The sequence below is a fragment of the Ranitomeya imitator genome, chromosome 2 (assembly GCF_032444005.1).
Source record: "Ranitomeya imitator isolate aRanImi1 chromosome 2, aRanImi1.pri, whole genome shotgun sequence".
NCBI classification, from domain to species: domain Eukaryota; kingdom Metazoa; phylum Chordata; class Amphibia; order Anura; family Dendrobatidae; genus Ranitomeya; species Ranitomeya imitator.
In genome coordinates, this window is record NC_091283.1 from 49,663,342 (window position 1) to 49,735,430 (window position 72,089).

The 72,089-nt window shown below is 43.3% G+C and overlaps 2 protein-coding genes across 3 annotated transcripts; both read left to right on the forward strand.

Moving 5' to 3' along the window:
* The first annotated feature begins 747 nt into the window (after positions 1–747).
* On the forward strand, positions 748–33,961 carry LOC138661778 (cytochrome P450 2G1-like). Of its 2 annotated transcripts, XM_069746686.1 has the most exons (11): positions 748–884; positions 1,024–1,388; positions 6,762–6,954; positions 16,675–16,837; positions 17,657–17,806; positions 19,073–19,233; positions 19,337–19,513; positions 20,324–20,465; positions 22,043–22,230; positions 22,521–22,662; positions 33,666–33,961. In XM_069746686.1, exons 1-11 carry the CDS (start codon positions 786–788, stop codon positions 33,845–33,847), a joined length of 1,962 nt encoding a protein of 653 aa, XP_069602787.1. In that variant the 5' UTR covers positions 748–785; the 3' UTR covers positions 33,848–33,961. The 2 variants fall into 2 exon arrangements, with proteins under 2 accessions (XP_069602787.1, XP_069602789.1); XM_069746688.1 differs by lacking the exons at positions 748–884; positions 1,024–1,388 and adding an exon at positions 2,776–2,932.
* A 13,497-nt stretch (positions 33,962–47,458) lies between these two features.
* On the forward strand, positions 47,459–58,447 carry LOC138666236 (cytochrome P450 2A4-like). The gene is made up of 9 exons (XM_069754471.1): positions 47,459–47,668; positions 49,220–49,382; positions 49,982–50,131; positions 52,681–52,841; positions 52,955–53,131; positions 53,265–53,406; positions 54,739–54,926; positions 55,117–55,258; positions 58,251–58,447. Exons 1-9 carry the CDS (start codon positions 47,486–47,488, stop codon positions 58,445–58,447), a joined length of 1,503 nt encoding a protein of 500 aa, XP_069610572.1. The 5' UTR covers positions 47,459–47,485.
* The last annotated feature ends 13,642 nt before the right edge of the window (positions 58,448–72,089 follow it).

Below are 72,089 nucleotides of genomic sequence, written 5' to 3' on the forward strand. Positions count from 1 at the left end.
CACCCCTGTCCACTATACCAGCTGTCAAAATCTTCTTCGAGATGGTCAAACAGGATATTGAAGCACTCCCCCCTAGGATAGGCCTCATGCCTAATTTGACTACTCAGGAACGACGGGCTCTATCTGACCTACGGTCAAATAAAGAATTCTTGATCAGGGAGGCGGACAAGGGGGGTAATGTTGTCCTGTGGCCCCATAGCTTGTATCTCGAGGAAGCAAGTAGAAAACTTGGTAACCAGCATTTTTATCGAAGACTCCCCTCCAATCCTATGGGGGTATTCTCTACGAAATTGAGAGCTCTCTTGGATAGGGCTTTTGAACTGGGGGTTATCAGTGTTCAGGAACGGGACATTATTTGGGTAGAGGAACCAACTACATCTATGTTCTATATGCTACCCAAGGTTCACAAAGATTTGAATAAACCCCCAGGCCGACCTATCGTGTCTAGTATTGGGAGTCTGTGTGAGAAGGCGTGTATTTACATTGATTTTTTTCTACAGCCATTTGTGCTTAAATTGCCTTCTCACATTAGGGACTCCTCACACTTTATCAGCATATACAAAGGGTTGGATTTATCATCAGGGGAGATTATGGTTACCTGTGACGTGGAATCCCTTTATTCGAATATCAGTCACGATGATGGCCTACAGGCAATCATGTTTTTCCTCGATCAACAAACCAATTCTGACAGAATGCATGACTCCTTCATTATTGATTTATTAGATTTTGTTTTGAGACACAATTTTTTCTTATTTGACAGAACCTTCTATATTCAAACATCAGGCATGGCAATGGGAGCGCGCTGCGCCCCAGCTTTTGCAAACCTTTTTTTAGGGTGGTGGGAGCACACTGTCGTCTATGTCTCCAATTTCTTCATCAATAAGGTACGGCATTGGTCGCGATTCATAGACGACATTTTCTTTATTTGGTCAGGCTCTATTGAGGAATGTCTGGAATTTCTGGACGTCCTCAACCATAATCCTTTTAATATTTTTTTGACTCACCAGTTTTCTTCTGTTGCAGTGCAATTTCTGGATCTTGAGGTTAAATGTCAGAATGGCAAATTATCTACTTGTCTTTATCGCAAGCCCACAGCGGTTAATAGTCTGTTGGAGTATCGTAGCTTCCATCCAAAACATACGAGGGATGGCATTCCGAGGGGACAATTCCTCAGGGCACGACGAAATTGTACCGATGACGAGGATTTTCGTAGGGAAGCCCATGATCTTACGGAGAGATTTAGGAGGAGGAATTACCCCAAGAAATGTATCTCTCGGGCCTATCAGAGAGCAAAAATACAGACACAGGACACCTTACTGGTCCCTACAAAGAAGGAAACGGACAAATTTGTGTGCTTCATTACCGGATACCATACTCAGTGGAACCAGGTAAGGGACATCCTGAACAATCACTGGAGAATCCTGACTGCTGACACGCAAACAGCGCAGGTGATCAGCCCACGACCCTTAGTGACCGCAAAAAGGGCTCCCAATTTTAGGGACATACTTACGAGGAGCCATTATTCTAGGCCCACTCATAAATTGAATCGTGGTATTGTCCTGAAAGGTTCTTTTCCGTGCGGGAATTGCACGGTATGTACCCCACGCGAGATTCCTTTATTAACCCAACAGATCAGACGCCACATAGATTAAAGTCCTACATTAATTGCAAAACATCTAATGTTATCTATGCCATCATATGTACTTGCCCTCGTGTCTATGTAGGCCAGACCACACAGGAGCTGCGCCGGAGGATTCAGGGACATTTTTCCACGATCAATACAGCGGTGGCTGATAGACGTAAAGGTAAGACCCTTAATACGGTGGCGGCTCATTACTTGACTCATCATGCTGGGAGTTATACCAATACTTGAGTTATTGGTTTGGAACATCTGAGGACCTCCGATAGGGGTGGCACACTGCATAAGAAATTGCTACAGGTAGAATCCCGTTGGATCTACCAGCTCCACTCTATGGCGCCCCATGGAATTAACGAGGACCTCCTTTTTACAGGTTTTTTGGGATAACTCGGCTATTCTTCTTCAGGATTTCTGCGGTGGTGGTGGACGTTTGGAATAGAGTTATGCATTTCCCGAACAGCATATTGAGTGGCATCGACTCCCTCTGGTTGTGATATGGAGGTCTGGAGGAGAATTTATATGTTTTTTCATTTACAAAACTTCGGAGAAGAGGAAAAGACTCTGGACCTAAATGGAACATTATATGGGGGGAAGGGAGAGGGATCTAATTCTTCTCCTTCCCCATTGGACCATATACTACATAACAGGACAATTGAAGTATCCGCCTGTAATCCTGTGTAATATCATATCATGGAAGTTTTATCCATATGTATTGTGAAGGTGCTGTATATATATTGATGAATTAATCTGATTCAGCATAGTTTGATGGTATTTAATTCTGTCTTCTATGTACTGTATGTTCTAATGAAGTCTGCACACCGGAATACATGTATATATTTATTTCATGTTATAACACTATGACTCATATATGTGCTTATTTATTGGTATATATATGTACATAATCATAAAATCTTTTTTCAGGATTTAATCTTCTGGTTCTATATTAATCTTATAGGATTGGTTCTGCTTTCTCTTCCTTGCTGTGTACTTGCTGCCTCTCTCTATGGACTGTACAAGTATGCTTCCTTTCTTGTGCCCATAGATGTGCTGACAGTCATGCATCGCATGACTGTCACCACATCTGCTCCCGGGAGCTGCGCTGTCATAAACACTTACGTTTCTTCAGGCTTTTTGCCTGTATCCATTCGGCTGTTTTGACTTCCATTGGCACAAGCTCAGTGTGTTATTCAGGACACTTTAATTTTCCCTTTTTCCTGGTGAGTCACTTCCGGTTTTCCGGCCCCCGTGTTCTGCCAGCCACACACCGGACCTGACCACACAATTGATTATAAGGTATTTAAGCGCTATTGGGGGTATTTGCACTACTTCCCCTGACGAAGCTGTCCTAGAACAGCGACACGCGTTGGGCTTCTCCTCCGGTCGCATTTGCCCTGTGACTATTCAGCCCCACAGCCTCCTGCAGCAGGATTTATCCTATGGTGCTTTCTCCAGCACTATCTTCACCTTTTGACCACTCCTAGGATCAGACTATGCAGGGTATTTCAGGGTATATATTTGGACATCTTCCCCTGTCCCTTTCTTTGGATATCTAGGGCAGTTTATTTAATCTGCTCCTCTGGGTCCATAGGTTTCAAAGATTGGTAGAGCAGCTTAGTATACATTTTTTGCAAAAAACGTATCAAAGATTGGTAGAGCAGCTTAGTATACATTTTTTGCAAAAAACGTATCAAAGATTGGTAGAGCAGCTTAGTATACATTTTTTGCAAAAAAACGTATCAACCAAATACCCTGTTTTTTACATCTTTTACTAGCACTTGCGGATTACTGCAACATTTTTTCAAACTGAGTGTTTTTGGTTTTACTATTCTCTTTTGTGTCTTCATATTGTGGTGGGGTGTTGCATGCTATTTGCATGCTGTGTGGCTTGTATTATACTTGACTGTGTGCATATTTGTTGTTATATGGTTGTATACAGCGTGTTCATTCCAAATTTTGACTATATATAGTTATATTAATAATATTAAGTGCAGAGGGCAGGGACACGTCTGTAAGATTTCATACGTTTATATATCTATGTATATTTTGGCATACAGTGTTCACAGGGGCATCTGCACGGAGGTTATGTGTGATTTTAGATGTTTTTAATTATGTTCCCAATAAAGCTTATATTATTTTTATCATAACTTTGGTGGTGTGCAGATATTTTGATGGCTCTTGTTTCTTGTGCTTTTGTCAGTTTGCATTATTAGCCATCAGTCTTGCACCCCCTCTATATATCTGCATATTGTAGTGGTGCGTCAGCTATCCCATATGTAGCTGGATATGGCACCTTCACCCCCTATTCAAATCAATAGGGGGCGAATATGCAGTACCCGGCCGAGTCAAAAACGTATCAAAAAGTAATAGTAAGCAGACCGCCATAGACGTCCTTCACAAATCAGTGTTTCCAGTGAGCGTGGTGACAGTTTTCACACGTAGAAAATCGCAGCATGCTGCGTTTGTCACCGTATTGTGCAAAAAAAAAATCACCAATGAAAGTCTATGGGGTGAGAAAATTACGGATTACACACGGACCAGCAGTGTGACTTGCGAGAAATACGCAGCGGTGTTCTATAGAAAAGCCGGCAATTCAGTGCGGTGTACAGTAAAATCACACTGACAAGTTTTATTAGAATACATAGAATAAATGTCTACACATAGTATAGGGGTATATATATATATATATATATATATATATGTCAGTAGACACATATATGTACATATATTAATATTTCATCCAGCGCGATATAGCAGAAAGCCGGTAATTCAATTGCCGGCTTTTGCTATCTCCTTCCTAAACCCGACATGATATGAGACATGGTTACATACAGTAAACCATCTCACATCCCCATTTTTTTGCATATTCCACACTACTGATGTTAGTAGTGCGTATGTGCAAAATTTTGGCGCTCTAGCTATTAAATTTAAGGGTTAAATCGTGGAAAAAATTGGCGTGGGCTCCCGCACAATTTTCTCTGCCAGAGTAGTAAAGCCAGTGACTGAGGGCAGATATTAATAGCCTGGAGAGGGTCCATGGTTATTGCCCCCCCCCCTGGCTAGAAACATCTGCCCCCAGCCACCCCAGAAAAGGCACATCTGGAAGATGCACCTATTATGGCACTTGGCCACTCTCTTCCCATTCCCGTGTAGTGGTGGGATAAGGGGTAATGAATGGTTAATGTCATCTTGCTATTGTAAGGTGACATTAAGCCAGATTAATATTGGAGAGGTGTCAATTATGACACCTATTCATTATTAATCCAATAGAATGAAATGGTTAAAAAAACACACACATTATTACAAAGTATTTTAATGAAATAAACACACAGGTTGTTGTAATATTTTATTATACTGGTAATCCACCTGAAGACCCTTGTCACCTGAAACAAATGTAAACAAAACAAACAACAATATTCCATACCTTCCGACAATCAGTCTCGTCCCACGCTGTAAATCCATCTGAAAGGGTTAACTAATTTTACAAGCCGAAGCCTGCTTTTGCAGCCGCCCCTGCCTGTAAAAACCCGGCCAATGAATGGAATGTAGGTGAATGACCTGTAGTTACCTCGAGTTGCGGTGATGCGCCCTCTGCTGGATGTCCTCATATGAACTCGAGCCTGGGAAAATATTCTGAAATATATATACAGTATGTATGTTTTTGCGATTATTTGAGCCCATGGATCCATTGTATGTCCGTATTGCAAGCCTGCGAGAGAATCTCGCAGTACGGATGCCATACGGATTACATACGGAGGATGCCATGTGCAAAATACGCTGACACACCCTGCCTACGGAGGAGATATGGACCACTATTTTGGGGACTTTTCTGCATATTACGGCCATAAATAACAGATCGTATTTTCATACGCTGAGTGTGACGCCGGCCTTACTCATTGTTTCCTGTGTGTGAAAAAAAACGCTGCGAATACAATTAAAAAGTGCTGAAAATAAGTGACATGTTGCAGTTTGCAAAAATGCAGCAGTTTTCCAAATCAGTCAGGAAAATAAAACCAATGTGTGTGCTTGAGATTTCTGAAATCTCATAGGCTTTGCCGGTATTGGAAGACACAGCTGAAAATTGGCATAAAAAACGCAAAAACGCAAGTTGTGAACAGAGCCTAATAATGATTCCTATTTTAGAATGTGCAACCAGTCTTTTGTTCATGCATTTTCTTTTTGTAATTTTAATAGAGTGCTTTTGTTTCTGGCAGAGAAAAAATGGCTGGAGAGATTGTAATGTAAGACCCCCAATTTTTTTTTTAGCACCTTTTTGCTTTGCTTGCATCAAGTTCGTCTTTCGATTTGTGTCTTTTTCAAAACCACTTTTTTATGCATCTATACGTTTGTTTTTTTTACATTCGCCACTGTAGGGAGGCGTTTAAGATTTCCAGACCTCTTTGCCTGATTCATCATTTCGCCGGGGTCACACTTGCGAGTGCAATGCGAGAAACTCACGCAAGTCTCTCGCGTCAATACCCGGCGCTGCCGCCGGCAGTCATGACCGGAGTTTGCGGCTGCATGTATTTCTACACAGCTGAACGCTCCGGCCCCGAGTGCCGGCGGCAGTGCCGGGTATTGACGCGAGAGACTTGCGTGAGTTTCTCGCCTTGCACTCGCATGCGTGACCCCGGCCTTTGAAACTTTCTCCAGTTCCTCCCTAGATTTGGTGCACATTCTCAGACATTTAGTGGAACGTGCAACACAAGTTAGGAGAAAAAAATAAAAATTTAGCATCAAAACTATTTTGATCAAATTGGTGCTGAAAACAAAAAAGTCAGGAAATATCAAAAGACAATAGAAAAATGAGTTAAGAAAAATCTCAATTAATGAATAGGGCCCAGTTTTTATTCTTTTAGAAGAGAAATCCCATCAGAGCTCTTGACATACCCTTCATTTTATTACTCCGATGAGCTTATAATATTATAAGCCAAGCATATGACTCGGCTACATACAGATTACTATTCCATGTCCTTTAAAGGAGCAGTGTAAATCTCTCGTCTGCGGATATCCTCGTGTAAATCTTGAACAGTGGACAGGAAAGTTTAAAGGTCGCAGATTGCATAATGCGCTCCTGTATACATTGTCTGTAATACTGTATATAAGTGCCTCTCCCTGTGCTCAGATTACAGGCTACAATGGAGCTGGGAGTATCCGGGACTCTCCTGTTCGCCGTCTTGCTCAGCCTCGTCCTGTATTTCTTCGCATGGAGGAGAAATCTTAAGCGGAAAAATATGCCCCCCGGACCACCGCCGCTGCCCTTACTGGGCACCTTGCTGCATGTGAGCACTAAGGAAATGCCACAGTCTCTGATGAAGGTGAGTTGGGACTCGTGCAGACGACGGTATAACTCGGCCGAGTGCTATCCGTGGTTTTTAAGGGATAGCACACATCATCATTAGTGAAGAGGAACATGCTTGGGTGCTAGCCGAGTGTCTTCGACGTGCTCGAAAAAATATGCTCGAGTCCCCACGCCTTGCCTAAGAAACAGCCGCAAAATATGTGGCCAAGAGGATAATTTTCGAGCACTCGGTTAGTGCCCGAGCATGCTTGGATAACACATTCCCTCGTGACTAGTCCTTGTGTTATTCCAAGGGGCCGTGCGAATGTCCAATTTTTCTATTTTTCTCCCTCGGTCTGAGAAAAAAAAATCACTATGTACAATTTGCATTTGAATTTGAGAAAATTGGATCACACTCTGATCAAAATGTGATTAGCATAATTGGACCATTTTCCTCAGATGTGGAGAATATGACCATATGACCCTTGGCTTACAAAAACTCTACTACAACGACTGTACAAGTAAGTAATTGATCAATTTCTTTAAAATTCTTATAACCCCTTAACAAATCGGGAGATTTTTCGTTTTCACACTTTCATTTTTCCTCCCATTATTCCAAGAGCCATAACATTTTTCTTTTTTTGGACGATATACCAGTGAGAGGGTTTGTTTTATGTGGGATGAGTTGTAATTTTAATGACTCCATTCGTTTTATAATGTGATGCACTAGAAAAAAATCCAAGTGTAGCGAAATGCAAAAATTAGCGAAATTTCACAATTGTTTTCTTGCTAGTTTTTTTTTTTATATACAAAATGTTCATTTTTTGGTAAAAAATTACCTGGCAATATGATTCACCAGTACAATTATAGAGATATTATTCATGCATAGGTTTGGGGCTTCTCTAAGTATTTTAAAAAAATGCAGGAATTTGTATAATAAAAATTGCTTCTGTCGCCATTTTCCAACAGCTCTAAAGTTTTCTATCTTCGGGCAATGAAGCTGTGTGAGGGTTTGTTTGTTTTCTTGCGCTCTGAACCGATGACTTTTATTGATATTTATAAAGGCACAGATGATTGGCCTCGGGGAGACCAAAACATCCAACACCGCGGAGACACTTTTATTGATATTTAGGGGTAGATATGATCTCTTGATTTCTTCCTTATTGCAATTTTTTGTGTTGTAACAGTGTCTTGTTTACACATTAGATTAATTTATTTTATATTTTGATAGTTCAGACTTTTACAAATGCAGCGATACCAAATATGTGTTTTTTACTTTTAAATAATTTTTAATGGGTGAAAAAGAAGGGATGATATAAACTTTTGTATTTTATCTATTTCATTTAAAAAAAAAAAACTTTTTCTGTTTTACTTTTCACTGTATTTGTTAGTCCCCTTAGGGAATTAGAAGCTGTGATTGCCATGTATAGGACGAGCGATCAGACAATGGCATAGCATCGCTGTATATAGCAAAAATAATGGACTCCTATGAATACCAGCCATGGGCTGGCTTTCACAGGAGTACTGTCATGACGGGCACATGGGTCTTCAGCAGACCCTCATCCATCATGGCAGCCCATCGGCGCCCACAATCACATCATAGACGTGCCTAATGGCACATAGAATGACGTGCCCCCCACTGCCGACATATTGTCAATGATGCTTTCACAGACTGACAGTGGCGTTCAACAGATCAACCACCTTGGTCGGAGCCCACCTCCACAAGCAGCTGGTAGGGTATGTTTCCAGGGTCAGGACCCGGCAGGACAGATTTGCCTACACTGTAAGTAAATAATGGAGCTTCCTCTAAAATGACACCAAGCAGATGTAATGCAGGTGTCTGGATGCAACGAGCAGAGATCACAAGGTGGAAACGGGCAGGGGTTGATATGATGCCATTTTTATACACCATTAACTTTTAAACAAATAGTGTTAGTAGATTTAACAGTAGAAAGAATAAGAACAGGTTTAGAACAAGAAAGTCTTTCACTACTTAACGTTAGTGTCCTTTTCACAAAAGTGGTGCGCTCAGTTTTGGGAGTCACACCCAGAGTTCTCACTCAAAGCTCTGGCCCTAGCGTGTGTCACTTGGATTTCCCGGTAAGCCATAAGTCTTTTTTTGACATAGTCTATTAAAGCCCATTGAGCCTCCCATGCACCAATCATCCCCCTTAAAACCTGCACTCCTAATCCCAGTCGACTTCCAGTGCCATAGGTGATAGCTGGAAGTGACGGCCCTTCTCACTCGCACTGTTCCTCCACAATAGCAGGCCCGCCTCTCCCATCGGCAGAAATCTCTCAGGCTCAGGGCAGAGAGGAATGGGCCTCAGCTTTTGACTGGCGTAGTCGGGCCTTATATGCTTGACTAGTGCAGGGCACAGATTCCGGCTCTGACCAGTGTAAGCTGTACTTGAGAATATCTTCTGGGGGTTCCAGACCTTGCGAGGTGGTGACCGGCACCTGGCGCCTCAAACTTCAGCGTGACAGGTCTCAGTGGGGTCTGTGGAGCACGTCTGCCCTGCACTCTTCCATGGCTTTTATATCAGGGAAGTCCTTCCTGAGGGTCACCTGATCCGATCCAGCACACAAGGTCATTCCCCCTGCAAATCTTCCAGCACATTTTGGTTCCACTTGATTTCGACTGACCAGCAGATGGCAGTCTCTCCTCATTAATGGCACATCCTTCACTAGTTCTCCAGAGGTCTCATTACTTTTTATTACACAGAAATCTTAAAAATAGGAATTATATGGAGTGCCCCCAGATACAGGGCCACAGGTTACTCGGTACCGGTCCTCTCTGTCTCAGTTCTGGGGTTGTCACGGTGGCTGGACACAGTCCGTGACCCTGCTAAGGGGCATCCAATAAAAGGGGTGATGGTAGTTTGTCAAGGTTTCGTGACGCCACCTGTGGTGTTCGGTCAGGGTGACCGACGCTGCTTGGGGTCCACTGGGGTGATGTGATGGCAGCTAGATGGTATACCTTCCCACAGGCGAAGTATGTCTCCAGGGCTTCCCAATAATGTAGATGGTGATGGTGTGAGGTGCAGTCAATAACAAGGACACAAGGTTGCAGTCTCTTTACCTCTTTACTGAAGACTTCAGGATCCTCAATCCAGAGTACGATTAACAGGGCTGTCTGAGACCGGCCGGTCCGAAGACACATCCAGAGTTCCCTTTGCAGGTGGAAATCAGTGCCTACCACTAGCGCCTGTGTGTTGTAGTGCTACCCTGCTGAGCATTCGGGATAGTCCTCACAACTTCTGTTCTCAATCGTTCCAGTTCTTTCTAGTTCTTTCTATTCTCCGTCCCCCAGGTTTGTTATGGCTAGGACGCACCCGTTTGACGGGAAGGCTCGGAGCTCTTCCGGAACCCTAGAGATGCCCCTCTCCACGCGTTGCCCCCTATGTCTGCTTAGGTGATGTAAGGTAGACAGCCAACCTATAATTAACTGTCCTCCGGTATTTGAAGTAAGGCATAAAGTCAGTTACTTCCTTGGTGTTCCGGGCACCGGCTACGCGCCTCAGTAGGAAGTTGCTGTTCTCCGGGCACGACTCCTACTGGCTCTCCTTTGTGCTTTGATCTCGTTTCTCACTGTCCACAATATCCTTCGCTTCGTGTCCTTTCTTTGGATGCCACCGCAGATAGCACAGGCGCGGCTTCGTAACGTTCTAACCTTGTCGCTAGGTGCCTGCGAGGTTCCCACGCCTGACAGGGACCCCCCTGAATCTTCCCCCGCAACACCCCCTGCCACGGGATGTTGCCTGAACAAAATCCAGTCAGCTTCTGACTAACTTCCTATCCAACCCCTAGTTTTACCAGTGTGAGGAGTGGCCTAATAAATAAAGCCTTTTTCTCCCCCTAGTGGCCGGAGTGTGAAGTGTAATGTGTGCTGGTGATACCTGGTCAGGAGAACTCCTTCAGTGCCATCAGACGTACCATCACTCCCCTTAGTGGCAGAGCGTCATACTGCAACGACCAGGTCTCTGGGGCGCTGCATATATATTAATAATTCATATAAAAATCATTAAATGTGATTTTCTAGTTTTTATTTTTAGATTCTGTCTCTCACAGTTGACGTGTACCTATGATAAAAATTACCTATTCTTTGTAGGTGGAAAAACTACAGCGTATCAAATATTTATTTTCCCCACTCTATGCAGTGAAAAATTGTATACCTTTTCATAATACAAAAAATATACAGAATGCATTTAGTCCAAGTCAATATTCCCTATATAACGCCTGTTCTTCAGTATCCTATCTGAGCACTCTGCATTGGGGTGTTCTTCTGGAACTCCTCCTGGAAATCAAAATAATCAATCATTTACTCTTTTCAGATATGGCATTTTAAGTAAATATATACATAGAATAAACTTATAATACATGTCATTTTCATAGCCACATAAATGTGTAAACCTTTCCTAACATATGTTAGTGCATTTAAAGTGAACCTGACAGCTGATACCTGCTTCCCGATCCACAGGTAGCAGGTATCAGGCACTGGATGTATGATCTCAGCTAGGTATGTTTGACAATGAAATACTGCGGCATTTCTAAGAAAAACATACTTTAAAGGCCGCTGGGGACCAAGATGCAAGGGACAAGAGACTAGTCCGACAGGCCGGTCCACGGCGGCTTCTCCAAGCATGTTGCCAGTGACCGGCAGGTCTCTCCCTATACATGGAAATGGGGACACACCTGTCACTCCAGGTTAATGGGCAGGGAAAAGGGGCCAGGAACCGGTCTTTTTGGCTAGTGTCCCTCGCAGCTTGGTCACCAGCGATTTCAAAGTATACTTTTTTCTGAATCGTCGCAGTGTTTCAAAGTCAAACATACAACCAGTGCCTGATACATGGTGCCCAAACCACAAGCAGCATTTATTAGCTGTTAACTTCTCTTTAGGGTTCCTGCAGATGACCGTATCTTTGGTCCGAGTGCGATCCGACAACACATCATATTTCACTCTGAGCAATGTTAGTCTTTGGATCCTTGCACATGTCCGATTCTTTTTCATCGGACAGCCTCGGATCCAACAGCTTGATCTGATATTTGGATCGCACTCAGCCATGTCACACAATGAGTGCGTGGAAAAAAAATCAGACTGCACTTGGATGACATCTGAGTGGAGTCTGATTTCTGTGCACTGGCACAATGGAGATATTTTTTTTATCCACCTTTTCCTCATCGAAGAAAATCAGATCCCATTATGCTCAAACGCTAATCAGAATTTGATCAGAGTGTCATTTGCATAATTGGCCCAGCTTTCTCAGATGAGAGTCTCTAGTCCGGGTGCTGACCGAGTGTCTTTGGCGTGCTGGAATAATATGTACGGGTCCCCGCGGCTGCATGTATTGGGGCTGTCAAACAGCTGTGGGGACTCGAACATATTTTTCCAGCACGCCGAAGGCACTCAGTTAGTGCATGAGCATGCTCAGATAACATCTGTAATGATCCAGTCTGGGGTTTGTTTCTAATTATTTTCTCCCTGGGATGGTCATGCAGGGGTTAATCTTCCTTGCCTTTTTTTGGGATCTGCCTCGCTATTTCAGTCTGTTGTTACCTGCAAGCAGCGTCAGTTATAGTTCCTGTCTCTGGCATGAGAAGCTGACCCCGTTATATCCAGATTTCTCCTCTGCCCACTTGCCTAGGTCCGGTTCCTGTGTTCCCCTGTAACTTTGCTCATTGTTGTACTCTCTCTCCGTATTGTGAACCCTTGGTATTTGACCCGGCTGGTTCTCTGACCTGTTTGACTGTCTTGCATTTCTGGATTTCCTGCTCCCATTCGGCTCAGACTTCTTTGGCTTCTTTCTGACCACATGTATTGCTGTGACCTCTGGTACTTCATTCCCACTCTGTTGCTGACCCGGCTTTGTCTGACTAGTCTTTCACCACCTAGTGGCTCCTGCCTGCTGCTCTTTAATTTCACTGTGAGTCTACCTGTTTTCCTTCACCCGCACCCCCTGGTGGAGGTTGTGTGCTACTGCACTGCAGCAGGCATTACAAAATCATATCAGAGTATGTTCACTCATCACTAGTGTTGAGCAATACCTTCCGATATTTGGAAGGATCGGTATTAGTTTGGATCGGCCGATATCGACAAAATATCGGATATCGCCGATACCGATACCCGATACCAATGCAAGTCAATGGGACAAAAATTTCGGAATTAAAATAAACCCTTTCTTTCCTTGTGGTTAATTCCACATGAAAGAAAACAACTAAGAATAACGTAGAATGTATCGGGGGAGGTGGAGGAGACATTAGAGGCATAGAGGTTTAGCCCAATCAAATGGAAGAGCAGGAATTAATTTTTTTTTAAGACGTTCGGCGTTACCTAGATATTGACTATGTTAAGATTTTTTATATTTTCTCAGATATTTATGTTTCACTACTTCCATGCTCTTCACCTTCTTTTTTACTTCTACCACACTTTCTACTTCATCATCCTCAGCAGCAGCATCTTTTTCATCAACTTCTCCTTCACCTTATTCATCTTCTTCTTCGCCTTCTTCTTATTATTCTTTTTTTTACATTCTTCATATTCTTTTTATTCAACTATTATTCTTCTTCATATTCTACTTCTTCATCTTCTTCATATTCTTCTTCTTTATCATATTCTTATTTGTGGCAGGCATTCCTGTAGTGGTTATCCATAAAAGTTTGAAGATTACACCTTCTGTTCTGCCTGTCACAAAAGATTTACAACAGGATTTGTCCGCGTTCAGTTTGGCCTGCAGCAGCAGGTTTTTTTTCCAGGGGCACCACGAGGAGGAACGCACTCACCCCCATACACTGCTTAGGCTGATTTCACATTTGCGTTTTTTGCCGCTGCGTTTTAGCGCAAAAAAAGCATGCATTTTTTTCCTATACTTAACATTAAAAATGCATGTGTTTTTTTGCATGCGTTTTGCCACCACATGCGTCATTTATATGCATGCATTGTGTTGCAGAAATGCAACATCTAGTAATTTCTAGTGGTGTTTTTTTGCTGCAAAAAACGCATGTGTTTTTTTGCGGAAAAAAACGTATTGCTGTCTATGCGCATGCGTTTTTAAGCACTTGCGTTTGCATGCGTTTTAATAGTAAAAAACAAGAATACATACTGATAAGCCAACCCCCAACCCTAACCCTAAGGGATCCTAGCCCTAACCTTAAGGGTTAGGGTTAGGATCCCTTAGGGTTAGGGTTAGGGTTAGGATCCATTAGGGTTAGGGTTAGGATCCCTTAGGGTTAGGGTTAGGATTCATTAGGGTTAGGGTTAGGTTTAGGATCCCTTAGGGTTAGGATCCCTTAGGGTTAGGATCCGTTAGGGTTAGGGTTAGGATCCCTTAGGGTTAGGGTTAGGGTTAGGATCCCCTAGGGTTAGGGTTAGGGTTTGGGTTAGGGTTAGGATCCCTTGGGGTTATGGTTAGGGTAAGGATCCCTTAGGGTTAGGGTTTGGGTTAGGGTTAGGATCCCTTAGGGTTAGGGTTTGGGTTAGGGTTAGTGATAGGGTTAGGGTTAGGGTTAGGATCCCTAGGGTTACTAGGGATCCTAACCCTAGCTATTTCTGTTTATAGTGGGTTTTCTTGTTGATTTTGATGATTGGCAGCTGTCACACACTTCTCATCATGCGTTTCAAAAACGCAAACGCAGGAAAAAACGCATGTAAACGCATCAAAACGCCGCGTTTGTATTAAAACATGCAAAAACGCATGCATCTAAAAATGCGTTTTTTCACCAAATGCGTTTGCGATTAAAACGCTGCATTTTTAAACGCAAATGTGAAACCAGCCTTAGTCTTCTTCTGCTTATAATTTAGATAATATATTTTGCTCTGATTTTTAGTCTTATGCTTAATGTTCTTCTGCTCTTTGTTCTGCAGCTTCTTGTTCTTCTGGTTCTTGGTCTTCAGGGTCGTCATCTTTAGGGTCTTGAACTTGGAAATGTAGCAGAAGGTACAAGAGCAAAAGACCCTGCGAAGAACCAGCTGACGGTACTGGAACCCGGATGGCTAGCCGAAGGTACAAGAGCCAATGGAACTTCTGAGGACCAGCTGACGTTACTGGAACCCGGTTACTAAGCAGGAGGTACCCGTGCCAGAAAGCACTACCAAGTACCACCTGACGTTGGTGGAACTCGGACACCCAGAAGGAGGCACCTAAGCCAAAGGCTCTTCCCGGAACCAGCTGATGGTATTGGAACCAGGATGGGGTGCAGAAGGTACAAGAGCAAAAGACCCTGCCGAGAACCAGCTGACGGTACTGGAACCTGGATGGCTAGTCGAAGGTACAAAAGCCAATGGAACTACCGAGGACCAGCTGGCATTACTGGAACCCGGTTACTTAGCAGGAGGTACCCGTGCAAGAAAGCACTACCAAGGACCAATTGATGTTGGTGGAACTCGGACACCCAGAAGGAGGCACCTAAGCCAAAGGCTCAGCCCGGAACCAGCTGACGGTGCTGGAACCAGGGGACCTAGTCAAGATTGTCTTCCCAAGAACCAGCTAACAGTGCTGGAACTCAGATAGGCAGCAGAAGGTCCACAGGAAAAGACACAATAGCTAGGCCGCGAGCCGGCCGCAGTTACTGGAAAACCACAGTCCTACAGGGGAGCTTGTCCTATTGGCACTACTGAACCAGCCTTGATTGCCACTTCCCGCAGCCCACATAGGAAGCACCTAAACTGCAGGCACCATGGAGTCGGCTAACCCAGCCGCAACATGACAGGACAATGTTTTGGAGTCTAAGTGACCTTGACACTACCCGGAAACAGCTGGTGTGCTGGAACGAGGGTGGGCAGGAGGGAGTACCCTTGCCAAAGACACTTCTGAGCAGCAACTGGCGGTGTTGGAGCCCAGGGTCATTGCTAGAAACTGACTGTAATAATTGCCGCACACACAGCTGGGGATCAGCTGACGTTACTGAACCCCATTAACAGAGGAGCAGCTGTTAACTGTGCAGACAGCACTTCTGGGCACCAACTGGCGGTGTAAGTGCCCAGGGACAGCAGGAGGAGCAGAGTGTAGGCCAAAGCCTGCACTGGAGGCAGTTTAATATCTGATGTTGTGCCAGCGTGGCGGTCACATGACACATTGCTGTACACACAGCTGGGGAACAGCTGATGTTGCTGAACCCCAATAACACAGCAGCAAGTGTTGACTGTGCAGACAGCACTTCCGGGCACCAACTGGTGGTGTAAGTGCCCAGGGACAGCATGAGGAGCAGAGTGTAGGCCGAAGCCTGCACTGGAGGCAGTTTAATATCTGATGTTGTGCCAGCGTGGCGGTCGCATGACACATTGCCGCAAACACAGCTGGGGAACAGCTGACGTTACTGAACCCCAATAACAGAGGAGCAGCTGTTAACTGTGCAGACAGCACTTCCGAGCATGAACTGGCGGTGTAAGTGCCCAGGGACAGCAGGAGGAACAGAATGTAGGCCGAAGACTGCACTGGAGGCAGTTTAATGTCTGTTGTTGTTTCTGCGTGGCGGTCGCAGGACACGTTGCCGGCTACACAGCAGGGGAACAGCTGGCGTTACTGAACCCCACTGACACATGAGCGAGTGTTTGCTCTGTGCAGCCAGCACTTGCGAGCACCAACTGGCGGTATTGGAGCCTAGGGAATCTAGGAGGAGCAGAGTGTAGGCCGAGGCCTGCAATGGAGGCAGGTTAATGTCTGTTGTTGTGCCAGCGTGGCGGTCACTGGACACGTTGCCGGATACACAGCAGGACAAATTCAATATTTAAAAAATATATATGTATAATTTTCTCTTTCAGCTGAGTGAGACCTATGGTCCGGTTTTCACCATCTACCTGTCCAGCGCACCTGCAGTGGTCCTTATCGGCTATGATTGTGTGAAAGAAGCTTTGATAGACAATGGGAATATGTTCAGCTTTAGAGGACCCTCAGAAGTTGGAGATCTACTCTTCAAAGATTATGGTGAGTCACATCTTACATAGCGACAAATGGACCTTGGCTAAATATTATATACTATTGTGGCTTAATTTAAAAAAAAAAGCTTGAATGAAAAAATAAAACTTACAGCTCTCAGTTAGGTTGCGCTCAGGCAATTTGGTGTATGAGTGTGTATAAAAGTAGCAGAGAAAATATAACTATATTTTTATATTCATTCAGAGGAGTCTATTTAAATTCTCAGAGGAGCATTGCAAGGCCTAAAAGTCTCCTTACACCAGTCTGGCAGTCTCCATAAAGTGAAACTTTTCCCCTTAAACCCTGTTATCCAGCTACCATGGGGCTTCTTGGCATAGAAGGAACTCTGCTGTTACGAATGATGAGCTGTTTCTGTTTTTTTTTTTTTAAATGTTTCAACTAATCTATCAGAAAAATGATGTATGTTGTAGCTGAAACCTATACCTACCATAGATTGCATTTTCTGGTGCGCAAGCTGCTCAAAATATTCTCCAAATTTAAGTTTTTGCACCTTACTCCACTGAGCTATAGGTTCAGAACCACCATAAAAAGTTGTCCTAATATAATGTCCCCCATGGACTAGATAGTCTTAAAATGCACCAGATGTATCCGATTTATGCCATTTTATAAATTTAGTGCTGCTTCAGATTATCTAGTCTAATTAAACACCACTTATTGGTTTGGCTTAATTTGAGCCAAAAATATGCACCAAAATGTTGTATTCTAGCCGACAAACATTGAACATGCTAAAATAGTTGCAACCCTAAATGGTTGTAGCGGTTACTTAATATTGAGAAGTATAGTCTGTTTATTGTCTTCTAACCATAGGAATGATATTGACCAATGGTGAAAGATGGAAACAGTTACGCAGATTTTCTCTTTCTACCCTGAGAAATTTTGGAATGGGGAAAAGGAGCATTGAAGAACGTATACAAGAAGAAGCGCGATACTTAACGGAAGAGATTGGGAAGAATGAAGGTGAGTCAAAAAAGTGGAGGAGGAGATGTGCCGATGAGGCGTTGAAGTTTGACTTACATTATTTCAGTTTTGCAATGAAGAATTATGCTATAATTGTATGTATTAATATAAATAAAGCACTGTATATCCCATGGTTTATTACATATTTTATCTTTGCCTGGAACATTAAAGATGCATTTTCATACAATAAAATTGAAATAGTTAGACAGGATGAAAAAAGAAGTTTGCAGTTTACTTACTCTTTATATTTGCTATCATTCTCGTGCTGTGAGAGCTTTTATCTTACATAGTTTACAGCTTCTTGCCAAGGAGATCATGCAACAGAGCCTGGCTGAGAATGTGCAGTAGTTGCATTGCATGTTCGGGTGTTAACTCTTGAGTTTGCAGCCTCCTCTCTCCAGTCCATTGATTTCTATACACCATTTAGACAGCTGCTTATCTCCCTCTTCCTGTCTACTCCTGAGCCAGAGCTGCTGTTATCAGTCCTGAAAAATCACACGCATCAGTCCACACATTTAGCTATTTCTGGGGGGAGTTCTGCATTTTATTGCTCACATGAGCCACGAGTTTGTGCTAAGGGACTGCTATGTCTATGTGCAAATATAATGATAACAGTGGAAACTTCATAACAAGCTCCTAAGAAAGACTGTAAATGTGTCACAGTAGTAAGCAGAAGCTTAGCAAAAGTACGAAGCTACTGCACCAGAACTGTCACTCAAGCGTAAAGGAACTGAAGGAGGCTGTGAAGTATTTGCTGTTGAATGCACATCTTGAGACCAACCCTTGATATATGCACACTCTATGGATTAAATGTGTTGCTTCCACAGCAAATCCACAAGTTTAACATGTGGATTTTGTTGTGGTTTTTGAGAGTTTCAGTTTATGAATTGCAAGAGTGAAGACCACAATAAATTGCAGATCTTGAAATCCATATAGCACGTCTATTCGTGTGGAAAATTTTCACTTGTGGAAGAGATTTTTAAGATGTCATTAATTTAGCAGGTACTGTATTATACCGTGGATTTTACACATGAAAATCTGCCGCCTATCCATCGGTGGGTGTCCGATCTACAGAACCACATCTGATCAGCAAAACTAAGGACGTGAGCAACAGAATAGAGCATAGCCAGAGTTAAAAAAACAAACTTTTTAAAGGGTTTTTTTTAGCGGGTCTTCTCACTTTACACACTGTATGTTGAGTCAAGAGCAAAGTCAAGAAAGGTGACATCTGTAATTGATTTAACAGATTTGAACATGTCCTTCCAGGCACCGCCTTTGACCCCACACATCTGCTGACCTTGGCTGTGTCCAATGTTATCTGCTCAGTTGTGTTTGGAAAACGTTTTGACTATGAAGATGTCAAATTTAGGACCCTTCTTACTTTACTAAAAGAACTAATTTTACTTATGTCTTCCACTTGGGGAATTGTAAGTTAACATTTTACGTAACTCTTAGTAAAGTCTTTGGTGAACCTGCCCTAATATAGAAGGGATTGCAAAATGATCAATTATTGCATTCTTTTTTTTTCAGCTTCTCAATATCTTTCCCAAGACCCTCAGCTTTATTCCCGGACCCCACCAGAAGATATTTACAAATCTGGAGAAACTGAAAGACTTTATTGCAGAATCTTTGGAAAATCACAAAGTGACCCTTGACCCAAATTGTCCTCGGGATTTCATTGACTGCTTCCTAATAAAGATGGAGGAGGTGACGTATTAAAGGGAAGCAGTCTTCAGGTTTTCACAGTATAAACAAAATACACCACCTTTATCTACACTGTTACCACAGTCATTGACCTGTTTCTAAGCCTCGAATTCCCCTGCATGTGCCAAAAAATACCTTATATACTTCTGGCATAGGGTGTGGTCCAGGCCGATGGGTGTCTTTTTTTTTTTTTTCTTCATTTTCGCGCCTCCTCAATCCCTGCAACTGACATTCTCCTGGTTTCATTGATGTGGATGATGCACCCTGTGTTATCCCCAGATTACAATAAATCGTGTACCTGCACAATTGAGGCACCAGTCTGCGCAGGCACTGTATGATTTACCATACTAAGTGCAGGGCAAGATTCTATGTGCTTGTGCTGGTACCTATTGACCCGGAAGTGAAGTCGTGCCAGCACATGTGCAGTACAGGACTTTGATCTGTCCTTACTATGGCAGAGTATAGAGCGTGCAAGATTCACGGCGATCTGTGATTGACGTAGGACGCATCTTCCACATCAACCAAGCCAAAAGGACAACAGGTGAAGGAATTGAGGAGTTGCCGAAAAAAGACATTCATTGGAACGGACAGTGCCCTATGTCAGAAATTTTTCAGATTTTTTTTTACTTATGCCGGTGTAGTTCGGGGCTTAGAAACAGGTCAATGGACTGTGATAATAGAGCAGGTAAAGGTGATGGCTTTAATTTATTTTGGGAAAAACAAATAGATAATGCATAGCTCATCAGTCATCACAAAATAAACCAACCAATCTGTCTACGACAGACACTTACAACTACTCTTGTGACTTTGCAGGAGAAGAGCAATCCAAAAACTGAATTCCACTTTGATAACTTATTTGGCACAGTCATGGACCTCTTTTTCGCTGGCACAGAAACGACAAGCACAACCCTGAAGAATGGTTTACTCTACTTGCTCAAATATCCAGACGTGGAAAGTAAGTGCTTCCCTTTTCTTATCAGAAGGTTGGTAAAACCTAAAAGGACTGTCAAGGATTATACAAACATGGTTGCTTTCCAACAAAAAGAGCGTGGCACACCTGTTCTTTGGTTATATCTGGTTTTGTAGCTCAGCTGGGTGAAAGTGAATGGGACTGAGCTGCAATACCAGACACAAAATGTGGACAAGCACATTGTTTTTGGAAGAAAAGAGCCACGTTTTTATAATTAGAATAGTCTTTCAAAAGGAAATGATCCTCTAATCTGAAGCGAGATGATTAATTTTATGATGATCTCAGATTTCATAAAGGGAGATCTTAGGAAGTTTTAATACTATGGCTCAACTTAAATGTAATTTTAGACATGGATGCCGTTGCAGAGGTTTGTCAAACTTCCAAAACCTATCTTCATAAACTCTATTTAGGAGCAAACAAGAAGAGTTCCCTTTAGAATCTCCCTTGCATCTTTTAGCCATAGAGGAGAGCGGCTAATAAGAGCATCTCTCGTAATGTAAGACCTGTTCTATTCTACTCTACAAAACCTACCCATTGATGGGAATGGGCATTTTGTAAGGCCCATTTTCACTTCGGTTGAGCCTCTGGAAAAATAAACACTGAAAGCTTTCCAACCATTGGTCCCAGCAGGATGGCACTTCGTGATCAGTTTATTTTCAATGGATCCTTCAAAGGTTCGTGCAGATCACCATAATAATAAGATAAGAGATATTTATTGTTTTGACAAATAGCACTCGACACCATGTTATTGCATGTCCAAGGAAAAAAATTGCAGCATACCCAAGTTTGAACCTATATTTGGATTGCTCTCGGCCCTGAAAGTCAATAATTCTGTCGAAAACATTGGACTACACTCGCATGGCTTCTGATTGTAGTTCAATTTACATGGACCAACAGAATAGAGAGGATGGAGAAATTTTCATCATGAGAGAATTGCAGTATGCTGCATGTGGCTCTGATGATCAGATCATGCGCACCCATTCAAGTCTACGGGTGCGTAAGAAACATTGGACTGCACTCGGTTGTCATCGACAATTGAAAAGATGGAGAAATTAAGTTCTTTGTATTCTCTGCTGAACCAGTCCTCTCATATCATTGCAAGAGACCATTATTTTAGTCAAAAAGTAATATGACCTCCATTTATGGAATAGAAAAACTGCATGGATTTTGTAACAATGCTTCTTTCAGACTTGAATAATATGATTTTTTTTCAGAGAAAACATTGAATCCAAGTAGTTATTGTCTCCAAATGTCCTAGTGGGCAATAATTCCCTCCAATAAACAGGAATTGTTTAATACCTGCAGACTTTAGCACAATGGGGCACTGAATCCTATATTGGTTAATCCATGAAATGGTAGTTCCTGGTAGAACCAAACTAGAGCCATGTTGATGTGAACAACCCATGATGACCACCTTTCTGGTGACACGTAGCCATTTCTATACAATAAAATTTGATCTGTCTTCACAATAATGCATATAATATAACAATAAAAGGTAATGGAGGAACTTTATATTTTTGTTACCCTCTAAAAACCATGAATTCCAATGTGTATTCACATAGGTAAGATTCAGAAGGAGATGGATCAGGTGATTGGCCGGAATCAATGTCCTTCAGTAGACGATCGAGTCAAGATGCCTTATACAGATGCTGTTATACATGAAATTCAGAGGTTCGCAGACATCACACCATTGGGACTTCCACATGGATCCGGTCAAGACACAACATTTCGAGGATACCACATTCCCAAGGTCAGAAGTGAGAAAACTATAATGCTGGGTGGTATGGTGGTGGCATGTCCTAGCATTTTTTTTTTATAGGAGTCCCAAAGATAGACTTGTCATTTAAACATAATTCCAAAAAGATAAAGGTTTTATTGATGTCAAAGAAAGTAAACCATAAACCAAAGTGATAATTACATAAAAGAAAAATAATATCATGTGGCAAGAAACCCTATAAGATTCTAAAGGTTTATGATGCTGTCCAGTGTTTTGTTTTGTTTTCTTAGGTGAAGTTCATGTTCTGGTTTTCATCTTTACAGGATATTGTAATTTTTCCAGCGCTGACATCAGTCTTGAAGGATCCAAAATATTTTAAGAATCCAAAACAATTTGATCCCACAAACTTTCTGAATGACAATGGCAGCTTCCGGAAGAATGAAGCGTTTGTGCCTTTCTCATTAGGTAATGATTTTTTTCACATGAATTAAAATATCAAAGGTTTCCTTACTTCCACAGATATTTCGCAAGCACAATTTAGTAACAATATGGATAGATCTTTTCAATTAAGGAGGTGAATGTCAGCAGTGTATCACAATGGTTGTTGACTAATGGTTTTATGGGAGCTTCAAGTGGGATCATTGATTCTGTCAAAGCATCATACATCACATTTACCCAAAATGGGGACAAGTATTAGGTGTCACACACATAGATGGCAGATTTTGCACTTTATTGTGAAATTTGGTTATGAAATCTGCACTGAAATCTTATGGTTTCTAAAAAACGGCATTGGCTTGCACTAAAGTAAAAAGTAGCTATAAAAGTGACATCCAAAGTTGTCACATGGTGGTTGGCCATGTGTTGTGAATTCTGCTTTTGAGCTCCCTCTGGTGGTAGCAGATGGTAATGCAGTTGTTTCTGGGCTGCAGTCTTGGACAGGTGTATCTGCTAATTGCAGTTCTGACTGGGGTATTTAGGCTTGCAGGACTCATTAGTCCTTGCCAGTTGTCAATGTTTTTTGGGATATGATGGATCTCTGCCTGGCTTCTCCTGCTTGGCTGCCATTTCAGCGAAGATAAGTGTCTGTTTCTTTTTCCTGTGGCTCACAGGCTGTGTGCTTGTTTTTGATTGTATTCCTGCTCTGAATGTAGGATTCACTGGAGTTGCAGATATACGCTCCTACGTCTTTAGTTAGATGGAGGAAGTTTTTGTATATTCTGCTGTGGATATTTTTGAAGGGTTTTAATACTGACCGCACAGAACTCTGTCCCATCCTGTCCTATTTTAGCTAGAGTGGCCTCTTGTGCTAAATCCTGTTTTTCTGCCTGTGTATGTTTTTTCCTCTCCGACTCACCGCCAATATTTGTGGGGGGGCTGTCTATCCTTTGGGGTTCTGCTCTGAGGCAAGATAGTATTCCTATTTCCATCTTTAGGGGTATTTAGTCCTCCGGCTATGACGAGGTGTCTAGAATTGTTAGGTACACTCCATGGCTACTTCTAGTTGTGGTGTTAAGATCAGGATTTGCGGTCAGTATAGTGACCACCTACTCCAGTTAAAGTTTTCATGCTGCTCCAAGGTCACCGGATCATAACAGTACAACTGGCCCATAATGAGTTAAATGCCTCTCAGAAGAAGGGAAGGAAGGTGTTGAGCCATTTTTTTTTCTTCAGTTTGTTTTGTGTTCTCTTCCCTCTTAATCTCTGGGTGGCTGAGGAGCTTTGTGCTAGCATGAATGTTCAGGAAATAGCTTCTCGTGTAGACCAGCTTGCTGCTAGGGTACAGGGTACTTCAGATTATATTGTTCAGACACCTGCTTTAGAACCAAAGATTCCTACTCCTGATTTGTTTTCTGGTGACAGGTCCAAATTTTTGAGTTTTAAAAACAACTGTAAACTGTTTTTTGCTCTGAGACCTCGATCCTCCGGTGATTCCATTCAGCAGGTAAAAATCGTAATCTCGCTGCTGCGTGGCGACCTGCAGGATTGGGCGTTTTCCCTGGAATCTGGGAATCCGGCTTTGCTTAATATAGACTCCTTTTTTCAGGCTTTGGGATTATTATATGATGAATCTAATTCTGTGGATCAAGCTGAGAAGACCTTGTTGGCCCTGTCTCAGGGTCAAGAGGCGGCAGAATTGTATTGTCAGAAATTCAGAAAATGGTCTGTGTTGACTAAATGGAATATTGATTCTTTGGCGGCAATTTTCAGAAGGGGGCTTTTTGAATCCGTTAAAGATGTTATGGTGGGGTTTCCCACGCCTTCTGGTCTGAGTGATTCTATGTCTCTGGCCATTCAGATTGACCGGCGCTTGCGGGAGCACAAAACTGTGCACGCTGTGGCATTTTCCTCAGAGCAGATTCCTGAGCCAATGCAGTGTGATAGGATTCTGTCTAGAACAGAACGACAAGGATTCAGACGTCAGAATGGGTTGTGTTATTATTGTGGCGATGCTTCTCATGTCATTTCAGTCTGTCCTAAGCGGACAAAGAGGATTGCTAGTTCATTTACCATCAGTACTGTACAACCTAAATTTTTGTTATCTGTGTCCTTGATCTGCTCATTGTTATCATTTTCTGTCATGGCGTTTGTGGATTCAGGCGCCGCCTTGACCTTAATGGACTTTGGGTTTGCCAGGTGTTGTGGTTTTTCCTTGCAGCCTTTGCAGAACCCTGTTCCTTTAAGGGCATTGATGCTACACCCTACACCTAAAAATAAACCCCAGTTTTGGACACAGGTGACCATGCGCATGGCGCCAGCCCATCAGGAAGAGTGTCGATTTCTGGTGTTGCATAATTTGCATGATGCTATCGTGCTGGGTTTTCCGTGGTTGCAGGTACATAATCCTGTGTTGGATTGGAAGTCCATGTCTGTGACTAGTTGGGGTTGTCAGGAGGTTCATAATGATGTTCCTTTGATGTCAATCTCTTCTTCCTCTTCTGAAATTCCAGAGTTTTTGTCTGATTTTCAGGATGTATTCGATGAGCCCAAGTCTAGTTTCCTTCCACCGCATAGGGACTGCGATTGTGCTATTGACTTGATTCCAGGCTGTAAGTTTCCTAAGGGTTGACTTTTCAACCTGTCTGTGCCTGAACATACCGCCATGCGGAGCTATATTAAGGAGTCTTTGGAGAAAGGGCATATTCGGCCATCTTCTTCACCATTGGGAGCAGGGTTCTTTTTTGTTGCTAAAAAAGATGGTTCCTTGAGACCCTGTATTGATTATCGCCTCTTGAATAAAATCACGGTCAAGTTTCAATATCCTTTGCCTTTGCTTACCGATTTGTTTGCTAGGATTAAGGGAGCTTGTTGGTTTACAAAGATTGACCTTCGGGGGGCATATAATCTTGTTCGTATTAAGCAGGGTGATGAATGGAAAACTGCGTTTAACACGCCCGAAGGCCATTTTGAATACCTTGTGATGCCATTCGGGCTCACTAATGCTCCATCTGTTTTTCAGTCCTTCATGCATGATATCTTCCGGACTTATATTGATAAGTTCTTGATTGTATATTTGGACAATATTTTGATTTTTTCCGATGATTGGGAGTCTCATGTGGAACAGGTCAGGATGGTATTTCAGATCCTTCGTGACAATGCCCTGTTTGTGAAAGGGTCTAAATGTCTCTTTTGGGTGCAGAAGGCCTCTTTTTTGGGCTTTATTTTTTCTCCCTCATCTATAGAGATGGATCCGGTTAAGGTTCAGGCTATTCATGATTGGATTCAGCCCACATCTGTGAAGAGCCTTCAGAAATTTTTGGGTTTTGCAAATTTTTATCGCTCTTTCATTGCTAATTTTTCCAGCGTGGTTAAACCCTTGACCGATTTGACGAAGAAAGGCGCGGATGTGGCGAATTGGTCCTCTGCGGCTGTCTCTGCCTTTCAGGAGCTTAAACGTCGATTTACTTCTGCTCCGGTGTTGCGCCAACCGGATGTTTCTCTTCCGTTTCAGGTTGAGGTTGACGCTTCTGAGATTGGGGCAGGGGCCGTTTTGTCTCAGAGGGATCCTGTTGGTTCCTTCATGAAACCGTGTGCCTTCTTTTCCCATAAGTTTTCGCCTGCTGAACGCAATTATGATGTCGGCAATCGGGCGTTGTTGGCTATGAAATGGGCATTTGAGGAGTGGCGACATTGGATTGAGGGAGCTAAGCACCGTATTGTGGTCTTGACTGATCATAAGAATTTGATTTACCTCGAGTCTGCTAAACGGCTGAATCCTAGACAGGCTCGATGGTCCTTGTTTTTTTTCCCGTTTTGATTTTGTGCTCTCGTACCTTCCGGGTTCTAAGAACATTAAGGCTGATGCCCTCTCTAGGAGTTTTTTGCCTGATTCTTCTGGGGTCTTGGAACGGGTCGGTATTTTGAAAGAAGGGGTGGTCCTTTCTGCCATTTCCCCTGATTTACGACGGGTTCTTCAGGAATTTCAAGCTGATAAACCTGACCGCTGTCCTGTGGGGAAATTGTTTATTCCTGACAGATGGACTAGTAGAGTGATTTCTGAGGTTCACTGTTTCGTGTTGGCTGGTCATCCTGGCATTTTTGGTACCAGAGACTTGGTTGGTAGGTCCTTTTGGTGGCCTTCTTTGTCGCGTGATGTGCGTTCTTTTGTGCAGTCCTGTGGGACTTGTGCGCGGGCCAAGCCTTGTTGATCCCGTGATAGTGGGTTGCTTTTGCCATTGCCGGTCCCTGAGAGGCCCTGGACGCATATTTCTATGGATTTTATTTCCGATCTTCTGGTTTCCCAGAGGATGTCGGTTATCTGGGTTGTTTGTGACCGGTTCTCTAAGATGGTTCATTTGGTGCCTTTGCCTAAATTGCCTTCCTCTTCGGATTTGGTTCCGTTGTTTTTTCAGTATGTGGTCCGTTTGCATGGTATTCCGGAGAATATTGTGTCCGACAGAGGTTCCCAGTTTGTTTCTAGGTTTTGGCGGGCCTTTTGTGCTAGGCTGGGCATTGATTTGTCTTTTTCTTCTGCGTTCCATCCTCAGACAAATGGTCAGACCGAGCGAACTAATCAGACTTTGGATACGTATTTGAAATGCTTTGTGTCTGCTGATCAGGATGATTGGGTGGCTTTCTTGCCATTGGCCGAGTTTGCCCTTAATAATCGGGCTAGTTCGGCTACCTTGGTTTCGCCTTTCTTTTGTAATTTTGGTTTTCATCCTCGTTTTTCTTCTGGGCAGGTTGAGCCCTCTGACTGTCCTGGTGTGGATTCTGTGGTGGACAGGTTGCAGCAGATTTGGGCTCATGTGGTGGACAATTTGGTGTTGTCTCAGGAGGAGGCTCAACGTTTTGCTAATCGTCATCAGTGTGTTGGTTCCCGGCTTCGGGTTGGGGATCTGGTCTGGTTGTCTTCCCGTCATGTTCCTATGAAGGTTTCTTCTCCTAAGTTTAAGCCTCGGTTTATTGGTCCTTATAGGATTTCTGAGATTATTAATCCGGTGTCTTTTCGACTTGCGCTTCTGGCCTCTTTTGCTATCCATAATGTCTTCCATAGATCTTTATTGCGGAAATATGTGGAGCCCGTTGTTCCCTCTGTTGATCCTCCGGCCCCTGTGTTGGTTGATGGGGAGTTGGAATATGTTGTTGAGAAGATTTTGGATTCCAGTTTTTCGAGGCGGAAGCTTCAGTACCTTGTCAAATGGAAGGGTTATGGCCAGGAGGATAATTCTTGGGTTTTTGCCTCTGATGTCCATGCTGCTGATTTGGTTCGTGCCTTTCATCTGGCTCATCCTGATCGTCCTGGGGGCTCTGGTGAGTAGGGTTGAGCGAAACGGGTCGGTCATTTTCAGAAGTCGCCGACTTTTGGCCAAGTCGGGTTTAATGAAACCCGACTTGACCCCTGTGTGGGGTCGGCCATGAGGTCGGCGATCTTCTGAATCTGGTATCGGAATTCCGATACCGAGTTCCGATATGTTTGCAATATCGGAAATCGGTATCGGAATCCATATTTAAGTGTAAAATAAAGAATTAAAATAAAAAAATATTGCTCTACTCACCCTCTGACGCGCCCTGGTACTAACCGGCAGCCTTCCTTCCTTAGAATCAACGCGTGAAGGGCCTTAGATGACGTCGCGGCTTGTGATTGGTCGTACGACCGCCCATGTGACCGCTCGCACGACCAATCACAAGCCGAGACGTCACCGAAGGTCCTTCAAGCGCTGATTCTTAGGAAGGAAGGCTGCCGGAAAGAAGCAGGGCGCGTCCGAGGGTGAGTATATACCTAATAGGAATATACTCACCCTCGGACGCGCCCTGCTTCTTTTCAGCAGCCTTCCTTCCTAAGAATCAGCGCTTGAAGGACCTTCGGTGACGTCGCGGCTTGTGATTGGTCGCGCGAGCGGTCACATGGGCGGTCGCGCGACCAATCACAAGCCGCGAGATGTCATCTAAGGCCCTTCACGCGCTGATTCTAAGGAAGGAAGGCTGCCGGTTAGTACCAGGGCGCGTCAGAGGGTGAGTATAGCAATATTTTTTATTTTAATTCTTTATTTTACACTTAAATATGGATCCCAGGGCCTGAAGGAGAGTTTCCTCTCCTTCAGACCCTGGGAACCATTGGAAACCCAATGCACTGCATTGGATTTCGTGTTTCGGCCGACCCCGACCCCAACTTTTTTATAGGATCGGCCGATTTCACTCGACCCGACTTTTGAAAAAGTCGAGTTTCGTGAAACCCGACCCTATAAAAGTAAAAGTCGCTCAACCCTACTGGTGAGGGTTCGGTGACCCCTCCTCAAGGAGGGGGTACTGTTGTGAATTCTGCTTTTGAGCTCCCTCTGGTGGTAGCAGATGGTAATGCAGTTGTTTCTGGGCTGCAGTCTTGGACAGGTGTATCTGCTAATTGCAGTTCTGACTGGGGTATTTAGGCTTGCAGGACTCATTAGTCCTTGCCAGTTGTCAATGTTTTTTGGGATATGATGGATCTCTGCCTGGCTTCTCCTGCTTGGCTGCCATTTCAGCAAAGATAAGTGTCTGTTTCTTTTTCCTGTGGCTCACAGGCTGTGTGCTTGTTTTTGATTGTATTCCTGCTCTGAATGTAGGATTCGCTGGAGTTGCAGATATACGCTCCTACGTCTTTAGTTAGATGGAGTTCAAGAAAAGCACATCCAGCCCATGAATGGCAGCGCTTCCCAGGACTCACATTCAAAGATGATATTTCATATTTTTTTATTTCATAACTTAAAATAGAAGAGATACAACGCGTTTCGGATACAGTATATATCCTTCTTCAGGTATCATAAAAACACAGTACAAATCCTACTAGTATAAAATTCAATTACACTTATATATAGTATCAAACCTTTTATCCCAGTCTCAGAAACTTGATTTGGGTTGTGGACCAAGTTCAGGAAAACACCCACTGATTGATACAGCCTTGTTAACATTGATGCAAGAAAGAGAGAAAAAAATATACATATCAAGGAAAAAAAACCACAAGAAAAAAAAAATCCTTTAAACTCTCACTATGACATCATTCAATCCATTTGGAAATAATGTTCCCAAACGATATATCCAAAACGTTTCTTTCCTGTTTAAAAGAGAATTCCTGTTTGCAACTCCAGAGGGTATCTGCTCCACTGGAGTTACTTTTATGTTAAAAATTTTATTATGTTTAAGTAGTAGATGCCTTGAGAGACTATGTTTTAAAAAGCCATTTTTTGCTCTATTTCTGTGGCCATTAATGCGGGACCGCAGTGTCTGTACAGTGCGTCCCACATATTGCAAACCACAACTGCATGTGATGACATATGAAGAACTCCACATAAAGTTTGATCCTTATTTTTATAAATGTTTTTTCTTTTTGGATCCAACTGTTTTTATAATTTACTGGGAGCCACCAAATTTTTCAAAGTTTTCCCTCTTCTATATGTAATCCCTGGTTTATCAGGGAGATGTTTTCCCAAGACAGGGTCACGCTTCAAGATGTACCAATATTTAGAAAGCACAGTTCTTATGATTTTATTGCCCCTATTGAATGTTGTCACAAAATTAAATTTCCAGCGATCATCACTTTTTTCCTTACCAGTAGTCAAAGTATCCCCCTTCCTGGTTTTTCCTCCTATGTTTTTATTTTGTTGTCCCTATATGCACCATTTATCAAATTTTTCGGATATCTTTTTTCCTTGAATTTTCTTTTTAAAATTTTTGACTGAGCTACATAATCAGATTCTCTTGTACAATTCTTTCTGATGCGATAAAATTGGCTGTGGGGTATATTAACCTTCCACTTCTTGTAATGTGCACTATTGAAATCTAAAAAGCCATTTGAATCCACTTTTTTGAAGTGGGATTTCGTGATGATTTTTTTACCACTATGGGTGATCTCTAAATCAAGAAATACCATTTTTTCTTTATTAATTTGTGATGTAAAGGTAATCCCCCAGGTGTTATTATTGAGCTCCTTTATTAATTGTGCCGCTTCCTCCTCTGTCCCCTTCCATATGATAATCAGATCATCTATGAAGCGCTTGTAGAGCCTTATTTTGTCATAGAAAACAGGCTTAGAAAGTGACGATGAGGACTCGAATCGCCCCATGAATAAGTTTGCGAAACTTGGCGAGACCCGAGTCCCCATCGCGGTGCCGAGCAACTGTAAGTACAGTACGCCTTCAAAAATGAACACATTGTGTTCAAGAATGAATTTCAGACCCTTTAACAGAAAATCTCTTTGTTCGGGGAGCATCTCTGTCTTTGCTAAATAAAAACCCACTGCATTTACCCCCATTTCGTGATCTATGTTGGAATATAATGAATTAACATCCAATGAGATAAAGGAATAGTTATCTTCCCATTCAATATCCCTCAGTTCCTCGATTAATTGTGTGGAATCTCTCAAATATGAAGGAAGAGACTTTACTAGATCTTGTAGAAACAAGTCAATATAATGAGAAAGATGACAAGTTAAAGACCCTATTCCTGATATAATTGGTCTACCAGGTGGTTTTTCACAGTTCTTATGCACGTTTGGTAGATGATAAAATAACGCCATAGTTGGCGCAGGATTTGATAAAAACCTTTTTTCTGTTTTATTGAGAATGTTTCTCTCATAGGCTTCCTTAATCATATGGTGATAGTCCCGAACAAAGGATTGTGTAGGATATTCTTTTAGAATTTTGTAATATTTCATATCAGACAATATGTTCAAAGCTTCCTCAATATAGTCAGATCTGTTTTGCACAACTACTCCCCCCCTTTATCAGCTTGCCTTATTACTATATCTGTATTTTGTCTCAAATCCTCCAATGCCATTTTCTCTCTTTTAGAGATATTGTTCTCCTTTTTTATCTTGTTTTTTCCAATTCCATACTTTTAGATTTTATGTTTATTATTATTATTTTCCCATTTCCTAAATTCTTCTGATACTAATGAAAAAAAAAGTATCTATATTTGGTCCTCTGTGTTTTTTTTTTTATATATATATATATATATTTTTTTTCTCTCTTTCTTGCATCAATGTTAACAAGGCTGTATCAATCAGTGGGTGTTTTCCTGAACTTGGTCCACACCCCAAATCAAGTTTCTGAGACTGGGATAAAAGGTTTGATATTTTATATAAGTGTAATTGAATTTTATACTAGTAGGATTTGTACTGTGTTTTTATGATACCTGAAGAAGGATATATACTGTATCCGAAACGCGTTGTATCTCTTCTATTTTAAGTTATGAAATAAAAAAATATGAAATATCATCTTTGAATGTGAGTCCTGGGAAGCGCTGCCATTCATGGGCTGGATGTGCTTTTCTTGAACTACTCATCCTGTGTGAGCCTTACTCTGGCTCTCTCACTTGGATCCACCCGAGGCAAGCTGCAAGCCCTGTATATTGAAAAGTATTTCAGAGGGAATTTGGAGGATACACAATCTAAAGCCATTTTAGTCTTTTATCAGGTGAGTGCATAAAATTGTGCACCCTTTAAAAACTATAATATTGTGTTTACGCACTTAGGGCGCCGCGATTTGTCTATTCTTCTCTCCCAAACAGGGTTTTTTTGTTTAGTTAGATGGAGGAAGTTTTTGTATAATCTGCTGTGGATATTTTTGAAGGGTTTTAATACTGACCGCACAGAACTCTGTCCTATCCTGTCCTATTTTAGCTAGAGTGGCCTCTTGTGCTAAATCCTGTTTTTCTGCCTGTGTATGTTTTTTCCTCTCCGACTCACCGCCAATATTTGTGGGGGGCTGCCTATCCTTTGGGGTTCAGCTCTGAGGCAAGATAGTATTCCTATTTCCATCTTTAGGGGTATTTAGTCCTCCGGCTGTGACGAGATGTCTAGGATTGTTAGGTACACTCCATGGCTACTTCTAGTTGTGGTGTTAAGATCAGGATTTGCGGTCAGTATACTGACCACCTACTCCAGTGAAAGTTTTCATGCTGCTCCAAGGTCACCCGATCATAACAGCCATGATCCTTACATAACTTGCCTTTTTTAGTCCCTGTGTACGGTTCTAAAAGGAATTTATGTAGTTGGTCAGTGGCTACTCTATGTGATTGTCATGGTTGGAGCTCAATGGGGTAACGAAAAGAGTATTAGGCATTGTAACTCTTTATGGGATCCAATTAAGAGTGGCCTCCTCATTGCCTACTTTGCCTAATGTCAACTAAATGGCCTTTGCTCATGCAGATGAGCGTATTTGCATGGAATCACAATTTTTACCTTGGACAGAGACTCTCAAAGGAAAAAATATCTGCATGCCCGAGTTTGATCTGATCTTCAGCTCGCACTTGGCCGTGAAAGTCAACGAGTGTATGGGAGCCATCAGATGACATTTGAGTACAGTTCGATTTCCACGGACTCAAGGAATGAAGAAGATGGAAAATTTATTTTTCTCCATCTTTTCTTCTGAGATAATTGGATCATACTATGATGAAACTCTGATTAGAGTTTGATCAGAGTGTCATTTGCATGATCAGTCCGATTCTATTGGATAAGAGACTCTACGCTCATCTGCACCTGCTTAAAGATACTCTTAGACCTAGGTTAGCCATCAGAGCATCTGATATTAGTCACTGCCACTAAAAGATGAGAAATCGGAAAGATGGTAATGATGAATGAGAAATAATGCGTACAGAGAATAGGGTAAGGCAGTGATGTACAGTACACGATAGTGATAACCATGATGATCAACTTTAGAAGTTTGTGGTTTAGATAAACTGAATACTTTTCAATGCAATGTTCAGTCATTGTCTCTGCTCAACACCTCACAATTTTCAAAACTTGTCTAAGCTTAACTTTTCTTTGACCGAAAAAGAGAGTTAAAGCCTTGGAATGCAGTTGGGGCAGTTGACTGTTGCACTGCTTTTGCCTCAAGCTCCAAGGTGATAAAACTCATTACAAGTTTCACTCTTCGCAACTCCAATTAATAATGTAGTGTCCAGGCCTTATCAAAGTTGTAATCATGTTTTGTATTGGTTTATTACAAAAATGTTGGATTGTCCAGTTATCATTTTTTGTTAACCTTTTTCCACAGGCAAAAGAAGTTGCATTGGAGAAGGTCTGGCACGGATGGAATTATTCCTGTTTCTGACAAATATATTACAGAATTTTCACCTGAAACCAGTAGTAGCCCCAGAGGATATTGATATCACCCCAGAACCAAATAAAAATGGGGCAATACCAAGGACGTACCAGATGATTGTGATCCCCAGATGACTGAAGAGTTCTTGGGAAACTTTTCTTTTTTTCTTTATTGGTTAACCATTGCAAGAAATTACTGGTTTGTTTTAAAAGAAAAAATAATATTTAAAGTTGCATTATGAAATTGTGCATGCTATCTTTGTGTAGCAATTTTCCTTGTCTTGTGCTAGATTTCTCTTATGTCCTCACAAGATCTTCTTCTTTGATTTGCTCTTGTATCATCATTAGTGTTGAGTAGTGTTGAGCGATACCGTCCGATACTTGAAAGTATCGGTATCGGATAGTATCGGCCGATACCCGAAAAGTATCGGATATCGCCGATACCGATATCCGATACCAATACAAGTCAATGGGACACCAAGTATCGGAAGGTATCCTCATGGTTCCCAGGGTCTGAAGGAGAGGAAACTCTCCTTCAGGCCCTGGGATCCATATTAAAGTGTAAAATAAAGAATTAAAATAAAAAATATTGTTATATTCACCTCTCCGGCGGCCCCTGGACATCAGCGCGAGGAACCGGCGTCCGGCACGGCTTCTTTGTTCAAATTGAGCGCCTTTAGGACCTGTGGAATGACGTCGCGGCTTCTGATTGGTCGCGTGCCGCCCATGTGACCGCCACGCAACCAATCAGAAGCCGCAACGTCATTCCTCAGGTCCTAAAGGCGCTCATTCTAGGAATTTATCTGAGGAATGACGTCGCGGCTTCTGATTGGTCGCGTGGTGGTCAAATGGGCGGCACGCGACCAATCAGAAGCCGCGACGTCATTCCGCAGGACCTAAAGGCGCTCATTTTGAACAAAGAAGCCGTGCCGGACGCTGGTTCCTCGCGCTGATGTCCAGGGGCCGCCGGAGAGGTGAATATAACAATATTTTTTATTTTAATTCTTTATTTTACACATCCGATACCGATACAAAATATCGGATCTCGGTATCGGAATTCCGATACCGCAAGTATCGGCCGATACCCGATACTTGCGGTATCGGAATGCTCAACACTAGTGTTGAGCGATACCTTCCGATATTTGAAAGTATCGGTATCGGATGGTATCAGCAGATACCGGCAAAATATCGGATATCGCCGATACCGATAGCTGATACCAATACAAGTCAATGGGACACAAATATCGGAAGGTATTCCTCGATGGTTCCCAGGGTCTGAAAGAAAGGAAACTCTCCTTCAGGCCCTGGGATCCATATTAATGTAAAAAATAAAGAATAAAAATAAAAAATATGGCTATACTCACCCCTCCGAAGATCCCTGGCTGTCACCGCTGCGAGCGTCCGCCTCCGTTCCTGAGAATTGCAGAGTGAAGGACCTTCGATGATGTGGCGGTCCCGCTCACGTGACCGCTCACCTGACCGCGATGTCATCGAAGGTCCTTCACTCACTACATTCTCAGGAACGGAGGCGGACGCTCGCAGCGGTGACAGCCAGGGTTCTTCGGAGGGGTGAGTATAGCCATATTTTTATTTTTATTCTTTATTTTTTACATTAATATGGATCCCAGGGCCTGAAGGAGAGTTTCCTCTCCTCCAGATCCTTGGAATCATACGCACCGCACACTCTGATACCGATTTCCGATATCACAAAAATATTGGATCTCGGTATCGGAATTCTGATACAGCAAATATCGGCCGATACCCGATACTTGCAGTATCGGAATGCTCAACACTAATGACCATCATAAAATTCTCCCATTTGTCTCCCATACTCTGGGATTCGCTACTTTAGCACATATTGTAAGATTGTCTTCTGCATTTTTGGTCATTTTACCATTGAATGACAGGTTTAATCTGTCAGTTGTTACAATAAAATGCATAGTTATCTTTCTATTTTTAAATGTCAGCTCAGTATCAAGGATGGGCTGGTGATAACTATTGTATATTTACTGGCTACGAGTGTGTAAAAGAAGCCTTTGTGAACCTTAGTGGATGCGTTCAATGCACAAGATGCAAATTACCTCTTCAAAGAGTAAGAGGACTAGAACTCTAGTGCCACCAACTTGTAAGAGCAATCCAAAAAGTAAAAAAAACTAACATTGCTTTATGTTTTAGGATAAAATCAAACCAGATACTCTATTTGCATGTAGCCAAATGAGATCGCTTGCTTTGCACTGAGGAAGGGCAAACACCACCAAACACGAGTCTGAAAATAGAGTACCGTATATACTAGAGTATAAGCTCATCCGGGTATACGCCGAGGCTACTAATATAACCAAAAAAAAATGGGAAAACGTATTGACTCGAGTATAAGCCAGGTATACATCCTCATCTCTATCCTGGTATGCATGGCTCCTCATCACTATTCTTGCATTTCTCATCTCTATCCTTGTATGCATGGCTCCCTCATCCCCATCCTGGTCTGCATGGCCTCCTCATCCGCATCCTAGTATGCATGGCACTTCATCCCCATCCTGGTCTGCATGACTCCCATCAAAAAACATTAAACCATCCTACTTACTGTCCCTGCGCTCCATCGCATCGTCTTGTTCTGGTGACAGAAGCTGATTTATGCTTGTAAGCAGTGCATGGCAGTGATGTCATATGTTGCTTGTAAGCAGAGGACAGCTGCCGGAATACTCACTGCTCTCCACGCCAGGACTATGTTAAGTGTCGAGTTCCCGCTGCTGCACAGGTGGAATCTTGAACCATGTCCTCTGCGGTCTCCCATTCTTCCCCAGCCACAGAGGAGCCTGCTCAGCAGAGACATCAGTCCCAGCATCTTGCTTAAGCTGATGCTGTGCATCTGATTACTGCTGCCATCCCAGGTCCAGCTATTGTAACCAGCATTAGTCAGCGGCGAGCAGATGTTCCTGGGACTAAGTCCTGCTTTAAGTCTACTGAGTATGCCCGGGGGACAACCTCTCATTGGAGGTCGGGGGTCACATGGCCAGGTCCTCAAGTGGCTCTGATTGGACCACTGGGAAGATCCCGGAAGGCTGCAACTATGGAAGTTGCGCAGGACCACTTGGCCATGCGCTAGTATAATCTCCAAACGTGGTGTGTATGGATGCATGTATGTTCTGGTGAAAGCTTCTAATTGAACCCCTTACCTAGCATTGAGTGTGGGTGATTGGGGCTGACTAGCTCCAGTTAAGTGCCATCCAGCACTGAGCACGTTTCCTACAGCGTTATTAGCAACGTTCGCCAGTTCAGCGACGTGTGCAACTAGTGCGCTTTCCGGTCCCTAGTTAGCGTGGTTAGTGGTGTTCGCCAGTGCATTAAATTTATTATAGCTTTTCCCTGGCACCGCTGGTGCGGCGTCTTGTGCCAGTGGGTCTAGAGGGACTCTAGTGTTCTTGGGGTAGAACCCTGTGTTCTTGGGGTAGAGTTCTGTAACCGAACACTAGCGTTCGTTCAGCGGCATAGCGGCTCTGTGACACAACAGGATCCGTCTCCATACATACCAGGTGACGGATACCGCTGCCCATTCTGAAGTCCAGGGAGGAGGGTTCGGAGTTTTAGCTGTGCATGCGTGGTAGAAAATGGCGGACGCGATGGACAAAAAAACATTCACTTGAACGTTTTTTCGTGCCGATGGTCTGCCAAAACACGACGGATCCGTTGCACGACAGACGCGACATGTGGCCATCCGTCGCGATCCATCGCTAAAACAAGTCTGTGTGTAAAAAACGCATCCTGCGAGCACATTTGCAGGATTCGGTTTTTCCGCCGTATCCGTTTTTTTCTCATAGAGTTATATTAGCGCCGGATTGCACCTGATTGCCACACGTTTCATCCATTTTTTGCCGGATCCGTCAAAAAAGCTGTTTCCGCCAGACAGAAAACACATACAGAGGAACGTTTTTTTCTGTCTGGCGATAAAACGCACAGTGACGGATCTGGCAAAAAACGGATGAAACATGTGACCATCAGGCGCAATCCGTCGCCAATGCAACTCTATGAGAAAAAATGGATCCAGCAGAAAAAAAAACGGATCTTTTTTTTTCAAAAGTTTTGAAAAAAAAAACATTCGTTTTTTTTCTGCTGGATCCGGTATGTATTATAGTATGTATTGTAGTATGTATGTATGTTGTATGTATGTAGTATATATGTAGTATGTTTGTATGTAGTATGTATGTATTTTGTATGTATGTAGTATGTATTTAGTTTGTATGTAGTATGTATGCATGTTGTATGGGTGTATTTAGTATGTTGTATGTATGTATGTTGTATGTATGTAGTATGCATGTAGTTTGTTGTATGCATGTATGTAGTATGTATGCAGTATGTTGTATGTGGTATGTATGTAGTATATTTTTTTTTTACATTCAACACATTAGCCGGATGATGGGACTACTACTGTCCCATCATTGGCTAATGTGTCAATCACTGCCACTGTAGCAGGCATAGTCTGATGGGACTTGTAGTCCCATCGGACGATGCCTGCACACAAACACAATGACCCCAGGCAGGCCGTACAGACCCCCTAGAGGCCCGTACAGACCTCCGGCAGGCCGCACAGACCCCCGGCAGGCCAGCACAGACCCCCGAGAGGCCTGTACAGACCCCCGGCAGGCCCGCACAGACCCCCAGCAGCCCACACAGACACACAGTCTCCGCCCACACTCTTCCCTTCTCCGGAACAAGATGTACAAGGACAGAAAGGGCTTATTTTAATTCTGATATTTTTGTCCTATAGACTTGCATTGGTTTCCGGTATCGGCGATATCTGATATTTTTCGGCCGATACAATGCGATACCGATATTTTCTGATATCGGAAGGTATCGCTCAACACTAGTCACATATATTTTTTAAAATTACCAATAATACCACATGCAAGCAACAAATATCATCACACCATGACCGGACCACATATTACCACCACATAGTGATCGAATAATACTACATACAAAACACAAATACTACCACACCATGACCAACTCACATATCGCCACCACATAGTGACCAAATAATACCACATACAAGGAACAAATACCTCCACACCATGACCAGAACACATATTACCATGACCGAATACTACAATATTGATCATTAATAAAAGAAATCACAATACTAAGTGCCATTCCCAGTGTACAGGGAATACAGTGACCACCAGTGACATTATACACAGGAGCTCTGTATATAATGTCAGTGTACATGTAATACAGTAATCACCAGTGACATTGTACTGGACCTCTGTACAGTGTGGGCTATTTATATGGATACAACAAAATAAAATGGGAATGGTTGGTGATATCAACTTCCTGTTTGGTTCACATTAGTATATGGGAGGGGGAAATTTTTTTAAGGTGGGTGGGGACCATGGCGGCCATTTTGAAGTCAGTCATTTTGGATCCAACTTTACTTTTTCAAATGGGAATAGGGTCATGTGACACTTCAAACTTATTGAGAATGTCACAAGAAAAACAGAGGTGTGCTTGGTTTTAAGGTAACTTTATATTTTCATGAGTTATTTACAAGTTTATGATTACCGTATTTTCCGGCGTATAAGGCGACTGGGCGTATAAGACGACCCCTGACTTTTCCAGTTAAAATATAAAATCTTCTCAAAAGTCGGGGATTGTCTTATATGCCGGGTGTCGTCTTATAGGGTGGGTGCGAAGCAATCTGCGGTCGACGTATATAGTGGGGGGAGTGGTCCCGATGACGAGGTGAGGGAGCGCCTCACCAGGAAGGTGTAAGTGAAGCAAACTGTCAGCGTCTGGGATGCCAGGGTATGCAAAAAAGAGAGAGAGCGATGCTGTGCCTAGAAAAACACTCCTCTTTCACTCATCTGGCTCGCCCTTGTATCCTATTATCTCAATCTCTGCCTCTGCTTCACTTACACCTTCCCGGTGAGGCGCCACCTCACCTCATCATTGGGACCGCTCCCCCCACAATATGCGGCGACCGCAGTTTACTCCGCATCTGCCCTATAAGACTACACCTGGCGTATAAGACTACACCCGACTTTTGAGAAGATTTGCAGGGGTTAAAAAGTAGTCTTATACGCCAGAAAATACAGTACTTATAAAATGTGTTCAAAGTGCTGCCCATTGTGTTGGATTGTCAATGCAACCCTCTTCTCCAACTCTTGACACACTGATAGCAACACCGCAGAAGAAATGCTAGCACAGGCTTCCAGTATCCGTTGTGTCAGATGCTGCACATCTCGTATCTTCACAGCATAGACAGTTGCCTTCAGATGACCCCAAAGATAAAAGTCTAAGGGGGTCAGATTGGGAGACCTTGGTGGCCATTCAACTGGCCCACGACAATCAATCCACTTTCCAGGAAACTGTTCATGTAGGAATGCTTGGACCTGACACCCATAATGTGTTGGTGCACCATCTTGCTCGAAAAACTAAGGACACTTGCCATTTTCAAGGAACGTGCCATCTTCAGCCACTGATGTCTCTTCATTAGTGACAGTTTTCTTGCATCCACATTTTTGCAAATCCAACACTGATCCTGTTTCACGAAATTTGGCAAGCTGTTTGCTAACTGTAGCATGGGAGATGGGTGGTCTCGTAGGGTGTCTTGCATTGACATCTGATGTAGTGACCCGGGTACTGCGTTCACCAGACATCAACACACTTTCTATTCGCTCCTCACGTGTTAACCTGTCAAAGGCTGTAAACAAAGAGAAACTTGTAAATAACTCATGAAAGAATAAAGTTACATTAAAACCAAACACATCATTGATTTTCTTGTGAAATTCTCAATAAGTTTGACATCTCACATGACCCTCTTCCCATTGAAAAATAAAGTTGGATCCAAAGTGGCTGACTTCAAAATGGCCGCCTTGGTCACCACCCATCTTCAAAAGTTTTCACCCTCCCATATACTAATGTGCCACAAACAGGAAGTTGATATCTCCAAGCATTCCCATTTTGTTTAGGTGTTTCCATATAAATGGTCCACCCTGTATATAGTGTCAGTGTTCAAGTAATACAGTGATCACCAGTGACATTATAAATAGAAGGTCTTCATATAGAGTCAGTCTACAGGTAATACAGTGATCACCAGTGACATTATACACAGGAGTGAGCTCTGTATATAGTGTTAGTGTACTGGTAATACAGGGATCACCAGTGACATTATACACAGGAGCTCTGCATATAGTGTCAGTGTACAGGTAATACAGGGATCACCAGTGACATTATGACATTATAAACAGGTGCTCTATATATAGTATATATATAGTATATAGTGTCAGTGTACAAGTAACGCACTGACTCACCAGTGACATCTCTAGTTTAAGTTCTTAATCTTTGCTTTTTTTTCATCCAAAGCAGACGGCCATAACTTCTTCCAGGACTTGTCTCTGCATAATATAGCACATTGTTATCTAGAGCACCACTTCCTGAGCTCCACATTTTCCCTTTCTTCTACACTGCACAGCTGAATACAGACTTGCACCCACCATTAATACATAACTAATTATTATTCAACCTACCATTCCAAATATAAATTTTAATCCACCATTGTGCCCCCACTAAGTCTAAATAGCCTCTTTCCACAACTAAAAATATATAAATTCATTATGTCATGTCTTCGCTCTCCCACCGCCACCATCTATTCATTATTAACTGCTCTCCCTACAATCAATATATCATTTTCTCTTCCCCACCCTCAATTTATCATTATTTGCTGCCCCACCCCAATTTATCATTTTTTGTCCCCCACCCTCAATTCATCATTATTTACTGTCCCCAATCCACCAGTCTCAATACATCATTTACTCCTCCAACCTCAAAATTAATCATTATTAGTCCTCCACCAGCACCCCCAAGTCTTCATCTGTTCTTCACATCCCCACTTTCAATTCATCATTTGCTATTCCCCCACCTTCAATTCAATTGCAGTCTCCCTGCATCTCACTTCATGATTTGCAGTCCCTCGTTCCCCCTTACTTCATCATTTGCAGTCTCCTCTCCATCACTTCATTTGCAGTCCTCTCTCCATTATTTTCAGTCCCCCTCCCCCTCACTTTATCATTTGCAATCCCCCTAACTTCATCATTAGCAGCCCCCGTCTGCCCCTCAATTCATGATTTACAGTCATTCTCTCTTAACTTTATCATTTGCAGTCCCCTTACCACCTCTCTTCATCATTTGCTTTCCCTCTCCCCCCTCATTTCATCACTTCATAATTTGCAGTCCCCCATCACTTCATAATTTATAGTCCCCCTTCACCCTCACTTCATCATTTGCAATCCTCTTCTCACCCATTTAATTAATTTTATAAATAAAAAAGGAGTAATTCATACTTACCTCACTGATGATCCCCTGCAGGTGCAGCTTTACTTCTGGTTTCCTGGCAGCAGAAAGTGGCACATAAATGCTGGCACGTATGCAATTATTTCATTGCGTACATGCCTTCACCTGACCAGACATCCAAAAAAGGCGGAGGGAGCTGGAACTGTGCAACCATTCGTGTTTGATGTCCATGGAGCTCCAGGAAAGCTCCGAGCGTCGAGGTGTGAGCCATGCACAACACTTTATAAAACCCTGGGGCCCAGTGAGCAGAAGTATAAGGCCGGGGTCACACTGGCGTATTGCATCCGATGCGAGAGCATCGGATGCAATATGCTAATGACACTCGGCTCCTGCTCGCAGCAGAGCAGGAGCCGAGTGTCAGGCGTCTGTGCTCCGATTCTCTCGCACAGGGAGGATCGGAGCACAGCTGCGGAGGAGGTGGAGAAATGAATTTCTCCATCTCCTCCATTGCTGGGGTCCGCTTATAGCGCACATCACTCGGATGTTATCCGAGTGGTGTGCGCTGTCTCACTCGCACCCATAGGCTTATATGAGTGCGAGTGAGCCGAGAGTTTTCCTTGGTCCGTGACAATCACAGCATGCTGCGAGTGTCTCGGACCGAGGAAAACGGCTGACAAAAAGTCGGCTGGTGGTAGCGGCACCATATACTAACATTGGTCCGAGTGCAAAGCGATTTTTTATCGCATTGCACTCGGCTGTATTAGGGTCTAGTGTGACCAGGGCCTAAGAGTGGAGCCTGGACTGAGTCTATGCCCCCCTCTTTCCTTCTGCTCACCAGTCCCCATACAGTAGTTAGGGCAGCAATGCCTGATGGTGGCACTGACTGCTATAACTGTATTTAATCAGAATTATATCGTGTGTTTTCCCTTGCTGATAAAAATCAGGCCAAAAAACACCAAAAACTAAACTGACAGGACATATTCCCAACTGTTTCCAGATTCAGATGGATTGCCCTGATTTGCAATACTGAAAAGATGGTGGCGTAATCCATAAACCACCAAAAGTAGTATAAGCAAGGTTTTATTAGAACATTACATTAAAAACATACTAAACAAAAAGTACATGACAACAATTGAAGAACTGTGGAGGAGACATGGTGTTAGGGCTAGCGGAACGCACCAAATTATAAGAGAGATGGTATAAGGTGCGTTCGCAGCCCTGGGTCCACCGTGCAGAGATAGAACCTGCTGCTGAGTTATGACGGACTATATGGCGGTACAATGTGGATACACACGCGGGTTAACTTCACCGTGTGTGAAGGAAGCAAACCCTGTTGCGTCACAGGGCCGCGGTACCGCACCAAGAACGCAAGCAAGGAGTCTCAGGACTCTATCCCAAGACACAGGATTAAAGTACATTCAGACCACTTGCGCTCGACTCCGCAACTGGGGTGTCAAAGTAACAGAAAATATAACTTAAAGCAAAAGAGTGCGTGCTGTGCCGCTTTGGCGGACGCCACTAACCATCCAGACTTGGGATAGGAAAGCGCTCTCTAAGCGCACGGTGCTGCACTGGCGGTTACAGCAATAGACGCTGTATCGTGTGTCTTTATGTTGACAGCTTAGTCGGGCGCTAGACAGCAAGCATCCACCTTTTGCGAACAGTCATACTCAAGGTAGGAGATTTTAAAGAACGACTTGCACTCATCAACACACACACGATTCCAAATGTACACTAGCGCATGGCCGTGCGGCCATGCAAACCTTTTATAGCTGCAGCAAGAATAGGACCTTCCCAGACGGACCAATGGAAGTAAGCCACAGAAGAAGAACACCTTCAGGACCTTCCTAAAGGACCAATGGGATTGTCTGCAGTATCTAAGCATGTGACCCTTGATCTCCAATGAGAGATCTTGCCCTGGGCATGCTCAGAAAGGGAAGAGCAGGACTTAGTCCCAAACACATCTGCTCGCCGCTGCCCAGTACTGGCTACAATGGCAGAAGCTGGAAAGGCAGTAGTAGCCAGTCGTCCAGTATCATCCTCAGCTAGACGCTGGGACTGATGTCTCTGCTGAGCAGACTCCACTGTGGCTGGAGAAGAATGGGAGACCGCAGCGGAGATGGTTCGAGATTACCCCTGTGCAGAGGCGGGATCTTGACACCTAACACATGGAGGCTTGAAAAACAATTACAAAGAATGTGATTTTTCTCTTTTTTGATCCCAGGGAATCAAACCCATAACCTGTAAAATTACAGACAACAGCTAAAGTGAGGCGCAACAGCCTGCATTGACACTACTGGGGGAGTTTTCGATATATGAAGCTGCTTTTGTAGGCTCTGAACCCATAAGAAGATTATACTAGTACATAGAGTTAGGGTATGTGCCCACGTCACGGATTCCATTGCGGATTTTTCTGCACAGATTCTGTAAAATCCGCAGGTAAAACACCCTGCTTTTTACCTGCGGATTTAATGCCGATTTTGCCTGCGTTTTTACACCTGCGGATTCCTATACAGGAACAGGTGTAAAGCGCTTCGGAATCCGCACAAAGAATTGACATGCTGCGGAAAATAAACCGCTGCGTTTGAAATTTCCACAACATGTGCACTGCGGATTTGGTTTTCCATAGGTTTACATGGTACTCTAAACAGCCTGGAAAACTGCTGTGAATCCACAGTGTCAAATCCGCTGTGGATCTGCAGCAAAATCTGCAACGTGTGCACATACCCGGATCCCCAGCAGTTTTCCATGTGTTGTACCGTACCATGTAAACCTATAGAAAACCAAATACGCTGTGCACATGCTGCAGAAAATTCCGCTCAGAAATGCAGCGGATTATTTTCCGCAGCATGTCAATTCTTTGTGCGGATTCCGCAGCGTTTTACACCTATTTCATTATAGGAATCCGCAGGTGTAAAAACACAGGCGAAATCCGCACAAAATCTGCACAAAATCCGCAGGGAATCCGCAGGTAAAACGCAAGTCATTTTACCTGCGGATGCGGAAAAAATTGCAATGGAATCCGCAACGTGTGCACATACCCTTAAGTATATATAGCAGTGAATCTCTACGTCTCTGCATTCTAGAGGGAAAATAAAAGTAATTTTTTTCTTCCTACAAAATAACCAAAAAAAAGTAAAACAAACAATTACAAAAATGTAATTTTTAATGCACGTTAAAAAAAATAATAATAAGCATCACAAATCATAAAATTCCTTGTCCCTGTAATCGTAATAACCTGTAAAACACAGAGATCAGAATATTTATGATGATCGGTAAATGGAGCAAAAAAAATGAAAAACAAATAAAATGCTGAGGCTGTGTTCACATGTAGCGTAAACATTTTCTGCAGGTTTCCACATCAAATGACTCAATAATAATCTTTTCTAATTTTTTTTTTCTAGAGGCTTTTATTGAGAGCCTGGAAAAAAGCATTTAAAAAACTGCAGTTACTTTATAAAAAAAACACACTTAAAAAATGCTGCTTCACATCTGCACTTGCACCAAAATATATCAAATAAAAGGCGCATTCATAAAAAAAAATGTAACAAAACTGCAATAGTCAGAGAAGATTGTTATTGCATATTTTGGTGCGGACACCTGCGGAAAAAAAAAGACATGCTATGTGTGAACACGGCCTTAGGCTACTTTCACACTTCCGTCTTTTCAGAACCGTCACAATCCGTCGATTTTTGAGAAAATTTTTGCAGGATCCTGCATTTTCCCATAGACTTGTATTTCAGAAACCAAGAAGCCAGCTGTCTTAGGCTACTTTCACACTAGCATCGTTTGGCCTTCGTCGCAATGTGTCGTTTTGCAGAAAAAACGCATCCTGCAAAGTTGTCAGCAGGATGCCTTTTTTCTCCATAGACTAACATTAGCGACGCATTGCCACACGTCGCAACCATCGTGCGACGGTTGCGTCGTGTTGCGTCGGACCGTTGGCACCAAAAAACGTTGGTTGTAATGTTTTTTGGTGCGTCGTGTCCGCCATTTCCGACCTCGCATGCGCGGCTGGAACTCCGCCCACTCCTCCCCACAACTCACAATGGGGCAGCGGATGCGTTGTAAAAATGCATCCGCTGCCCCTGTTGTGCGGCGCTTCCACAGTATTCATCGGTACGTCGGTCCGACGCACTGTGACGGGCTGAGTACGACACTAGTGTGAAAGTAGCCTTATAGTGAAGCTACATAAAGATGAGAAAGTTCTGGCAGCTTTGACAATGAGTGAATGAACAAAATATAATTCCATAGGTCCCCACTAGAGATGAGCAGGACGCACAGATGATGTTGCGTCAGCTCTGGGTAATCAAAAGATGCGCCACGGATGCCGGAAGTAAGAGATTCACAGTCTGTCCGCCCAGCCACCAGATAGGGCTGACCTGCATGCTGGACTATGCTGGACTGGAGTCCCGTGGGTGAGTCCACTAATCTCTAGTTCCAACTGTCCTGGATACAGCAGACAGTCCCAGATTTGGACCTACGGTCCGGCCGTCTCGGGCATCTGACATCTCCTCCTGCCAGGGTAGAAAGAAATGATAAAGGGATACAGCTCGGGGTGTGGCGAGGGGAGACGGTCAAAGTTCGCCAGTGCGTGCTACATGGGCCGCATATTCTGCCCCTATTTCTAGTTGGGAGGTAAGACAGCTATAGGTAGCTATTTGGATCTAGATACTATCAATATATGTAAAAAATAGACGTTTGGAACAAGCTACAAGAATGTAAACCATATCAATACATACATGAAAAATAATGAAAAGTTAATCTACAATTGTAATTTTTTGTTCACATAACTTTATTGTCAACTTGTGAACACATTCAACAAACTTTATGTCTATCTTCATACAACTTTATTGTTAATAGCGCAGTCACAGTGCACACTATCAGCAAACTTTATGTCTTGACATTGCACAAATGCTGTGCTCATGACTCCATGCTGCTTTCTGCTACCACGGAGCTGATCTTCTGGACAGCTGGACTCTACATGTGGTAACTAATTAATTGATTTTCCCTTATGTGTCGCATATATAAAGGACTCTGTTTCTAACCTGCCTTACTTTGCCCCTGATGAAGCCACAGGTCTAGTGATACTTGTGGGGCTTTCTGCTGCAACTTACAGGTTCTTCCTATACTTTTTATTTTATGGGCTCCTGTGCTGGTGGTTTCATTATTTCCCTGTTATTCTTTATTATAGTAATTGTGTTTCATGTACTTGTTTAAAAAGAAGAAAAAAAATTATATATTATATTTCACATCTCCTTTTTATTGGTCCATTGATGAGTGGTGCATATTATAAGATTACAAATGCCACATCTGGTTCAGATGGACATGGCACTGTAGAAGTTACTACTCCATGTCGTTTATATATATATATATATATATATATATATATATATCTCTCTCAGTATCCATGAATTATTTTTATTTTTTACTTCTTTAACTTTGTTTAATGCACTCCTGTGTGTCTCTTCCAGGTTACTGATCACAATGGAGCTGGATATCGAACCACGGGCTATTATCTCTGGCATCTTGTTCTTGCTTGTCCTGTATATCTATGCATGGAGAAAGACTCTCAAAAAGAAAAATATGCCCCCTGGACCACCGCCACTGCCCTTTCTGGGCACCACATTCCATGTTGATAATAAAGAAATGCCCGAGTCTCTGGTGCAGGTTAGTCTGGGTTCAAATGTCCCATGTCAATACACATTCTCTAGCACGAGTACTGAGACCCCCATATTCACTATCCTGTTTTTTTTTTTTTTTTTTTTCCATAGACCACACGTATTTAACCCCTTCCAAATGTGTATCCTTGTATGGAATAGGCTCCCTTACATTTAAAGGGAACCTGACATCTGATGCGTGCTGCTTGGTTCCCAGGCACTGTGTATCACACTGGCTGTGTGACTCAAACACTACATTATGTCAGGGAAAATCTTACTTTAAAAACTGCTATGGAATAGTTTATAAGGTTGCTGCCAATGACTGACAGATCTCAACTAGTGACGATCGAGCATGCTCGGGTTACATCTGAGTGTCTTCACATTGCTCGTATATGTTCCGGACCCCGTGGCTGTATGATTCCTGCCTGTTGGGCAATCCCTGCATATGGTGCAGCTGTCAGGCAATCTTCTTGTTTGTTGCCACTGTCTAAAAGCTGCGAGATGTACTGCTGCGTGAACGCTATATCTGAGCATGCCAAAGGCACATTTGGATTGTACTCGAGCATGCTCGAAGAACACCTTATCTGACCACTTTCGCTCATCGCTAGTTTCAACCTATACATGCAGGGAGTGTTCCTCCAGATGAGAAACTCGGAACCCTCATATGCCAGACTGAAACCATACAACCAGTGCCTGATACATGCAGTCCATCAATCCATCAATGTGTCAGCTATCAAGTTCCCTTAAGATGCCCAATTGGAGTGTCTGACACCCATCCCCCTTCCCAGTGCATGCTGAAGGTCCCCCCCATGGCTGACATCTTTGTACTCCTGTGATCAGTGTGTGGACTGGGGTGCTAGGGGCCCACCAGTAACTGACTGCATACAAATATACTACCATTGTTCACAAACTTACTTCTATCTCTATATAATAAACTGGGTAGTTTAGTTAATGAATGATGAGATGCTGCTTTTTATGTACAGAGTGAATTAATTGTAATTATGCCAAATGCCCATATAGTGGGGTTGGGGGGGCCCATTTCTGCACAGGGTCCCACCGGGGGATTCCCCTGTCACCCTGTGGGCCAGTCCGAGCCTACCTGTGATGCACAACAACCGGCTCCAACATTGTTCGAGTTTGCCAACTTCAGTGAATTCCTAAACTTCATATCAAATTGATTTACTAATTTCTAATGCCTAAATATCCGGCATACTGGCATGTAACGATGCTTCACAGGCCAAAACATAAGTGCTGTAGCATAAAGGGTCAACTTTTTGTTCATCCCCCTTCCCATTATCCAGTCAATACATGGCAAACAGTAGTTGCAGCTGCATTCCCCCCCCCCTACTCCCAATCATCCATTAATTACCACTCATGATCTTTCCATAATACTGACCATATTCCTAGCACCCCATAAACAAATTCACTTTTAAGTACGATTATCAAAGGACCATCCATTTGTTTGTTTTTTGCCATAAATTACTGATCAATGTGCCAAATGTTGCATCATATTTTTAGAGTGGAAAATTCATATTTTATTTCTTTAATCTTTTTCTTCCAGCTTAGTGAGACTTTCGGTCCAGTGTTCACCATCTACATGTCCAGCACACCCGTTGTGGTCCTTATCGGTTATGATTGTGTGAAAGAGGCTTTACTAGATAATGGAGAAGTATTCAGCATGAGAGGACCCTCAGAAGTTGGAGATCTGCTCTTCAGAGATTATGGTGTGTAACAGATCTTGCTGAAACTATTGATCTTGGCTAAGAATTGCTCAAAATGATGCCTTGATATCGGTTGTGGGGATGGTGGGTTAACAGTTTTTAAATAGAAAAAAATAAGTTGTGGCTCTCAAAAGGTCAATCTCATGTATGCAAGAGCATTAGCAAATTTTCGATAAACTGTATCGAATCCAAGGAACTCCTCATAACAACATCCAATGTCACTCTGAGTACCTGTCACTTGAGCCCAGAAAGTTGAGGACTGAAAAATTCCCACAGCGTCCATGAGTCTGCTGTTCATTCCCACTTTACACTGCGTCACTACACTTGCAGAAATTTTCATGCTTGTTGCTTTTGGAGTGCAGTATGTGAAATTTCTACTTGTTGACCAGCTAAGTTTCTCCAGTCTTCTGCGGGGGGACTTGTTTTCACACCTCTCAGATGCCGTCAATCAGTGGATTGAACAGTCTCTGATGCTGTAACTGTGTTTCAACACTTTGGAGGTGAAAAGAGAAGGATCAAAAATGGCCCACAAGAGCACAGATCTTGCATCACAAAATGGCAGTTACTTGATATGGAGAAGTGTCTGTTTGTCTCCTAATCAGGATTGATCTTGACCAATGGTGAGAGATGGAGACAGTTGCGCAGTTTTTCTCTTTCTGCCTTGATAACATTTGGAAAGGGAGCAAAAAGCATTGAAGAACGTATACAAGAGGAAGCGCATTACTTGACTGAAGAGATTGAGAAGACCAAAGGTGAGGTAAAAGAAGAAAAATTTGGAAGGGTAGTGTGTGCTAATGAAACTGGTCAAAATTGTAATCTGGAATTGTCTGTTTCAAATTGAATGTAATACTGCATTGATATGGTATATTTTATAATTGCATGGAACACGTTAAATGGTCTTGTTATGGAATTGGGATAGTTGGACAGCATGAAAATAAGCAGGCTTGCAATCGACTTGTTTTTTTGTTTTTTTTTTTCTGTTGGCCTTCCTCTGTGAAATCTTCTGTCTTGCATAGTTTATAGCTTGTTAAGAAAACTGTCCAACACAGCCTGACCGTGTGTGTATTTGCATTGAAGGCTGGGGAGTTAACTCCTGAAATCCTAGCCACCCCTCTCCAGAGATGTATGAATATATATATATATATTCATACATCATACATACAGGTCCTTCTCAAAAAGTTAGCATATAGTGTTAAATTTCATTATTTACCATAATGTAATGATTACAATTAAACTTTCATATATTATAGATTCATTATCCACCAACTGAAATTTGTCAGGTCTTTTATTGTTTTAATACTGATGATTTTGGCATACAACTCCTGATAACCCAAAAAACCTGTCTCAATAAATTGGCATATCAAGAAAAGGTTCTCTAAACGACCTATTACCCTAATCTTCTGAATCAACTAATTAACTCTAAACACATGCAAAAGATACCTGAGGCTTTTATAAACTCCCTGCCTGGTTCATTACTCAAAACCCCCATCATGGGTAAGACTAGCGACCTGACAGATGTCAAGAAGGCCATCATTGACACCCTCAAGCAAGAGGGTAAGACCCAGAAAGAAATTTCTCAACAAATAGGCTGTTCCCAGAGTGCTGTATCAAGGCACCTCAATGGTAAGTCTGTTGGAAGGAAACAATGTGGCAGAAAACGCTGTACAACGAGAAGAGGAGACCGGACCCTGAGGAAGATTGTGGAGAAGGACCGATTCCAGACCTTGGGGAACCTGAGGAAGCAGTGGACTGAGTCTGGTGTGGAAACATCCAGAGCCACCGTGCACAGGCGTGTGCAGGAAACGGGCTACAGGTGCCGCATTCCCCAGGTAAAGCCACTTTTGAACCATAAACAGCGGCAGAGGCGCCTGACCTGGGCTACAGAGAAGCAGCACTGGACTGTTGCTAAGTGGTCCCAAGTACTTTTTTCTGATGAAAGCAAATTTTGCATGTCATTCGGAAATCAAGATGCCAGTCTGGAGGAAGACTGGGGAGAAGGAAATGCCAAAATGCCTGAAGTCCAGTGTCAAGTACCCACAGTCAGTGATGGTGTGGGGTGCCATGTCAGCTGCTGGTGTTGGTCCACTGTGTTTCATCAAGGGCAGGGTCAATGCAGCTAGCTATCAGGAGATTTTGGAGCACTTCATGCTTCCATCGGCTGAAATGCTTTATGGAGATGAAGATTTCATTTTTCAGCACGACCTGGCACCTGCTCACAGTGCCAAAACCACTGGTAAATGGTTTACTGACCATGGTATTACTGTGCTCAATTGGCCTGCCAACTCTCCTGACCTGAACCCCATAGAGAATCTGTGGGATATTGTGAAGAGAAAGTTGAGAGACGCAAGACCCAACACTCTGGATGAGCTTAAGGCCGCTATTGAAGCATCCTGGGCCTCCATAACATCTCAGCAGTGTCACAGGCTGATTGCCTCCATGCCACGCCGCATTGAAGCAGTCGTTTCTGCCAAAGGATTCCCGACCAAGTATTGAGTGCATAACTGAACATTATTATTTGTTTTTTTGTTTGTTATTAAACACTTTTATTTGATTGGATGGGTGAAATATGCTAATTTATTGAGACAGGTATTTTGGGTTATCAGGAGTTGTATGCCAAAATCATCAGTATTAAAACAATAAAAGACCTGACAAATTTCAGTTGGTGGATAATGAATCTATAATATATGAAAGTTTAATTGTAATCATTACATTATGGTAAATAATGAAATTTAACACTATATGCTAACTTTTTGAGAAGGACCTGTATATATATATTTTTTTTTTCTCTCCTTCTCACACCCATGCATATGGTTTTACATTTTCACCATTGAGTTTAATGGCTCAATGGGTTGAAATAGAGTGTGCATATCTGTCGCAAGCTACACTAATGGTCCATGTGGTGTCTTGAGTTTTTCTCGCACCCATAGGCTTGCATTGACAAGTCTTTGTGACCATCACAACATGCTGCGATTTAACACACGTTGAATATGCATGACAAAAAAGTACGGTGATGGGAGCTGCCCCATAGATTAACACTGGTCAAAGTGCTATGCGATGTGTTCTTGCATAGCACTCGTATACATTCAACAGTAGTGTGACCCCAGCCTTAGAATCTCAGTAACCTAGCTGTGCCTTTTCTACCAAATATCTGCAGTGTGCACGCTAACCTAGAGGGTTTTCCAAGAATATACAGTAAATAAAAACTTGTCTCCACTCCCAATCCACATCACATTTTAGGCCATGTTCAGGAAGGACACATCTGTAACAAATTGTTAAATCAAATACCACCTCCTTCTTTCAGCAAATCCCTTTAACCCAGCACATATATTGACCTCGGCTATCTGCAATGTTCTCTGCTCAGTTGTGTTTGGAGAACGTTTTGATTATGAAGATGTCAAATTTAGGACCTTTTATACCTTGCTGAAAGAAATGACCATACTTATGTCTACATCTTGGGGAATGGTAAGTTAATAATTTTCTAAACTCTTGGTTAAGTCTTTAGATAACCTGCCCTACGACAGAAGGGGTTGCAGAATTATCAATCCAACTTTTTTTTTTTTTTTTTTTTTTTGCAGTTTCTCAACATGTTTCCTAGCATCCTCAGTCGTATTTCCGGACCCCATCAGAAGATATTTATAAATTTGGCAAAACTGCAAGACTTTATTGCAGAGTCCATGGAAAATCACAAAGTGACACTTGACCCAAACTGTCCCAAGAGTTTCCTTGACTCTTACCTAATAAAGATGGAGGAGGTGACGTATAAACATTATGTAAAACTTTTTATGAAAGGTGAAAAAGTGGTTTCTCATAGTATCTACATGGAACACTATAAAATTAACGAACCACACTACCTATGACAATTACAAATATTCTGTGACTTTGCAGGAGGAGTACAATCCAAAAACTGAATTCCACTTTGAGAACTTGTCTGGTACGATCATCGACCTATTTTTCGCTGGAACAGAAACAACAAGTATAACCCTGCAGTATGGCTTGCTCTATTTGCTCAAATATCCACATGTGGAAAGTAAGTGCTTCTCTTTTCTTGTTGGAGGGTTGGTCAAGGACTATAAAAACATGGCTGCTTTCCATAAAAAAAAAGTTCATGGCTTATTTCTTAATTTCCAACTTGATTAAAGTGAATATAACTGAGCTGTTACTAAACACAACTTATGAACAGGCATGGTGTTTGGTTTTGCCCGAGTCTTATAAAACATGATCTCCAGAAAAGGGAGTAGTGCAGCACAGTGGTTAGCACAGATGCTGGGGTCCTGGGTTCAAATCCCACAAGGACAACATCTGGAAGGAGTTCTTGTGGTAGCTGCATGGATGTTCTCTAGTTCCTACCACATTCAAACAGACTAGGAAGTTAGATCATGAGCCCCATTGGGGACAACTTTTATCTGTGCTGTGGACTATGATGCTATAGAAGCATAGTCTTTAGGTTGAGGTATTCTTGTAATGTATGTAGGTGGTTAAGCTTACAATACCGATTTTTCATAAAGGCTATAGTAAGTGAACAAAGGGTCTCTCTTGGACATCTGCAGAAAAGACCACTTTCTATTCCCTTGAATTTCTCTTGGATATCTAACTTTTGACCAGAGTAGACAGGTTAAGAGTCTCACAATGTAGGACCTGTCCTATTCTGCACCAAACAACCACATGGTTTGGAATGGGAATTCTGTAAAGCTAGTTTCACTTGGGCTAAGCTGCTGGAAATATGAACTGCTACTGACAGCTTTCCTAACCATCGGGCCTACAACCACTAGCCGTAACCACTAGCCGTAACCTATCAGAAGGGCACTTTATGATATTATTAAGGGGAACCTTATGAAAGTGTCATACAGCCAAAGCATGGATGAGGATTGCAACTCTTGAACTTGCCTTCAGTGCTCATGTCCCAAGCATGACAGCTGCATAGAAATATCTTCCAAGTTATACAGCTTTGACTCCCAAGTAAATTGGCCAATGCAGAGAACGAATTAAGTGATTAAATGGTGCTTAAACTTTATTTTTTAATCTTTTAAAAGTAACAAAGTTTAGGACACGGGCTGACCAAATCCTCACATTACCAGTAACAGAGCATTGCGTGGCATAGGAGAGACATTACCCTCTCATACAAACCAAATTGGGCAGCCTGCTTTGCGCTGAAGGGCAACCAACCAAAACATGTCTGCAAACCAAGACTGTAGTTGGCGGGGGAGGGGGGAATGGGCAGTTCCTGGTAATGCCAAACTAGAGCCATGTTGTAGCCAACCCAAGTTGTCCACATTTCTGATGCCACATAGAAACTGCTGAGGAATATTTACTATACTTTGTATACCATCTTAAAATGATTTGTCATGCATGCCAAAAAAAGGAAAGATTCATGTGGAGGTGGATGAGGTGATTGGCCAGAATCGATGTCCTTCATTAAACGATCAAGACAAGATGCCTTACACGAATGCCGTTGTACATGAAATTCAAAGGTTTGCGGACATCACTCCAATGGGACTTTCACACGCAACCATTCAAAACACAAGGTTCCGAGGATACAACATTCCTAAGGTTAGCATTTCAGTTTTCTTAATTCTATAGGGGCTGGAAGTCCCAGCAATTTTTTTTTTTTTTTTTGTAATTTTGCTTGTCATGTACTCATCCGAAGGGGGTATACCACTGTTTAATACAGTGAAACCATAAATTTAAAGATTCTAGCCCATGTCATTTTGAAGTTCATGCTCTGGTTCTTCTCTTGCAGGGCACTATAATTTTTCCATTGCTGACTTCTGTCTTGAAGGATCCCAAATACTTTAAGAACCCTCTACAGTTTGATCCCACAAACTTCCTGAATGCTAATGGAAGCTTCCGTAAGAATGATGCCTTTGTGCCTTTCTCATTAGGTAATTTGGTCACCATATTGATTGACCTTTCATCTTGGCAAACATTGTCAGCAGTGTATTGTGGCAGTCGTTAACTGGTGTTGTAGTGGCTTAAACTCGGATCACTGATTCTGTCAATGCATCATATACTTGGCCAGACCTAGGATAAATATTAAATATTAACCACATCTACAAAGATTTACATGGTCACCTTTATTGTGAAGGGATGTCAAATCCACACAAACCTTAATGTTTCTAGTTCAATGACCAGTTGTCTCGTATATTAACCATGATCCTGACAAGTTGCGTACACATTTTAGCATCTTTATCATGGCTGGACCTTTGTGGGGTGGTAGACACAATCTTTCTTTTTCCATTGATATGGCCACATGAGGGCTTTTATTATGGGATGAGTTCACAACCTATAAATTGGATTAAATGATGTTAAACTGTTAGATCAGACTTTCAACACCACAATACTAAAATTGTTTCTTTTTTAACAATGTGGTCGGGAAAGGAGTGATGCAAACATTTTTTTTTCTTTTTTGCTCCCTTTTAAGGACACTGATCTTTTCTTTGCTTGTGAAATATACATCATTGCTGTGTACTGTGTTACTTTGTATAATATAGCATACAGTATGTAACATGTTTCCAATGAAAGCTAATGAGTACCATCATAACTGGCACAGGGGTCTTCAGCAGATGACCTGGCGTATCATCCAATTGGTACCTACATGCCAATTGACGGCACTTGTGGGGGTGCCATTGTGCACCGTTGTAATAGATGACAGGGGTATTTGACAGGTTAACAGTTGCAGTTTAACCCACTAAATACTGATATATGCCCTCTGCCCTCCAGCGTCCCGAAGTCATAGCAAGAGGCTGATCACTGCCATGGTGACCTGATGTTGTCTTAACAAATCTGGGGCTAGTTAGATCATGAGCAGTGTATGGTCTAACTAGTCAGTTCAGTACTGACACTAAAAGCATTGCATTGCTATAACTTCTAACGTCAATCCGAGCTGTGACAGTCCCATAGTGGAACTACAGTAACTAAAATTGTATTTTTTAATCACACTGTACCCATAAAGATTATAAAATAGTACACTAATTTTGACATGTCCAGAACACCCAAACCTTAAATGGTCCCACTAGTTAACCCATTCGGTGAACAACGTAAAATTTTTATTTTTTTGCCTAGTTTAATAGTTGCTGTAAATATCCTTGTTAGATGGGTGGACCCGCTAGATGTTCAGATTTGGCCAAACACACATTTAAAATGGGAACCTGAACTCATCACTTGAATGGGGGCGCACACAAACATCAAGTGTCTGCAATGCTGTAATGTGCATGACAGAGCAGCAAACACTATTTCTGATTGACAGTAAAATTATTGGTCAGACAGCTGCATTTCTCACTGTCAAATAGCATCGTGAGCCCCCAGCTGTGATCTGAGGTAAAGTTTACCTCTGGTCAATGGCATCAGCTGATGGGACTACTTCTTCCTTCAGCCTAGAACTGCTGCCACTAATAGTGAGCAAGCTGCGAATGATGGGAGTACTCATCAGCCAGCACCTGCACTATAAATAAATAACATAAACCCCTTAAACATCCAATGACGGTCTGAGTCCATCATTGGATGCCTCGACTGTTTGGTGCAGGCTCCAGGGATGAGTTCGCACCTCTTCTGGCACATGACAACTGATCTGATAAGCAAACATGTGCCCATAACAGCCATGGGTGGAAATGCAATTCAACCGCAGCTGTTAAATGCTGCTGTCAAACTGACGGCGGCATTTAATATGCACACGCAGGAAGCAAGTCATTGCCTCTTCCCATCGGCACCCGTTTCACATGACCACAGGTCGCTGATGTGTTTACATGACAACCCCGGGTCAGAAGGAGACCCCTATGGTTGACATAGCTGGATAGCTATGAGCACCACCCAGCAGTTGGTGTCCTTAGCAAGTGTATCTGCTACATACTGCTGCAGCCCTGCTCTATGTAGCACAGCAATCAGATGATCGCAGCTTCTAGTCTCCCTTGGAGACTATTGAAGCAAGTAAAGTGAAGAATTTAAAAAAAAAAATAGAAGTTCAAATCACCCTCCCGTGTCACCTCATTCAAATTAAAACCATAAATATGCACATTTGGTATTGATGCATTCAAAATCGCCCTAATAAATGAAAATTCCATCTGCAAATGGCATAAGGGGGGGAAGGGGATTTGTAAACACCAGAATTTTTTTTTTTTTTTTTTTTTTTTTTTGTCGCTTCAACATTGCAACAAAATCCAATCAAAAGATCATGCACGCGTGCGCGCACACACATGATTCTTATAAAAATGTCAGATCGGTGCACAAAAGTAAGCCCTCAGACCCAGAAAAATGGAGGCACTACAGATCTCTGAAAAAAATGGCGCTTTTTTTTTTTTGTTTTTTTTCACCACTTTAGAAGAACATGTTTGGTATCTACACACTTGTAATGACCTGGAGAATCATAATGGCAGGTCAGTTTTGGCATTTAGTTAACATAGAAAAAAAAAAATGCTAAATCGCACTTTGTGCCATCACTGCATTGGGATTTTATTTTCCAGTACACTATATGGTAAAATCAATGGTTACATTCAACAGTACAACTCATCCTGCAAAAAAAACAAGCCCTCACGTGGCAATATTGGCAGAAAAGTAAAGTTCTGGCTCTGGGAAGAAGAGGAGCAAAGATTGAAAATGGCAAAATTCAGAAGTCATATCGAACAAATTTTAAAGCTATCCTGAATAGGTCACAAAATATTGGTATCAGTTGAAGTGTTCCCAAAGACGGTGGTCAGTTTTGCAGAACTTGTCCTGGTTATGATGGTGATAATGGGCTTGGAGCTGATTTGTCCATGTCATATAAGTCTTGTCAACTCATTTTACACTTATTTGCAAGAAAGTCTTTACTAATTGTCACTATGTATAAAGTGTATGTATAGATTATTACTTTTTTTTTTTTATTTTTTTTTTTACCCACAGGCAGCAGAAGTTGCATTGGCGAGCGTCTGGCACGGATGGTATTATTTCTGTTCCTGACAAACATACTACAGAAGTACAACCTGAAACCCATATTGACTCCAGATGAAATTAATATCATCCCTGAGCCAAATAAAAACATGGCAGTACCGAGGGCATTCAAGATGTATGTGACCCCCAGAAGTCGGAAGAGCTCTTAAACATTACTTTGTCTGGTAACTTGTTCATAATTTACATGTTTGTAATACGAGAAACTCAAAATAAAGTTGCATTATATATTCATATCCACCCTGTCTGTGTAGATACTTTTATAACTTTCAACAATCGGTAACCTCAGGTCATCGCACAATAGTCTGGTTTTTCCCATAAATCACCCCTTCTATAGAACTTGCTGTCTTGGCGCATATTGTAATATTGTCCTCCAATATTCAAAACCTCAAGAACAACTTGAAGCCCACCACTTAATAATTCTGCTACCATCACCACCTGAGCTGCTTTCAAATAAACCTTCTACCTACTGTCTCAAGTCCTTAAGAATGGGAAAGACTGTCAGTAGGGTTTTCTTTGGTCTGGAGAAATTGCTAGTGATTGCATTGTCGAGCTCTGTACCATGATGGACTTTTATAGTTCTGGTATGAGGTCAATGAAAAGGCTCAAAGGAAACATGATGCACCCAATGGACTTCTCTTGGTCTAAATGTTGGATGGCAGGGTCACAAATGCTTTTCTCGCAACTTTTGTATTCTTTTTACAAAGTAATCTTCCTCCTGGAGCCCTTAATTCTCCTTTCATGGCACTCAGTCTGGTCTGATGTCAACAATGGTGTCCCATGAGCAGTGATATCTACATGCAGTGTGATGACCCCCCACAAAGCCCTCAATGCACTAGAATTGCTTGCATAAAGTAGACTCCTATATAGCCCTCCATCTATTACCATGGCCCCCACAAAGCATTCCATATAGTAAAATGCATCCCATAGTTCTCCCCACAAAGGATGCTGCACATTGTTTCCCAACCTCCCAATTTTGAAAACCTCAAAACTAAATTTTCTCACTGCAGCCAGCATTGTGGTGCTATACATCCTAGCTGTACATGAATGTCCAAAACATGGTAAACGCCTACCTCCCTTGGACCATCACATAAAAAAAAAAAGCTATTTTAGATCTTTGTTTTTTTTTTTTCTGGGGCAGTCTCAATAGTACATTGTGTGGGGAGAAGTCAAGGAACACATGGGACAACAAGCCTCCCATGTGGAGCCCTTTCATCTACTAGTAACTGACCCATATAAGAATATACCTTGTCCTGATATCTGTATCTCTTATGCTAATTTGTATATCTGACCATTTGTATATGTGTCTGGTGTGCTCTTAAGGTGCTTAAATATAATTAAACCTTGGGCTGCTCTGGTATCTCAATATACAAATAAACCGATCAGGTTCTCGGTTTAACTGTCCAAGCTACCAGGGCTGGTTTCAGTCCCAATAAGCCTGGTCTGTTAACTGGATTATAACTATGAAGGAACTGGTCTGGCAGTGCTCTGTATCACTTGTGCTTGTGAGGCTACTTTCACACTAGTCCGTCGGTGCGGGTCATTGGCAGTTTTACAACGCATCCGCTGCCCATTGTGAGTTCTGGGGAGGAGGGGGTAGAGTTTCAGCCACTCATGCGCAGTCAAAAATGGCAGACCCAACACAAAGTTACATTGAACATATACCTTTTTTTTTTTTTTTTTTTTTTTTTTTTTTCTTTTTGTGCGTCGCAGCCACCAAAAACACAACGCATCTGTCGCACGACTGATGCGACGTGTGGCCATACATCGCAATACGTCGCTAATGCAAGCCTATGGAGAAACACATCCTGTGGGCCACTTTACAGGATGCGTTGTTGTTTTTTTTTTTTTTTTTTTCCAAAAACGGACTGCAACGCCTGTCACACGACGCTAGTGTGAAAGTAGCCTTAAAGGGGCTTGTCAGAGTTGCAAGTGTGGTTCCATGCCAGTGACTGCATAGGCCGCATCCCTTCACTCACTGCATCTCTGCCTACAGCCAATCCTAAAAAAAAAAAAAAAAAGTCCGAAGGCCTCTCAGGGAGCACGAAACATAAAATGATCAGAGGAAAAGGTGTTTGGCACCTCTTAACAGAAGACCAGGAAATCGGGTCAATGACTCCCATAAAGTCTACACTGCTACAAAGGGCAAAAATTCAAACCTGTTTGTACTGATGCACAGCTGACCCCACTGAACCACAAATATAATAGGGTTCTAGAATCTGACCAGCTACCAGTGCAACCAGGTATTGTTTTTCTTCAATCTTACTAAATTTAAATCCAGTAAATAACAGTGGTGGCCAAATCATGGGCTATATGGTGCTGTGGTAACATGTGTCCCATTAGTCTAAACTACCCAATAGGGCCCTGCCAGTATTTTGCCTTAGGGTACCGTCACACTATACGATTTACCTACGATCACGACCAGCGATACGACCTGGCTGTGATCGTAGGTAAATCGTAGTGTGGTCGCTGGGGAGCTGTCAAACAGACGGCTCTCCAGCGACCAACGATGCCGAAGTCCCCGGGTAAACATCGGGTTACTAAGCGCAGGACCGTGCTTAGTAACCCGATGCTTACCCTGGTTACCAGCGTAAAAAAACAAACAGTACATACTTACATTCAGGTGTCTGTCCCTTGCCGTCTGCTTCCCGCACTCACTGACTGCCGGCCGTAAAGTGAAAGCACAGCGGTGACATCACCGCTGTGCTCGGCTTTCACTTTATGGCCGGCAGTCAGTGAGTGCGGGAAGCAGACGGCAAGGGACAGACATCTGAATGTAAGTATGTACTGTTTGTTTGTTTTTTTTTTTTACGCTGGTAACCAGGGTAAACATCGGGTTACTAAGCGCGGCCCTGCGCTTAGTAACCCGATGTTTACCCTGGTTACAAGCGAACGCATCGCTAGATCGGTGTCACACACACCGATCTAGCGATGACAGCGAGAGATCCAGCGACGAAAGAAAGTTCCAAACGATCTGCTACGACGTACAATTCTCAGCAGGATCGCTGCTGCGTGTCAGATACAGCGATATCGCTGGAACATCACGAATCGTAGCGATCGAAATGGCACTGTGTGACGGTACCCTTAGTCTCTAGTTATCTAAAGCAAAAAGGTGATTGGGTGTTTTGCATTTTCTGAGAACTTGAAAGTGACTTAGCTTATTTGTGGAAGAGAAAACATCTGGTCTTTAAAAAAAATAAATAAAAAATCTGCAGTGTTTTAGTTTCAAATACAACAGTCATAAGTAAAGGTATCGTCACACTCAGCAACTTTACAATGAGAACGACAACGATCCGTGACGTTGCAGCGTCCTGGATAGCGATCTCGTTGTTTGACACGCAGCAGCGATCTGGATCCCGCTGTGCCATAGCTGGTCGGAGCTAGAAGTCCAAAACTTTATTTGGTCATCAGGTCAGCGTGTATCGTCATGTTTGACAGCAAAAGCAATGATGTCAGCAATGTTTTTAAATGGAGCTAACAACCAGCGAGAACGAGAAGTGAGTCGCCGTTACGTCACTGGATCGCTCCTGCATCGTTCTGGAGTAATTGTGTTTGACGTCTCTACAGCGACCTAAACAGTGACGCTCCAGCGATCTAGTTTAGGTCGGCTCGTTGTCTATATCGCTGCAGCGTCGCTGAGTGACAGTACCTTAACAATACAATAATTAAAGCAAAAAAATTATGACCCTGCTCGTGAGGGCTTACAATCTATGAGGTGGGGGAGATAAAAGGTACAGATGTGAATTTACAATGATGGTCAGGAATCTTCAGGGGGTGGGGATAGATGGAAGTAGTGAATGGGCTACACAAACCTAAAATGACAAGTGAACGTGATGGGTCGCTCTGAACAAATGTTTTTTTGAGGGAGCGCCTAAAACTATGCAAATTGTGGTTGGTCCTAATAATATCTTGGTAGAGGATTGGTGCAGTATGGGAGAAGTCTTGGAGAGGGAGGTACAGAATAGCGCAGAGATTATTTGAAAGTAGTTTGCAGAGCGCAGTGGTCACTTAGGCCGCAGGGGTTAGTTAGGCTGATAGACCGAAATGAGGGAGGAGATGTAAGGGGTGCCACACTGTGGAGAGCTTTGTGGGTGAGAACTACTTTGAACTGGATTCTATAACAAATGTGCAGCCAGTGTAATGACTGGCGAAGAGCGGACACGTCTGAATACCGATTAGTTAGATGGACAACCCTGGCTGCTGCATTAAGGATGGACTGGAGAGGGGAAAGTCGAGAAGGGGGAGGCCAAATAATAAAACATTGCAGTAGTCCAGGTGGCAGTGTATTAAGGCGACACTGAGGGTTTCTGTTTCCATGGTGAGAAAAGGGCGGATTCTAGAGATGTTCTGTAGGTGTAAGTACTAGGGTTGAGCGAAACGGATTGTTCATTTTCATAAGTCGCCGACTTTTGGCAAAGTCGGGTTTCATGAAACCCGACCCGACCCCTGTGTGGGGTCGGCCATGCGGTACGCGACTTTCGCGCCAAAGTCGCATTTCAATGACGCGAAAAGCGCCATTTCTCTGCCAATGAAGGTGGACGCAGTGTGGGCAGTGTGATGACATTGGTCCTGGTCCCAACCATCTTAGAGAAGGGCATTGCAGTGATTGGCTTGCTGTCTGCGGCGTCACAGGGGCTATAAAGAGGTGTTCCCGCCGACCGCCATCTTACTGCTGCTGATCTGAGCGTAGGGAGAGGTTGCTGCCACTTCGTCAGAAGCAGGGATAGCGTTAGGCAGGGTCCATTAACCACCAAACCGCTTGTACTGTAGCGATTTCCACTGTCCAACACCACCTTTGTTTGCAGGGACAGTGGAAGCTACATTTTTTTTTTTTCCTCAGCGCTGTAGCTCATTGGGCTGCCCTAGAAGGCTCCCTGATAGCTGCATTGCTGTGTGTACGCCGCTGTGCAAACCAACTGCTTTTTTCAAAGCACAAATCCTGTTGTTCCTTCCTTTCTGCACAGCTATCTTTTTTGTTTGTCCACACTTTTTATTTCATTTGTGCAGCAGTCCACTCCTTATTGCTGCCTGCCATACCTGGCTGAGATTACTGCAGGGAGATAGTAATTGAAGGACAGTTCCTTTTTTTTTTTTTTTTTTTTTTAAATTCTCCCCCCAAAAAAAGCTGTGGGAGATTAAGATTGACATTTCTGCTCGAGTGCCATCCCTGTGTGTGCCATCTCACATAGTGGGCCATAGAAAGCCTAATTTTTTTTTCTGTTTTTTTTTTTGTGGGGTTTTTAACCCCTTCAAGACCCAGCCTATTTTGACCTTAAAGACCTTGCCGTTTTTTGCAATTCTGACCAGTGTCCCTTTATGAGGTAATAACTCAGGAACGCTTCAACGGATCCTAGCGGTTCTGAGATTGTTTTTTCGTGACATATTGGGCTTCATGTTAGTGGTAAATTTAGGTCAATAAATTCTGCATTTATTTGTGATAAACACGGAAATTTGGCGAAAATTTTGAAAATTTCGCAATTTTCACATTTTGAATTTTTATTCTGTTAAACCAGAGAGATATGTGACACAAAATAGTTAATAAATAACATTTCCCACATGTTTACTTTACATCAGCACAATTTTGGAAACAAAATTTTTTTTTGTTAGGAAGTTATAAGGGTTAAAATTCGACCAGCGATTTGTCATTTTTACAACGAAATTTACAAAACCATTTTTTTTAGGGACCACCTCACATTTGAAGTCAGTTTGAGGGGTCTATATGGCTGAAAATACCCAAAAGTGACACCATTCTAAAAACTGCACCCCTCAAGGTACTCAAAACCACATTCAAGAAGTTTATTAACCCTTCAGGTGCTTCACAGCAGCAGAAGCAACATGGAAGGAAAAAATGAACATTTAACTTTTTAGTCACAAAAATTATCTTTTAGCAACAATTTTTTTATTTTCCCAATGGTAAAAGGAGAAACTGAACCACGAAAGTTGTTGTCCAATTTGTCCTGAGTACGCTGATACCTCATATGTGGGGGTAAACCACTGTTTTGGCGCACGGCAGGGCTTGGAAGGGAAGGAGCGCCATTTGACTTTTTGAATCAAAAATTGGCTCCACTCTTTAGCGGACACCATGTCACGTTTGGAGAGCCCCCGTGTGCCTAAAAATTGGAGCTCCCCCACAAGTGACCCCATTTTGGAAACTAGACGCCCCAAGGAACTTATCTAGATGCATAGTGAGCACTTTGAACCCCCAGGTGCTTCACAAATTGATCCGTAAAAATGAAAAAGTACTTTTTTTTCACAAAAAAATTCTTTTAGCCTCAATTTTTTCATTTTCACATGGGCAACAGGATAAAATGGATCCTAAAATGTGTTGGGCAATTTCTCCTGAGTACACCAATACCTCACATGTGGAGGTAAACCACTGTTTGGGCACATGGTAAGGCTCGGAAGGGAAGGAGCGCCATTTGACTTTTTGAATGAAAAATTATTTCCATCGTTAGCGGACACCATGTCGCGTTTGGATAGCTCCTGTGTGCCTAAACATTGGCGCTCCCCCACAAGTGACCCCATTTTGGAAACTAGACCCCCCAAGGAACTAATTTAGATGCCTAGTGAGCACTTTAAACCCTCAGGTGCTTCACAAATTGATCTGTAAAAATGAAAAAGTACTTTTTTTTCACAAAAAAATTCTTTTCGCCTCAATTTTTTCATTTTCACATGGGCAGTAGGATAAAATGGATCATAAAATTTGTTGGGCAATTTCTCCTGAGTACGCCGATACCTCATATGTGGGGGTAAACCACTGTTTGGGCACTCGGCAGGGCTCGGAAGAGAAGGCGCGCCATTTGACTTTTTGAATGGAAAATTAGCTCCAATTGTTAGCGGACACCATGTCGCGTTTGGAGAGCCCCTGTGTGCCTAAACATTGGAGCTCCCGCACAAGTGACCCCATTTTGGAAACTAGACCCCCCAAGGAACTTATCTAGATGCATATTGAGCACTTTAAACCCCCAGGTGCTTCACAGAAGTTTATAACGCAGAGCCATGAAAATAAAAAATAATTTTTCTTTCCTCAAAAATGATTTTTTAGCCTGGAATTTCCTATTTTGCCAAGGATAATAGGAGAAATTGGACCCCAAATATTGTTGTCCAGTTTGTCCTGAGTACGCTGATACCCCATATGTGGGGGTAAACCACTGTTTGGGCGCACGGCAGGGCTCGGAAGGGATGGCACGCCATTTGGCTTTTTAAATGGAAAATTAGCTCCAATCATTAGCGGACACCATGTCACGTTTGGAGAGCCCCTGTGTGCCTAAACATTGGAGATCCCCCAGAAATGACACCATTTTAGAAACTAGACCCCCAAAGGAACTAATCTAGATGTGTGGTGAGGACTTTGAACCCCCAAGTGCTTCACAGAAGTTTATAACGCAGAGCCATGAAAAAAAAAAAAAAAATTATTTTCTCAAAAATGATCTTTTAGCCTGCAATTTTTTATTTTCCCAAGGGTAACAGGAGAAATTTGACCCCAAAAGTTGTTGTCCAGTTTCTCCTGAGTACGCTGATACCCCATATGTGGGGGTAAATCACTGTTTGGGCACATGCCGGGGCTCGGAAGTGAAGTAGTGACGTTTTGAAATGCAGACTTTGATGGAATGCTCTGTGGGCGTCACGTTGCGTTTGCAGAGCCCCTGATGTGGCTTAACAGTAGAAACCCCCCACAAGTGACCCCATTTTGGAAACTAGACCCCCAAAGGAACTTATCTAGATGTGTGGTGAGCACTTTGAACCCCCAAGTGCTTCATAGAAGTTTATAATGCAGAGCCGTGAAAATAATAAATACGTTTTCTTTCCTCAAAAATAATTATTTAGCCCAGAGTTTTTTAATTTTCCCAAGGGTAACAGGAGAAATTTGACCCCAAAAGTTGTTGTCCAGTTTCTCCTGAGTACGGTGATACCCCATATGTGGGGGTAAACTACTGTTTGGGCACATGCCGGGGCTTGGAATTGAAGTAGTGACGTTTTGAAATGCAGACTTTGATGGAATGCTCTGCGGGCGTCACGTTGCGTTTGCAGAGCCCCTGATGTGCCTAAACAGTAGAAACCCCCCACAAGTGACCCCATTTTGGAAACTAGACCCTGAAAGGAACTTATCTAGATGTGTGGTGAGCACTTTGAACCCCCAAGTGCTTCATAGAAGTTTATAATGCAGAGCCGTGAAAATAATAAATACGTTTTCTTTCCTCAAAAATAATTATTTAGCCCAGAATTTTTTATTTTCCCAAGGGTTACAGGAGAAATTGGACCCCAAAAGTTGTTGTCCAGTTTCTCCTGAGTACGCTGATACCCCATATGTGGGGGTAAACCACTGTTTGGGCACACGTCGGGGCTCAGAAGGGAAGTAGTGACTTTTGAAATGCAGACTTTGATGGAATGGTCTGCGGGCGTCACGTTGCGTTTGCAGAGCCCCTGGTGTGCCTAAACAGTAGAAACCCTCACAAGTGACCCCATTTTGGAAACTAGACCCCCCAAGGAACTTATCTAGATATGTGGTGAGCACTTTGAACCCCCAAGTGCTTCACAGACGTTTACAACACAGAGCCGTGAAAATAAAAAATCATTTTTCTTTCCTCAAAAATTATGTTTTAGCAAGCATTTTTTTAGATTCACAAGGGTAACAGGAGAAATTGGACCCCAGTAATTGTTGCGCAGTTTGTCCTGAGTATGCTGGTACCCCATATGTGGGGGTAAACCACTGTTTGGGCGCACGTCGGGGCTCGGAAGTGAGGGAGCACCATTTGAATTTTTGAATACGAGATTGGCTGGAATCAATGGTGGCGCCATGTTGCGTTTGGAGACCCCTGATGTGCCTAAACAGTGGTAACCCCTCAATTCTACCTCCAACACTAACCCCAACACACCCCTAACCCTAATCCCAACTGTAGCCATAATCCTAATCACAACCCTAACCCCAACACACCCCTAACCACAACACTAATTCCAACCCTAACCCTAAGGCTATGTGCCCACGTTGCGGATTCGTGTGAGATATTTCCGCACCATTTTTGAAAAATCTGCGGGTAAAAGGCACTGTGTTTTACCTGCGGATTTTCCGCGGATTTCCAGTGTTTTTTGTGCGGATTTCACCTGCGGATTCCTATTGAGGAACAGGTGTAAAACGCTGCGGAATCCGCACAAAGAATTCACATGCTGCGGAAAATACAACGCAGCGTTCCCGCGCGGTATTTTCCGCATCACGGGCACAGCGGATTTGGTTTTTCATATGTTTACATGGTACTGTAAACCTGATGGAACACTGCTGCGAATCCGCAGCCAAATCCGCACCGTGTGCACATAGCCTAATTCTAAAGGTATGTGCACACGCTGCGGAAAACGCTGCGGATCCGCAGCAGTTTCCCATGAGTGTACAGTTCAATGTAAACCTATGGGAAACAAAAATCGCTGTACACATGCTGCGGAAAAACTGCACGGAAATGCAGCGGTTTACATTCCGCAGCATGTCACTTCTTTGTGCGGATTCCGCAGCGGTTTTACAACTGCTCCAATAGAAAATCGCAATTGTAAAACCGCAGTGAAATGCGCAGAAAAAAACGCGGTAAATCCGCCATAAATCCGCAGCGGTTTAGCACTGCGGATTTATCAAATCCGCAGCGGAAAAATCCGCAGAGGACCAGAATACGTGTGCACATTCCTAGCCCTAACCCTAGCCCTAACCCTACCCCTAACCCTACCCCTACCCCTAACCCTAACCCTACCCCTACCCCTAACCCTAACCCTAACCCTACCCCTACCCCTAACCCTACCCCTAACCCTAACCCTACCCCTAACCCTACCCCTAACCCTATTCTAACATTAGTGGAAAAAAAAAAATTTCTTTATTTTTTTATTGTCCCTACCTATGGGGGTGACAAAGGGGGGGGGTCATTTATTATTTTTTTTATTTTGATCACTGAGATAGATTATATCTCAGTGATCAAAATGCACTTTGGAACGAATCTGCCGGCCGGCAGATTCGGCGGGCGCACTGCACATGCGCCCGCCATTTTGGAAGATGGCGGCGCCCGGGAGAAGACGGACGGGACCACGGCTGGATCGGTAAGTATGATAGGGTGGGGGGGGACCACGGGGGGGGGATCGGAGCACGGGGGGGGGAATCGGAGCGCGGGAGGGGTGGAACGGAGCGCGGGGGGCGTGGAACGGAGCACGGGGGGGCTGGAACGGAGCACGGGGGGGGGTGGATCGGAGTGCAGGGGGGGTGATTGGAGCACGGGGGGGTGATTGGAGCACGGGGGGAGCGGACACGAGTACGGGGGGGAGCGGAGCACAGGGCGGAGGGGAGCCGGAGCAGTGTACCGGCCAGATCGGGGGGGGTGGGGGGGCGATCGGAGGGGTGGGGTGGGGGCACACTAGTATTTCCAGCCATGGCCGATGATATTTCAGCATCGGCCATGGCTGGATTGTAATATTTCACCCGTTATAATGGGTGAAATATTACAAATCGCTCTGATTGGCAGTTTCACTTTCAACAGCCAATCAGAGCGATCGTAGCCACGAGGGGGTGAAGCCACCCCCCCTGGGCTAAACTACCACTCCCCCTGTCCCTGCAGATCGGGTGAAATGGGAGTTAACCCTTTCACCCGATCTGCAGGGACGCGATCTTTCCATGACGCCGCATAGGCGTCATGGGTCGGATTGGCACCGACTTTCATGACGCCTACGTGGCGTCAAAGGTCGGGAAGGGGTTAAATTCTCCCTGAAAACAAAAACAGTGGGAGATTAATATTGGCCTTTGGGCTTGTGTGCCAGTCCTGAGCGTGCCATCTCTCTCTCAAATAGTGGCCCATAGAAAGCCTATTTTTTTTTTTTTTTTTTTTTTTTTTTTATTTGGTTTCTAAATTCTCTGAAAAAAATCACTTTTTTTATTTTGTTTTCTAAATTCTTCCTTAAAAAGTAAAAAAGAGTGGGAGATTAATATTGGCCTTTCTGCTTGTGTGCCAGTCCTGACTCCTGCGTGTGCCATCTCTCTATAGGTACCGTCACACTAGACGATATCGCTAGCGATCCGTGACGTTGCAGCGTCCTCGCTAGCGATATCGTCCAGTGTGACAGGCAGCAGCGATCAGGCCCCTGCTGTGCTGTCGCTGGTCGGGGAAGAAAGTCCAGAACTTTGTTTCGTCGCTGGACTCCCCGCAGACATCGCTGAATCGGCGTGTGTGACACCGATTCAGCGATGTCTTCGCTGGTAACCAGGGTAAACATCGGGTAACTAAGCGCAGGGCCGCGCTTAGTAACCCGATGTTTACCCTGGTTACCAGCGTAAATGTAAAAAAACAAACGCTACATACTTACCTACCGCTGTCTGTCCTCGGCGCTCTGCTTCTCTGGTCTGGCTGTGAGCACAGCGGCCGGAAAGCACAGCGGTGACGTCACCGCTCTGCTTTCCGGCTGCCCGGCGCTCACAGCCAGACCAGAGAAGCAGAGCGCCGAGGACAGACAGCGGTAGGTAAGTATGTAGCGTTTGTTTTTTTTACTTTAACGATGGTAACCAGGGTAAACATTGGGTTACTAAGCGCGGCCCTGCGCTTACTTACCCGATGTTTACCCTGGTTACAGGGGACCTCGGGATCGTTGATCGCTGGAGAGCTGTCTGTGTGACAGCTCTCCAGCGACCAAACAGCGACGCTGCAGCGATCCGGATCATTGTCGGTATCGCTGCAGCGTCGCTGAGTGTGACGGTACCTTAACTCTCAGATAGTGGGCCATAGAAAGCCTATATGTTTTTGTTTATTTTGTTTGTTTTCTAATTTCTCCCTGAAAAAATAAAAACAAACAGTGGGAGATTAATATTGACATTTGTGCTTGAGTGACAGTCCTGCGTGTGTGGCATCTCTCTCATTTGGTGCCACCAAAAACAGAGTGTGTAACATTGTGCCTGCTTTTCCTTCCGGTGTCACCCACCTGTAAAGGAGTATCTAAATCATACTGAAGTTATAGCTCACAGTGTAAGTTGTTTGACAGCAACAAATACCGTTAGTTTGGTTACGTTTTTAAAACAATGAGGAAGTCTGGTGGAAGAGGTCGTGGCCGGGGGCGTTCATTGTCAGCTGGTAATGAGGGTAGTGGTAGTGGTGGAGCATCAGGTGGTCGTGGGAAAAAAAATATTGCACCTAAGTCTGGAGCGGTGGAGCCAGGTCCGTCGTCTGGCTACACAAGGCCCCGAACGTTCCCTTTTCTGGGAGTAGGAAAACCGCTTTTAAAGCCGGAGCAGCAAGAGCAAGTTTTGGCTTACCTTGCTGACTCAGCCTCTAGCTCTTTTGCCTCCTCTTTTGAAACTGGTAAATGTCAAAGCAGCGCGTCGTTAGTGGATGTTCACGGTAAGGGACAAGTCGCTTCCTTGTCCTCTTCAGCAAAAACAACAACAGAGAAGGATGCAGCAGGCGACACAACGGGTTACTCCATGGAGCTCTTTACACATACCGTCCCTGGCTTAGAAAGTGAAGCAGTTAACAGTCCATGCCCATTACAAGTTGAATCTGACATGGAGTGCACTGATGCACAGCCACAGCCAGACTACTATGCTGGTCTTTTGACTCAGACCACAACATTGCCCTCGCAGGGTACTGATCCAGAATCAGACCCTGATGAGACTATGTTGCCCTGTCACGAACGCTCTACCATCGACTTACACGGAGTTGCGCACGAGCTAGAAGAGGAGGTTATAGATAACCCAGTTGTTGACCCCGATTGGCAGCCATTGGGGGAACAGGGTGCAGGCGGCAGTAGTTCTGATGCGGAGGAGGAGGGGCCACAGCAAGCATCAACATCGCAACAGGTTCCATCTGCCAGGCCCGTATCCGGCCCAAAACGCGTGGCAAAGTCTAAACCTGTTGGAGGACAGCGTGGCCATCCGGTTAAAGCTCAGTCTGCAATGCCTGAAAAAGTATCCGATGCTAGAAAGAGTGCAGTCTGGCATTTTTTTAAACAACATCCAATTGATCAGCGCAAAGTCATCTGTCAAAAATGTTCAACTACCTTAAGCAGAGGTCAGAATCTGAAAAGTCTCAATACAAGTTGCATGCATAGACATTTAACCACCATGCATTTGCAAGCCTGGACTAACTACCAAACGTCCCTTAAGGTTGTAGCACCCTCGGCCAATGAAGCTAGTCAGCAACGCAACATCCCTTCCGGCAGTGTAGGGCCACCATTTTCTGCACCACCTGCAGTATCTGTGCAGGTTTCTTTGCCAGGCCAAAGCAGTCAGGGAATCACCAGTTTCGTAGTAGGAAACACTGCATCTAGGGCACCGGCGGCAACAATACCATCTCACACCGTCTATCAGTCTGCCATGTCCACCGGCACCCCCACTAGTTCCACGATCTCCAGCTCTCCAGTCCAGCTCACCCTACATGAGACTATGGTTAGAAAAAGGAAGTACTTAGCCTCGCATCCGCGTACACAGGGTTTGAACGCCCACATAGCTAGACTAATCTCGTTAGAGATGATGCCCTACCGGTTAGTTGAAAGCGAAGCTTTCAAAGCCCTGATGGACTACGCTGTACCACGCTACGAGCTACCCAGTCGACACTTCTTTTCCAGAAAAGCCATCCCAGCCCTCCACCAGCATGTTAAAGAGCGCATCGTCCATGCACTCAGGCAATCTATGAGCACAAAGGTGCACCTGACAACAGATGCATGGACCAGTAGGCATGGCCAGGGACGTTATGTGTCCATCACGGCACACTGGGTGAATGTTGTGGATGCAGGGTCCACAGGGGACAGCAATTTTGGGACAGTTTTGACCAGCCCACGGTCTAG

What these genes read in the sequence shown, in the direction of transcription:
- LOC138666236 (XM_069754471.1), top strand. Translation starts at nt 47,486, where the DNA reads ATGGAGCTGGATATCGAACCACGGGCTATTATCTCTGGCATCTTGTTC. An exon ending in TCTGCTCTTCAGAGATTATG is followed by an intron (nt 49,383 to 49,981) that starts GTGTGTAACAGA and finishes TCTCCTAATCAG; the next exon opens with GATTGATCTTGACCAATGGT. An exon ending in ACCTAATAAAGATGGAGGAG is followed by an intron (nt 53,132 to 53,264) that starts GTGACGTATAAA and finishes GTGACTTTGCAG; the next exon opens with GAGGAGTACAATCCAAAAAC.
- LOC138661778 (XM_069746686.1), top strand. Translation starts at nt 786, where the DNA reads ATGGCAATGGGAGCGCGCTGCGCCCCAGCTTTTGCAAACCTTTTTTTA. An exon ending in AGAGATTGGGAAGAATGAAG is followed by an intron (nt 17,807 to 19,072) that starts GTGAGTCAAAAA and finishes ATGTCCTTCCAG; the next exon opens with GCACCGCCTTTGACCCCACA. An exon ending in GTTTGTGCCTTTCTCATTAG is followed by an intron (nt 22,663 to 33,665) that starts GTAATGATTTTT and finishes CTTTTTCCACAG; the next exon opens with GCAAAAGAAGTTGCATTGGA.